The sequence below is a fragment of the Rutidosis leptorrhynchoides genome, chromosome 2 (assembly GCF_046630445.1).
Source record: "Rutidosis leptorrhynchoides isolate AG116_Rl617_1_P2 chromosome 2, CSIRO_AGI_Rlap_v1, whole genome shotgun sequence".
Classification (NCBI taxonomy): Eukaryota; Viridiplantae; Streptophyta; class Magnoliopsida; order Asterales; family Asteraceae; genus Rutidosis; species Rutidosis leptorrhynchoides.
Genome location: NC_092334.1, coordinates 372,098,522 through 372,170,610, shown reverse-complemented (window position 1 = coordinate 372,170,610; position 72,089 = coordinate 372,098,522). Strand labels below are relative to the sequence as shown.

Sequence of the window (72,089 nt, the reverse complement as noted above, 5' to 3'; positions counted from 1 at the left end):
GTAATGTGGCATTTGCAAAATTTCTTGCCCAAATTATTAAATTGAGAGCTCATTTTCCTGATTACACCATTAAAAGGGTGAGACTTGATAATGCTGGTGAATTTACATCTCAAGCATTTAATGACTATTGCATGTCTATAGGAATTGTTGTTGAACATTCTGTTGCTCATGTGCATACACAAAATGGTTTAGCCGAGTCATTGATTAAACGTTTACAGTTAATCGCTAGACCATTGATAATGAGAACAAAACTCCCTGTATCTATATGGGGTCATGCAATTTTACATGCTGCTGCATTGATTCGCATCAGACCAAGTGCAAGTCATAAATATTCCCCCCTACAACTTGCTTTTGGTCAAGAGCCAAATATTTCCCATCTTAGAACATTTGGTTGTGCAGTGTATGTTCCAATTGCGACACCACAACGTACAAAAATGGGTCCTCAAAGGAGGTTGGGAATATATGTTGGATATGAAACATCTTCAATATTAAGGTATATTGAACCTATGACAGGTGACGTTTTTACAGCACGTTTTGCTGATTGTCATTTTATTGAAACATTGTTCCCTAGATTAGGGGGAGAAATGAAAAATAAAGAAAATGATGTTTCATGGTGTGAACCTCAATTAAAGTATCTTGATCCTCGCACAAAAGAATGCGAGACAGAAGTTCAAAAGATAATGCATATACAAGAACTTGCAAATCAATTGCCTGATGCATTTACAGATACAAAAACGGTGACAAAATCATATATACCAGCAGTAAATACTCCAGCTCGAATTGAAATTCCAAAAGCTGGCAATAACGTCACTCATGAATCTTTGCCACGTCAGAAACGTGGAAGACCAATCGGTTCAAAGGATAAAAATCCTCGAAAAAGAAAATCAGCTGATAATGAAGTAAAAGAAAGTATTCAAGAAGAACCACAAATCAGTACTCCTACTGCAGAGGAGATTGATGATGTCAATACAGAAATTGCAATCAATTATGCATATTCAAAAATATTATGGAACCGAAATGAAATGAAAAATCTTGATGAGAAATTTTCATTTAATGTTGCATATGACATCATGAATAATGATGATGATCCAGAACCAACATCTATGATTGAATGTCAAAATAGACATGATTGGGCTCAATGGAAAGAAGCAATACGAGCTGAATTAGAATCACTCAATAAAAGAAAAGTTTTCGGATCCATCATTCTCACTCCTAAAGATGTGAAACCTGTAGGATACAGATGGATTTTTGTCCGAAAAAGAAATGAGAAAAATGAAGTTACAAGGTATAAAGCTAGACTTGTAGCTCAAGGTTTTTCTCAAAGACCGGGAATTGATTATGAAGAAACTTATTCTCCTGTTATGGATGCAATTACTTTTAGGTACTTAATCAGTCTGGCAGTTTCTAAAAATTTAGAAATGCATCTCATGGATGTTGTGACTGCTTATCTATATGGATCACTTGATAGTGATATATATATGAAGATACCTGAAGGATTTAAGGTACCAGAAGCATCAAATGCAAAACCCAAAGAAATGTATTCGATTAAATTACAAAGATCTTTATATGGGTTAAAACAATCGGGACGTATGTGGTATAACCGATTAAGTGATTACTTGATAAGCAAAGGGTATACAAATAATCTTACTTGCCCTTGTGTTTTCATTAAGAAAACAACATCCGGATATGTGATCATAGCTGTTTATGTTGATGATCTTAACATCATAGGTACAAATAAAGAGATCCATGAAGCCATTCAACTTCTAAAGAAAGAATTTGAAATGAAAGATCTCGGAAAAACCAAGTATTGCCTTGGTTTACAAATTGAGCATATGCCTAATGGTTTACTTGTACATCAAACAACATATACTGAAAAGATTTTGAAACGTTTCAATATGGACAAGGCAAAACCATTAAGTACTCCTATGGTTGTTAGATCACTCAATGTTGAAGCTGATCCATTTCGTCCATGTGAAGATCAAGAAGACATTCTTGGACCAGAAGTACCATATCTTAGTGCAATTGGAGCTCTTATGTATCTTACAAATTGTACAAGACCTGACATTTCTTTTGCAGTTAATTTGTTGGCAAGGTTCAGCTCTGCTCCTACCAAAAGACACTGGAATGGGATCAAACACATATTTCGATACCTTCGAGGAACTACTGATTTAGGATTATTTTATTCTAACGAATCAAAACAAGATTTGGTTGGTTATGCAGATGCAGGTTATTTATCTGATCCACATAAAGCTAAATCTCAAACTGGATATGTATTCCTAAATGGAGGTACTGCAATATCATGGCGTTCTCAAAAACAAACACTTGTTGCTACATCGTCAAATCATGCCGAAGTGATTGCATTACATGAAGCTACTCGAGAATGTTTTTGGTTGAGATCAATGACACAACTCATTACTGATTCTTGTGGACTAGAACGCGATAAAAGTCCAACAACTATCTATGAAGATAATGCAGCTTGCATAGCACAGATGAAAGAAGGGTATATCAAAAGTGACCGAACAAAACACATACCACCTAGATTCTTCTCATACACTCAAAATCTCATTAAGGACAACCAGATTGAAATGAGATATGTGCAATCTAGCAAAAACTCTGCTGATCTTTTCACGAAAGCACTTCCAACTGCTATTTTTAGAACACACATTCATAACATTGGCATGAGACATGTTCAAAAGATGTAACAGCTGAAGCGATGTCTACTTGAGGGGGAGTCAACTCCATGCTGCACTCTTTTTCCCTTAGCTAAAGTTTTTTCCCACTGGGTTTTCTTTAGCAAGGTTTTTAACGAGGCAGTAATTTATAGTTGATCTTCAACAAAATAAAATTGCTATCCAAGGGGGAGTGTTATAATAATAATAATAATATAGATATGGATAGTCAATTTTGGTGTATACATATAGTCAATTTTGGTACACAAAGTATGTATTTTTATATTGAGATTTTAGGCTATAAATACTCATGAATGCAAGCATTAAACTCGCACCATTTCTCACACTTACAAAGTGTTTCTTTCTTTCTCTCCATTATCATCTTTGTTCTTACACTTCATTATTAGTATTCTAAATCAAGAATCAAATCACTAAAGGTAGTTATAAGCCTACTGAATTATAACATCAAGAATCAAACCACTAAAGGTAGTTATAAGCCTACTGAATTATAACATCAAGAATCAAACCACTAAAGGTAGTTATAAGCCTACTGAATTATAACAAAAACTAATTTATGTAACACAACCAAAAATAAATCGACTCAGTTCATATATTAAGTTAAAAGATAGGACCCAACCCTAAATATATCTATGAATTACAGATTATATAATAAACAAGTTATGGGGTTTTATCATATATACCCTTCTTAAACCTTAATAATCACATATTTACTCATTTAAACATGATTATATTATATATGCTCATAATTAACCTTTATATATAACATATTATCAACTTAAAAATAATAATATCAAATATACACATATTAAACACTTATATCAATCATATATATCCATTCATTATAACATCAAACTAGCAATATGCTAATATACATTTTACAATGCAAATTGAAACAATAAACATTTGATAATTTGGTAAGATATACCCATTTATTTATTAATATCCATCATAACTAAACCTTCATAAATAGGTTCACTTCCAACATCACTTGAGGTTAAGCACTTAGACTCATCACTGGGTTATGCTATCACATTAGATAATTCTGACTTTACATCATTGATTGAGTTTAACGTTCAGAAATGAATCTACTTCATCAGAACCCTTTGTGGCCTTTTCTAATGGACCAAGACATTAATGATATCTTTATCAATTTCATCTTTACGTTCATGCTTTTCAGTGGGACGTACCTCTATTTTGTCATTAAGTTTATCTTGTGAAGAAGTGGAAAAAGTGGCGGAACTAGTATTTTTTTTTATTGTGGGCAATTTTTTTTTTAAACCATATTAATCTTTTTGGATAAAATATGGAGGTTTGAGGCAAAAAATTGAGATTTTTGGGCAAATTATGAAGGTTTTGAGCAGTTTTTTGACAAAATTTGAAAGTTTGGGGGCAAAAGTTGGAGAATTTTGGGCAAAATTCAAAGGTTTTAGGGCAAAATATGTAGGTTGTGGCAAAAAAAAAAAAAAAATTCACCGGGAGTAAAGTCGAAAAACCCAAAGTTTTTACACTGAAACGAAATTCACTTGGACGGGCCGCCCCCCGCCCCATGTATTTTCACCACTGAGTGGAAACATATTGAACGTAGCTGTTTCAAAAGTTAACAAATCATCACCATCATTTTTCATTGCGTTACAATCATCATTTTCAGCAAATTGAATCAACAAACATTCTTATATATGATGGATATAATAAATGGGTATATCTTACCAAATTATCAAAAGTTTATTTATTGAAACAGTTTGCATTGTTAAAATAATTTAGTAGATTACTAGTTTGATGTTACAATATAATATATGGATATATATGATATGATGGATATAAGTGTTTAAAATGGACATATATTTGATATTATTATTATTATTATTATTTTTGAGTGGGTAAATATGTTATATATGTAGTGACCCGAACTTTTCCATGTTTATATATATTAATTGAGATTGATGTTTACATGATTAAATGTTTCCAACATGTTAAGCAATCAAACTTGTTAAGACTTGATTAATTGAAATAGGTTTCATATAGACAATTGACCACCCAAGTTGACCGGTGATTCACGAACGTTAAAACTTGTAAAAAAACTATATGATGACATATATATGGTTATATATATAGTTAACATGATATTATGATAAGTAAACATATCATTAATTATATTAACAATGAACTACATATGTAAAAACAAGACTACTAACTTAATGATTTTGAAACGAGACATATATGTAACGTTTATCGTTGTAACGACATTTAATGTATATATATCATATTAAGAGATATTCGTACATCATAATATCATGATAATATAATAATTTAAAATCTCTTTTGTTATTATAAACATTGGGTTAACAACATTTAACAAGATCGTTAACCTAAAGGTTTCAAAACAACACTTACATGTAACGACTAACGATGACTTAACGACTCAGTTAAAATGTATATACATGTAGTGTTTTAATATGTATTTATACACTTTTGAAAGACTTCAATACACTTATCAAAATACTTCTACTTAACAAAAATGCTTACAATTACATTCTCGTTCAGTTTCATCAACAATTCTACTCGTATGCACCCGTATTCGTACTCGTACAATACACAGCTTTTAGATGTATGTACTATTGGTATATACACTCCAATGATCAGCTCTTAGCAGCCCATGTGAGTCACCTAACACATGTGGGAACCATCATTTGGCAACTAGCATGAAATATCTCATAAGATTACAAAAATATGAGTAATCATTCATGACTTATTTACATGAAAACAAAATTACATATCCTTTATATCTAATCCATACACCAACGACCAAAAACACCTACAAACACTTTCATTCTTCAATTTTCTTCATCTAATTGAACTCTCTCAAGTTCTATCTTCAAGTTCTAAGTGTTCTTCATAAATTCCAAAAGTTCTAGTTTCATAAAATCAAGAATACTTTCAAGTTTGCTAGCTCACTTCCAATCTTGTAAGGTGATCATCCAACCTCAAGAAATCTTTGTTTCTTACAGTAGGTTATCATTCTAATACAAGGTAATAATCATATTCAAACTTTGGTTCAATTTCTATAACTATAACAATCTTATTTCAAGTGATGATCTTACTTGAACTTGTTTTCGTGTCATGATTTTGCTTCAAGAACTTTGAGCCATCCAAGGATCCATTGAAGCTAGATCCATTTTTTTCTTTTCCAGTAGGTTCATCCAAGGAACTTAAGGTAGTAATGATGTTCATAACATCATTCTTCATACATATAAAGCTATCTTATTCGAAGGTTTAAACTTGTAATCACTAGAACATAGTTTAGTTAATTCTAAACTTGTTCGCAAACAAAAGTTAATCCTTCTAACTTGACTTTTAAAATCAACTAAACACATGTTCTATATCTATATGATATGCTAACTTAATGATTTAAAATCTGGAAACACGAAAAACACCGTAAAACCGGATTTACGCCGTCGTAGTAACACCGCGGGCTGTTTTGGGTTAGTTAATTAAAAACTATGATAAACTTTGATTTAAAAGTTGTTATTCTGAGAAAATGATTTTTATTATGAACATGAAACTATATCCAAAAATTATGGTTAAACTCAAAGTGGAAGTATGTTTTCTAAAATGGTCATCTAGACGTCGTTCTTTCGACTGAAATGACTACCTTTACAAAAACGACTTGTAACTTATTTTTCCGACTAGAAACCTATACTTTTTTTGTTTAGATTCATAAAATAGAGTTCAATATGAAACCATAGCAATTTGATTCACTCAAAACGGATTTAAAATGAAGAAGTTATGGGTAAAACAAGATTGGATAATTTTTCTCATTTTAGCTACGTGAAAATTGGTAACAAATCTATTCCAACCATAACTTAATCAACTTGTATTATATATTATGTAATCTTGAGATACCATAGACACGTATACAATGTTTCGACCTATCATGTCGACACATCTATATATATTTCGGAACAACCATAGACACTCTATATGTGAATGTTGGAGTTAGCTATACAGGGTTGAGGTTGATTCCAAAATATATATAGTTTGAGTTGTGATCAATACTGAGATACGTATACACTGGGTCGTGGATTGATTCAAGATAATATTTATCGATTTATTTCTGTACATCTAACTGTGGACAACTAGTTGTAGGTTACTAACGAGGACAGCTGACTTAATAAACTTAAAACATCAAAATATATTAAAAGTGTTGTAAATATATTTTGAACATACTTTGATATATATGTATATATTGTTATAGGTTCGTGAATCAACCAGTGGCCAAGTCTTACTTCCCGACGAAGTAAAAATCTGTGAAAGTGAGTTATAGTCCCACTTTTAAAATCTAATATTTTTGGGATGAGAATACATGCAGGTTTTATAAATGATTTACAAAATAGACATAAGTACGTGAAACTACATTCTATGGTTGAATTATCGAAATCGAATATGCCCCTTTTTATTAAGTCTGGTAATCTAAGAATTAGGGAACAGACACCCTAATTGACGCGAATCCTAAAGATAGATCTATTGGGCCTAACAAACCCCATCCAAAGTACCGGATGCTTTAGTACTTCGAAATTTATATCATATCCGAAGGGTGTCCCGGAATGATGGGGATATTCTTATATATGCATCTTGTTATTGTCGGTTACCAGGTGTTCACCATATGAATGATTTTTATCTCTATGTATGGGATGTGTATTGAAATATGAAATCTTGTGGTCTATTGTTACGATTTGATATATATAGGTTAAACCTATAACTCACCAACATTTTTGTTGACGTTTTAAGCATGTTTATTCTCAGGTGATTATTAAGAGCTTCCGCTGTCGCATACTTAAATAAGGACAAGATTTGGAGTCCATGCTTGTATGATATTGTGTAAAAACTGCATTCAAGAAACTTATTTTGTTGTAACATATTTGTATTGTAAACCATTATGTAATGGTCGTGTGTAAACAGGATATATTAGATTATCATTATTTGATAATCTACGTAAAGCTTTTTAAACCTTTATTGATGAAATAAAGGTTATGGTTTGTTTAAAAATGAATGCAGTCTTTGAAAAACGTCTCATATAGAGGTCAAAACCTCGCAACGAAATCAATTAATATGGAACGTTTTTAATCAATAAGAACGGGACATTTCAGTTGGTATCCGAGCGTTGGTCTTAGAGAACCAGAAAATTTGCATTAGTGTGTCTTATCGAGTTTGTTAGGATGCATTAGTGAGTCTGGACTTCGACCGTGTTTTCTTTAAAAATGATTGCTTAACATTTTTGTTGGAAACTATATATTTTTAACATATGAATATTATGTGATATATTAATCTCTTAACGTGTTTGATATTATGTGATAGATGTCTACCTCTAGAACAAGTCCCATTGACTCACCTAATAATAATGAAGAGTCAAATGTAAATTGGAATGATTTGTGGACTGATTCACAAGTTCCCGAAGAGGAACCGGAAGAAGAGTCGGAACCGGAAGAAGAATCGGAACCGGAAGAAGAATCGGAACCGGATGAAGAAATAGAACCGGTGGGGGAAATAATAAAACGGTTAAGTAAAAGAAAATCCTCAACCAACCGACCAAAGTTAATTATGGTCAATGGTGTTTCCGCCAAGGAAGCAAAATATTGGGAGGATTACCAATTCTCCGATGAATCGGATTCCGACGAGAATTCCGATGATGTTATAGAAATTACCCCAACTGAATTTAAAAAGGCAAAAGAAAATAATAAGGGAAAGGGCATAAAAATAGAGAAATCTAATTCCAACCCCGATGAACTTTATATGTATCGTCAACCCCCGAAGTCCTTAAGTTGTAACAATGACCCGGGAACCTCTAAACCACCAGGTTTTTCTAAACCAATGTGGACAACGACGGTTCGTATTAGGGGAACATCATATATCCCTAGAAACTTGGCAAAACGAACCAAAACCGAAGAAGAAGAAACGAGCGAGTCGGAATAAGATAGTTGTATTCGTGTGGTGTAATATATGGAATATAGTGTTCTTATGCTTTATGATATATGTAAAAATTGCTTGTATTAATAAGTATTTTTTTTTATGAATCTAACTCTTGTCTATTTTACAGTTTAAAAATACAAAATGGATAGACAACCCAATATTTTAAGAGACCTACCCGGAGACATGATTGATGAAATCTTGTCTAGAGTCGGCCAGAATTCTTCGGCACAACTATTTAAGGCGAGATCAGTTTGTAAGACATTCGAAGAACGTTCCAAGAATGTCTTGGTTTATAAGAGACTTTCGTTTGAAAGATGGGGGATATCACATTGGGAAACCCATAAGTTACGATGTGTTTACTTTGACGCATATATTGCGGGGAACCCAAATGCTATTTTACGCAACGGGTTAAGAAATTATTTTGACTCAATATATCCGAATATTGGACTTCGTGATTTAGAAAAAGCGGCTAACATGCAACATAAAGAAGCATGTTATGCTTACGGATTAGTAATGTTCGCTTCTCACCAAAGTGAGAACAAGAACATCGGGCTACAACTATTAAACAAAACGTTTCCACAAGTGACGGAGTCGGTAATTGGGGTAAGAAATGAGGTTTTTAGATTATTACGGGACTGTTGGACATTACGTAACCCTCGTCCCTTTGATGACGTTACAACACGCTGTCTTATCAACGGCCATAACGGTTATGTTGCACAAGACCAAGGATGGGAAGTAGTCCTAGTAAAACCAGAATGCATGACTTGTTTCTGGACGTATGAATTACGTGTATTTATTGCCTTTGCTGAACGACTTGTGTACTAGCTAGAATTGTCTTCACAACTATCTTGTATCAAAGCTATTGTGTGCTATATTTCATGCTTTATGTAAAATAAGCGGTATTGTAAGTTTGTAAAATATTGTATAAAAGTTTGAACGCGAAATATTATTATAATCAGTTTTTCATATAGAATTGTAGTAGTTGAATTGTATATTAGCTACTAAGTATGAACTTAACGGGTAGGTACTACCCGAATTTAAACTTATAAAACGCTAATATGAAGAAAAAGCTTTTATAAATGAGTTCATATTATGCTACGAAATACTATTAACTACTCTTAATATTCTGTATGATTAACTTGTTCCATTTAACTATTTTGAAGGAAATGGCACCGACTACTCGACACACCGTGAATATGAATGAAGAGGAATTCCGTACTTTTCTAGCTTCAAACATAGCCGCAGTACAGGCTGCGCTACATACCAACAATAACCTTGGATCTAGCAGTACAGGAAATCGTGTAGGATGCACCTACAAAGAATTCACTGCCTGCAAACCTTTGGAATTTGATGGAACCGAAGGACCGATCGGATTGAAACGGTGGACCGAGAAGGTTGAATCGGTGTTTGCCATAAGTAAGTGTACTGAAGAGGACAAAGTGAAGTACGCTACGCATACCTTCACAGGTTCTGCGTTAACATGGTGGAATACCTATCTAGAGCAAGTGGGACAAGATGATGCGTACGCACTACCGTGGTCAGCATTCAAGCACTTGATGAACGAGAAGTACCGTCCCAGAACTGAGGTCAATAAGCTCAAGACAGAACTTAGAGGGTTACGAACCCAAGGATTTGATATTACCACGTACGAAAGACGATTCACAGAATTGTGCCTATTGTGTCCGGGAGCATTCGAAGATGAGGAAGAGAAGATCGACGCGTTTGTGAAAGGATTACCGGAAAGAATCCAAGAAGATATAAGTTCACACGAGCCCGCCTCCATACAACAGGCATGTAGAATGGCTCACAAACTAGTGAACCAGATTGAAGAAAGAATTAAAGAACAGACTGCTGAAGAGGCCAATGTGAAGCAAGTCAAAAGAAAGTGGGAGGAAAACGGTGATAAGAATCACCAATACAACAACAACAGCAATTACAACAATAATCGCAACAATTATCCCAACAATCGCAACATCAATCGCAACTACAACAAACGGCCCAACAACAACAACAACAACAACAACAGCAACTACAACAATCATCCCAACAACAATAATAACCGCAACAACAACAACAATCAGAAGCAACTATGCCAAAGGTGTGAAAAGAATCACTCGGGGTTCTGCACCAAATTTTGCAACAAGTGTAAAAGAAATGGTCATAGCGCGGCGAAGTGTGAGGTCTACGGACCAGGGGTTAATAGAACGAAAGGAACAAATGGTGTCGGAACGAGTAATGGCGGAGCAAGTAGTGTCGGAGCAAGTTATGCCAATGTAGTTTGTTATAAATGTGGAAAACCAGGCCACATTATTAGAAATTGCCCGAACCAGGAGAACACGAATGGACAAGGCCGTGGAAGAGTTTTCAATATTAATGCGGTAGAGGCACAGGAAGACCCGGAGCTTGTTACGGGTACGTTTCTTATTGACAATAAATCTGCTTACGTTTTATTTGATTCGGGTGCGGATAGAAGCTATATGAGTAGAGATTTTTGTGCTAAATTAAGTTGTCCATTGACGCCTTTGGATAGTAAATTTTTACTCGAATTAGCAAATGGTAAATTAATTTCAGCAGATAATATATGTCGGAATCGAGAAATTAAACTGGTTAGCGAAACATTTAAGATTGATTTGATACCAGTAGAGTTAGGGAGTTTTGATGTGATAATCGGTATGGACTGGTTGAAAGAAGTGAAAGCGGAGATCGTTTGTTACAAAAATGCAATTCGCATCATACGAGAAAAAGGAAAACCCTTAATGGTGTACGGAGAAAAGGGCAACACGAAGCTACATCTTATTAGTAATTTGAAGGCACAAAAACTAATAAGAAAAGGTTGCTATGCTGTTCTAGCACACGTCGAGAAAGTACAAACTGAAGAAAAGAGCATCAATGATGTTCCCATTGCAAAAGAATTTCCCGATGTATTTCCGAAAGAATTACCGGGATTACCCCCACATCGATCCGTTGAATTTCAAATAGATCTTGTACCAGGAGCTGCACCAATAGCTCGTGCTCCTTACAGACTCGCACCCAGCGAGATGAAAGAACTGCAAAGCCAATTACAAGAACTTTCAGAGCGTGGTTTCATTCGACCAAGCACATCACCGTGGGGAGCTCCTGTTTTGTTTGTCAAGAAGAAAGATGGTACATTCAGGTTGTGTATCGACTACCGAGAGTTGAACAAACTTACCATCAAGAACCGCTACCCACTACCGAGAATCGACGACTTATTTGATCAACTACAAGGCTCGTCTGTTTATTCAAAGATTGACTTACGTTCCGGGTATCATCAAATGCGGGTGAAAGAAAATGATATTCCAAAGACTGCTTTCAGAACACGTTACGGTCATTACGAGTTTATGGTCATGCCGTTTGGTTTAACTAATGCACCAGCTGTGTTCATGGACCTTATGAACCGAGTGTGTGGACCATACCTTGACAAGTTTGTCATTGTTTTCATTGATGACATACTTATTTACTCAAAGAATGACCAAGAACACGGTGAACATTTGAGAAAAGTGTTAGAAGTATTGAGGAAGGAAGAATTGTACGCTAAGTTTTCAAAGTGTGCATTTTGGTTGGAAGAAGTTCAATTCCTCGGTCACATAGTGAACAAAGAAGGTATTAAGGTGGATCCGGCAAAGATAGAAACTGTTGAAAAGTGGGAAACCCCGAAAACTCCGAAACACATACGCCAGTTTTTAGGACTAGCTGGTTACTACAGAAGGTTCATCCAAGACTTTTCCAGAATAGCAAAACCCTTGACTGCATTAACGCATAAAGGGAAGAAATTTAAATGGAATGATGAACAAGAGAAAGCGTTTCAGTTATTGAAGAAAAAGCTAACTACGGCACCTATATTGTCATTGCCTGAAGGGAATGATGATTTTGTGATTTATTGTGACGCATCAAAGCAAGGTCTCGGTTGTGTATTAATGCAACGAACGAAGGTGATTGCTTATGCGTCTAGACAATTGAAGATTCACGAACAAAATTATACGACGCATGATTTGGAATTAGGCGCGGTTGTTTTTGCATTAAAGACTTGGAGGCACTACTTATATGGGGTCAAAAGTATTATATATACCGACCACAAAAGTCTTCAACACATATTTAATCAGAAACAACTGAATATGAGGCAGCGTAGGTGGATTGAATTATTGAATGATTACGATTTTGAGATTCGTTACCACCCGGGGAAGGCAAATGTGGTAGCCGATGCCTTGAGCAGGAAGGATAGAGAACCCATTCGAGTAAAATCTATGAATATAATGATTCATAATAACATTACTACTCAAATAAAGGAGGCGCAACAAGGAGTTTTAAAAGAGGGAAATTTAAAGGATGAAATACCCAAAGGATCGGAGAAGCATCTTAATATTCGAGAAGACGGAACCCGGTATAGGGCTGAAAGGATTTGGGTACCAAAATTTGGAGATATGAGAGAAATGGTACTTAGAGAAGCTCATAAAACCAGATACTCAATACATCCTGGAACGGGGAAGATGTACAAGGATCTCAAGAAACATTTTTGGTGGCCGGGTATGAAAGCCGATGTTGCTAAATACGTAGGAGAATGTTTGACGTGTTCTAAGGTCAAAGCTGAGCATCAGAAACCATCAGGTCTACTTCAACAACCCGAAATCCCGGAATGGAAATGGGAAAACATTACCATGGATTTCATCACTAAATTGCCAAGGACTGCAAGTGGTTTTGATACTATTTGGGTAATAGTTGATCGTCTCACCAAATCAGCACACTTCCTACCAATAAGAGAAGATGACAAGATGGAGAAGTTAGCACGACTGTATTTGAAGGAAGTCGTCTCCAGACATGGAATACCAATCTCTATTATCTCTGATAGGGATGGCAGATTTATTTCAAGATTCTGGCAGACATTACAGCAAGCATTAGGAACTCGTCTAGACATGAGTACTGCCTATCATCCACAAACTGATGGGCAGAGCGAAAGGACGATACAAACGCTTGAAGACATGCTACGAGCATGTGTTATTGATTTCGGAAACAGTTGGGATCGACATCTACCGTTAGCAGAATTTTCCTACAACAACAGCTACCATTCAAGCATTGAGATGGCGCCGTTTGAAGCACTTTATGGTAGAAAGTGCAGGTCTCCGATTTGTTGGAGTGAGGTGGGGGATAGACAGATTACGGGTCCGGAGATTATACAAGAAACTACCGAGAAGATCATCCAAATTCAACAACGGTTGAAAACCGCCCAAAGTCGACAAAAGAGCTACGCTGACATTAAAAGAAAAGATATAGAATTTGAAATTGGAGAGATGGTCATGCTTAAAATTTCACCTTGGAAAGGCGTTGTTCGATTTGGTAAACGAGGGAAATTAAATCCAAGGTATATTGGACCATTCAAGATTATTGATCGTGTCGGACCAGTAGCTTACCGACTTGAGTTACCTCAACAACTCGCGGCTGTACATAACACTTTCCACGTCTCGAATTTGAAGAAATGTTTTGCTAAAGAAGATCTCACTATTCCGTTAGATGAAATCCAAATCAACGAAAAACTCCAATTCATCGAAGAACCCGTCGAAATAATGGATCGTGAGGTTAAAAGACTTAAGCAAAACAAGATACCAATTGTTAAGGTTCGATGGAATGCTCGTAGAGGACCCGAGTTCACCTGGGAGCGTGAAGATCAGATGAAGAAGAAATACCCGCATCTATTTCCAGAAGATTCGTCAACACCTTCAACAGCTTAAAATTTCGGGACGAAATTTATTTAACGGGTAGGTACTGTAGTGACCCGAACTTTTCCATGTTTATATATATTAATTGAGATTGATGTTTACATGATTAAATGTTTCCAACATGTTAAGCAATCAAACTTGTTAAGACTTGATTAATTGAAATAGGTTTCATATAGACAATTGACCACCCAAGTTGACCGGTGATTCACGAACGTTAAAACTTGTAAAAAAACTATATGATGACATATATATGGTTATATATATAGTTAACATGATATTATGATAAGTAAACATATCATTAATTATATTAACAATGAACTACATATGTAAAAACAAGACTACTAACTTAATGATTTTGAAACGAGACATATATGTAACGTTTATCGTTGTAACGACATTTAATGTATATATATCATATTAAGAGATATTCGTACATCATAATATCATGATAATATAATAATTTAAAATCTCTTTTGTTATTATAAACATTGGGTTAACAACATTTAACAAGATCGTTAACCTAAAGGTTTCAAAACAACACTTACATGTAACGACTAACGATGACTTAACGACTCAGTTAAAATGTATATACATGTAGTGTTTTAATATGTATTTATACACTTTTGAAAGACTTCAATACACTTATCAAAATACTTCTACTTAACAAAAATGCTTACAATTACATTCTCGTTCAGTTTCATCAACAATTCTACTCGTATGCACCCGTATTCGTACTCGTACAATACACAGCTTTTAGATGTATGTACTATTGGTATATACACTCCAATGATCAGCTCTTAGCAGCCCATGTGAGTCACCTAACACATGTGGGAACCATCATTTGGCAACTAGCATGAAATATCTCATAAGATTACAAAAATATGAGTAATCATTCATGACTTATTTACATGAAAACAAAATTACATATCCTTTATATCTAATCCATACACCAACGACCAAAAACACCTACAAACACTTTCATTCTTCAATTTTCTTCATCTAATTGAACTCTCTCAAGTTCTATCTTCAAGTTCTAAGTGTTCTTCATAAATTCCAAAAGTTCTAGTTTCATAAAATCAAGAATACTTTCAAGTTTGCTAGCTCACTTCCAATCTTGTAAGGTGATCATCCAACCTCAAGAAATCTTTGTTTCTTACAGTAGGTTATCATTCTAATACAAGGTAATAATCATATTCAAACTTTGGTTCAATTTCTATAACTATAACAATCTTATTTCAAGTGATGATCTTACTTGAACTTGTTTTCGTGTCATGATTTTGCTTCAAGAACTTTGAGCCATCCAAGGATCCATTGAAGCTAGATCCATTTTTTTCTTTTCCAGTAGGTTCATCCAAGGAACTTAAGGTAGTAATGATGTTCATAACATCATTCTTCATACATATAAAGCTATCTTATTCGAAGGTTTAAACTTGTAATCACTAGAACATAGTTTAGTTAATTCTAAACTTGTTCGCAAACAAAAGTTAATCCTTCTAACTTGACTTTTAAAATCAACTAAACACATGTTCTATATCTATATGATATGCTAACTTAATGATTTAAAACCTGGAAACACGAAAAACACCGTAAAACCGGATTTACGCCGTCGTAGTAACACCGCGGGCTGTTTTGGGTTAGTTAATTAAAAACTATGATAAACTTTGATTTAAAAGTTGTTATTCTGAGAAAATGATTTTTATTATGAACATGAAACTATATCCAAAAATTATGGTTAAACTCAAAGTGGAAGTATGTTTTCTAAAATGGTCATCTAGACGTCGTTCTTTCGACTGAAATGACTACCTTTACAAAAACGACTTGTAACTTATTTTTCCGACTAGAAACCTATACTTTTTTTGTTTAGATTCATAAAATAGAGTTCAATATGAAACCATAGCAATTTGATTCACTCAAAACGGATTTAAAATGAAGAAGTTATGGGTAAAACAAGATTGGATAATTTTTCTCATTTTAGCTACGTGAAAATTGGTAACAAATCTATTCCAACCATAACTTAATCAACTTGTATTATATATTATGTAATCTTGAGATACCATAGACACGTATACAATGTTTCGACCTATCATGTCGACACATCTATATATATTTCGGAACAACCATAGACACTCTATATGTGAATGTTGGAGTTAGCTATACAGGGTTGAGGTTGATTCCAAAATATATATAGTTTGAGTTGTGATCAATACTGAGATACGTATACACTGGGTCGTGGATTGATTCAAGATAATATTTATCGATTTATTTCTGTACATCTAACTGTGGACAACTAGTTGTAGGTTACTAACGAGGACAGCTGACTTAATAAACTTAAAACATCAAAATATATTAAAAGTGTTGTAAATATATTTTGAACATACTTTGATATATATGTATATATTGTTATAGGTTCGTGAATCAACCAGTGGCCAAGTCTTACTTCCCGACGAAGTAAAAATCTGTGAAAGTGAGTTATAGTCCCACTTTTAAAATCTAATATTTTTGGGATGAGAATACATGCAGGTTTTATAAATGATTTACAAAATAGACACAAGTACGTGAAACTACATTCTATGGTTGAATTATCGAAATCGAATATGCCCCTTTTTATTAAGTCTGGTAATCTAAGAATTAGGGAACAGACACCCTAATTGACGCGAATCCTAAAGATAGATCTATTGGGCCTAACAAACCCCATCCAAAGTACCGGATGCTTTAGTACTTCGAAATTTATATCATATCCGAAGGGTGTCCCGGAATGATGGGGATATTCTTATATATGCATCTTGTTATTGTCGGTTACCAGGTGTTCACCATATGAATGATTTTTATCTCTATGTATGGGATGTGTATTGAAATATGAAATCTTGTGGTCTATTGTTACGATTTGATATATATAGGTTAAACCTATAACTCACCAACATTTTTGTTGACGTTTTAAGCATGTTTATTCTCAGGTGATTATTAAGAGCTTCCGCTGTCGCATACTTAAATAAGGACAAGATTTGGAGTCCATGCTTGTATGATATTGTGTAAAAACTGCATTCAAGAAACTTATTTTGTTGTAACATATTTGTATTGTAAACCATTATGTAATGGTCGTGTGTAAACAGGATATATTAGATTATCATTATTTGATAATCTACGTAAAGCTTTTTAAACCTTTATTGATGAAATAAAGGTTATGGTTTGTTTAAAAATGAATGCAGTCTTTGAAAAACGTCTCATATAGAGGTCAAAACCTCGCAACGAAATCAATTAATATGGAACATTTTTAATCAATAAGAACGGGACATTTCAATATATACTATAAAAGTTAAGTATGGGCATATATGATATAATCATGTTTAAGTGGGTAAATATGTGATTATTAAAATTAAGAAGGGTATATATGATAAAACCTCAAAGGTTATTTTATAATTATATAATTAAACAAATTAATAATCAAATTACATCTATAACATATATGACATAACTTTAGGGAAAATGGCACTGATATTGCTCAAAATAGATATATCATTAGTCGCAATATCAAGTCTTTTTCATTGTTTTTCCATTTGTATTTGTATAGTCTCCTTGTATAATTCATTGTATTGTAGTTAACTTTAGAATCATTGTGTAACTGAAGAAATATGGAAGATATTAAGAAATATGGAAGAAGTATGGAAGATATTTGCAAGAGAAATCGAAACAGTAACTTCCAGCACAATGGGACGCCGTTCAGGGCTTCGGGACGCCGTCCAGCCCTTTTAACCGGGACGCCGTCTAGTGTTTTGGGACGTCGTCCTGAACTTTAAACTGGGACGCCGTCTGGGAAAATGGGACGCCGTCTTGCTCCATGAAACGGGACGCCGTCCATCCTTTTAGGACGCCGTCCCGTAGTAGGTTTCAGCCGACTTTTGTGCTTTTTACCTACTTTCTCCACTTTAAAACCTCATTATTGAAGATCAGTTAGAAAGGGACGAACCAGGGAGTACAGAAACAGAATTTTCAGAGGCTTAGGTGACGATTCAAGGTGATCCTTGGAGTAATCCAGGATCACCTAATCCATCATTCCAATCCAAATTCAAGAATCATCAGGATCATCATCCAAGATTGCTTCAAGAGGTCGATTCTTTCAGTTCAATGAATTCTATCTTTATTTCCAGTTTGTTATTGTCTTTAAATATGATTGTTAGCTAGCTCTTTTATGCTTGTCTAGATTAATAACCAAGGTGTTGAATGTAATCTTATTGATTGAATGTATTATGCGTGATAGATTAAAGCTTGAATTAAGAACCATGCTTATTGCTGTTAAAAATCATTTGTATCTAGTTAATTGATATGTTGTTGATAAAGAGAACTCTTGTTGATGTATCATATTGATTTACAATCAACTTGTCTTAGATTGATTGTTTGCTAAACCGGACCAAGGGGGTAAACTAGATTAAAAAGGTTAAACAAAATAGGAATGAATTGTGTAGAGCGAACGCAAAGACAATTGTTATTCAAGTCTTTAATCTAGCTAATCAACTAGTCACAAACGAAAAGGTTTAAGTAATAGGGAACCCTCACTTAGTAATTCTAGTTTGAGTACTCGCTAAAGAGAACTCTTGGCGGGTCAATTTAGGCGATTAGCATGCTTATAATAGTTGTTTGATTACAAATACAAGAACCATAGTGAAAAGGGAACCCTTGATCTTGTTATTGTGTTTGCGTGTTTATCCGAGAGAACTCTTAGTAAACCTATTAGATAACTTACACACATAATTATTCAATCAGGCCTTAATATCAAAACTTACATTCAATATCGAGGGTAAAAAGTCTAGATGAGCATATTCCTTTTATTTGTTATAAAAACTATCTTTCATCTTCATAAACCTAAAATACCAAAAATTATTGTCTTTAAACTTATTCCTTTATTGATTTGCCCATCGTTAAAGGGCAACCCAATATCTTGTACTTGTGTGATTCCTTTTATTTTAGCTTAATCACAATTTAGTTCATACAATCTTAATTTGCACATATAACTGTCCTTGGAACGATACACGGATTTTACCATTATCTATACTACTACACGATCGGGTACACTGCCCGTTAGTGTGTGTAATCTTTAAAACCGGTACTTTCCATACGATAAATTCATATACCACTTTCCGCACATCAGGCACCAAAATGCATTGAACTTTCATCAAAATCCTATTGTATGCATTCAACTTCCAAAAGTCCTATTGTATGCATTCAACTTTGTATTTTCTCCTATTGTATGCATTCAACCTGTTATAACAGGTTACCTTCTAAGTCACCTTCTAGATATTTACATATTTAGTCCCTCATATTTGTAAACTCTAATTTCATTAATCCTTCTGTTAGATAAAACATTTATATTTATATTTATATTTATATTTATATCTTCATACATAAAACATACCCACATTTAACAACCTTTGTAATTTGGGATAATTTGGTCAAACATACCACAAAAGGGTTCAACATTAAAATTTAATGCATAAATTTTGCACAAAAATGTGAAAACTAAACATAAGCATTTAGAGTTTGTTACAGTATGGTTCTTCAACTAGTGAAATGACCCGTGGAACTACGGGTTTGTTTAAACGAAATAGTTTAATGACATATTTTAATTATTAAGTGAATGTAAATGCTAAAGTCATTTAGTTTAAGACTCGTGAAACTACGAATTCCGACTAAGAAATTTGTCTTTGTTTTTACAAACATGTTAAGACATGTATTTTCGCATACATATTAACGTAATTAATCCCGTAAAGAAAATTCATATTTGAATATTACTAATTTAATAATAAAAAATAATAATTATAATTATAATAATTAAAATAAATAATAATAAAAAATTGAGTATTTATATTTTTAATAATAATTAATAATCATTAGTAATAACAAATGGCTTTTGAAATTTTTTTAAAGATTAAAATACAAGTATTATATAAAGGTTGTATAATATGTTTCAAAATTTGTACATGTGTTCATTGTGTGTTTTGTAAAGATTGTACATGTTTTAAAATTTGTACATATGGTCATGAGGTGTTATAAGATTGTACATAATGCTTTAAATATTGTACATATGTTAATGGGGGTATTTTATCATAATGTTGTACATAATGCTTCATATATTATATAATTAACATGTTAATATTTTTATTAAAAAAATTAATTATATTAATGACATCATCATGAGGGACTTACAATTTTTCTTTTTATTTTTGAATTTTCTTTAAGCTTAGATAATCCTTATTTATGACATCATTATTTTAGAGATTTAATAGATACTATAGATTCATTTGAGAACGTGCGTTATCATCATCAAAACGTGGGTTTAGATATCTTTTCTTGTTATTATATTTAATAATTTGACCCTATTAATTTTATAAAGTTAACCGTAACACAAAGGTGATTATAACAGATAATGTAATGTAGTGTGTTTCCAAAAAAGCTTTTGAAAGCTCGAGTATTAAGCGTCTTCAAGAGCTTCTGTTAGAAGAATTTGCAGTTGATGAAACCGAAGTAGTTTTTAAATTAATTCACATCTTTTAAATATAAATGTTTTGTCTAACAGAAGGACTAATGAAATTAGAGTTTACAAATATGAGGGATTAAAGATGTAAATATCTAGAAGGTGACCTAGAAGGTAACTTGCTATAACAGGTTGAATGCATACAATAGGAGAAAATACAAAGTTGAATGCATATAATAGGACTTTTGAAAGTTGAATGCATACAATAGGATTTTGATGAAAGTTCAATGCATTTTGATACAATTTTCCACATAACTTTATAAGTGGAATACATAATGAATTAGTTCATTATGTTTTATATGATTAAAATGATGTGGATGCGGTTAAATTGGGACGGGTATCACTTATATTCATAACTGATTTAAAAATTTTCGTTAATCCAAACACGTGATTCAAAATCACGGTTATGGGTTTAATTCAGTTTTGTCGGTTAATATACTTATGATTCGGTTAATTCGTCTTTTTTCACCCCTATGTTTGTAGATATAAAAAAGTACGGAATAATTTCAACCGATAACCATTTTGATTCCATATTACAATTTTCACATATTGTTGTAAGATACACTCTACTTTTGAAATTGGTGATACACTCTACTTTTGAAATTGGTTTACTCTGGACAGAGAAATGACTTTTTTTATTCTTAAAAAAGAATCGAATGATTGTCCAAATCTCATCTTCCATACATCACTCATATTATATTGAGTTTTGTTGCACACTCCCAATGTAAAATACCATAGTGATAGCTAATTATCTAAACCAGAGTTCAGTGTGATACCATCTGAAAATTAAATCGATCCATATTCAGAAGGAAAAAGATTGGGCTATGGCGGCTGTGGCTGCTCTAACATCTGCTGCTCACCATATCCTTCATTCCAAATCCCCTTCCTCTATCTTTCTTCTTAACAACTCAATTACCCCCAAATCCAAATACGCTTTCAACACTTTTATCTCAATTTCTTCTCCTTCAACTTTTCTTCGCAGACACAAATCAACACAAACAACAGCTGCTGTAGCTTCTTCTTCTTCAGTCCTTGAAATTGGTGGTGTTAAAATTACCAAACAAGGTACAATTTTTCATTTTCCAATTCATCTTTATTTATTTCTGATTGGTTGATTGTTATTTAAAAATGACATCTTTTTGGGATTATAGTAAGTATGGTGTGTATGTACTATTGGGGTTTATGTGATTTATGTTTTTAGCTCATTTTTCTTAGAACAAATTGGGTATTATGTAATTATTGATAATTTATTTTTTCAATTTCAGATTCTACATTCATTATAACATTCACTAGTAAGACGCCCATTTTTGTTATGTACACAACCAATCATGCTTTTATTGAGAATAAGTCTGGATATGACCAAGTATTGTGGGTCACGTTTAAATATTCCTAGTTATTAGTTAAGTTGAAATTGTATTCCTTATTTTTAGTCCAATAACGTTCGTGTAGGCTAGTTGCATTTTTATCGTTTTTCAGTTATTTCTGTAAGGCTATATATAGCCATCTCTGGTTGAATAAAAGGTCAAGCATTTTTGCTATATCAATTCTCTAGTTATCGCATACTATTACAATTGGTATCAAGAGCAAAATACTTTACAAAATCAATACGTTGCAATCGTTCAAAGATCAGATGGCAGAAGAGAAGTCACTCATTCAAATCCCACGTTTCGATGGTCACTATGACCACTGGAGCGAGCTTATGGAGAATCTGATACGTTCAAAAGGATTGTGGTACATCATCGAGAAGGGTGTAGAAGAACCAAAAGAGGGTGTCACAATGAGTGACGCAGCACAGAAGGCATACGATAGCAATCGTATGAAGGATCACCAAGTCAAGCACATCTTGTTCCAAGCGTTAGATCGAGAGGTATTCGAGCAAATCTTGGACCGGAGAAATTCCAAGGTTGTGTGGGAATCCATGAAAGCAAAGTTTGGAGGAAATTCAAAGGTGAAAAAGTCTCTGTTGAATTCGTTGAGGAGAGAATTCGAAGTTTTGGCTATGAAAGGAGATGAAAGCATTGCGGAGTACTTTGCTAGAGTTATGGCGGTTTCAAATAAAATGAGGAGCAATGGAGAAGACATGCCTGATAAGAAAATTGTGGAGAAGATCATGAGAACTCTGACCGAAAAGTTTACATACGTAGTGGTGGCCATAGAAGAGGCACAGGACACGGACACCATGTCCATTGATGAGCTACAAAGCTCGTTGGTTGTACACGAGCAAAAGTTTAAACGCAGCAGCAGCGAAGGTGTCGATCATGCACTGAAAATTGAAGATTTTTCAGGAGGAAGAGGTAGAGGCAGAGGTCGAAATTCGTATCGAGGAAGGGGTCGTGGAAGAGGTCGATCTGGTAGCTTCGACAAATCAACCATTGAATGTTACAAATGCCATGGTTTAGGACATTTTCAATATGAATGTCCCCAATGGAGTAAGGAAGCGAACTATGCTGAATATGATGACCAAGATCAGATGTTACTGATGGCCCTTGAAGAACTCGAAAGCAAACCTGTCAAAAATATTTGGTTTCTTGACTCGGGGTGTTCGAATCACATGTGTGGTGATCGAGGTATATTCTTTAATCTAGATACTTCGTTCTCCCATACGGTTAAACTCGGAAACAACTCCAGAATGAAAGTGGCAGGAAAAGGTTCAGTGAGACTCATGGTAGATAAGACTAATTTTGTAGTCAATGATGTGTATTTCATTCCTGAATTGCACAACAATCTGTTGAGCATCGGTCAGTTGCAGGAAAGAGGTTTGGAGATTCTGTTTAAAAATGGAAAATGTAATATCTACCACCCACAAAAGGGTAGAATTGCAAGCTTGGGAGTGTCACCAAATAGAATGTACACTTTAATCACTGGTGAAGGAAAAATGAAAGATGAAAGATGTTTAAAAACAAGTACGTGTGACCAATCAAGACTGTGGCATCATCGATATGGTCACTTGAGTTATACAGGGTTGAAGACCTTGTATCAAAAGAACATGGTGACTGGGTTACCGAGTGTTGCCGCTGATGAGATTATTTGTGACTCGTGTATGAAGGGAAAACAACACAGATTGGCGATACCAAAGGCGACTAAATGGAGAGCTAGTGAGAAGTTACAACAACTTCATGTTGATCTATGTGGTCCTATAACGCCTGCATCGAATAGTGATAAACGGTACATATTTTGTATTATAGATGATTTCTCAAGAAAGACGTGGGTGTATTTTTTGAAGGAGAAATCAGAAGCTCTTCATCACTTTAAGGTGTTTAAAGCTAGCGTGGAGAAAGAAGCAGATACGTTCATCAAATGCTTGAGGACGGATCGAGGAGGGGAATTTAATTCCACTGAATTCAATGAGTTTTGTAAGCTGAATGGAATTAAAAGACAGCTTACCACAGCTTATACGCCCCAACAGAATGGCGTCGCCGAGCGCAAAAATCGAACGATTATGAATCTTGTTAGATCAATTATGATAGAGAGGGATGTTCCAAAGACGTTTTGGCCCGAGGCTGTAAAGTGGGTAAACCATGTACTCAATCGATCTCCAACTTTAGCAGTTAAAGATGTTACTCCCGAAGAGGCATGGGGTGGAATCAAACCAAGTGTAGACTACTTCAGAGTTTTTGGTTGCATAGGGCATGTACATGTGCCTGATGCAAAGAGAAACAAGCTCGAAAACAAGAGTGTATGCTGCGTATTACTTGGTTTCAGTGATGAATCCAAGGGTTACCTTATGTATGATCCGGTTGCGAAGAAAATTATCACAAGTCGAGATGTTATATTTGATGAAAATCAAAGTTGGAAGTGGGACGAAAGTTATGCTGCTGTTCAACAGATACAGTTAAGTTGGGAAGATGAAATGGATGAATTAGAAGAAAGCAATGAAGATGGGCAAGAACAACAAAATAATGCAAGTACTAGTGAAGCAAATGAAACTGAAACGAACGCTAGTGCATCAAATGAAACTGAAACGAATGTCATAGCAAGAGAGGGCAGAATTTTAAGAGACAGACATCCTCCCATATGGTCACAAGATTATGTTTCGGGTGAAGGGTTATCCGACGAAGAAGAAGAAACAGACATGATGATGATGATTTCTTCAGATCCTACCAATTTTGAAGAAGCTGCAAGAGATCATAGGTGGAAGCTAGCTATGGATGAAGAAATCAAAGCTATTGAAAGAAACAAGACTTGGAGTCTGGTCACATTACCTGCGGGAGCCAAGTGCTTAGGCGTGAAATGGATATATAAAACTAAACTCAATGAAGCTGGTGATATCGACAAGTATAAAGCTCGGTTAGTGGTGAAAGGATACTCTCAAGAACATGGGGTAGATTATGATGAAGTTTACGCACCCGTTGCTCGATTGGACACGGTGAGAATGATCGTTGCTCTTGCTGCATCTTATGGATGGAAACTTCATCAGCTTGATGTCAAATCAGCCTTTCTTCATGGTGAATTGAATGAAGACGTGTTTGTACAGCAGCCTATGGGATACGAGAAAATGGGAAGTGAAGATAAGGTATATAAACTGCACAAAGCATTGTACGGCTTAAAACAGGCGCCAAGGGCCTGGTTTAGCCGGATCGAGTCCTATTTTGCTCAAGAAGGTTTTAAAGCGAGTTCTAGTGAGCAGACATTGTTTGTTAAACAAGATGGAGGTAATATTCTAATTGTTAGTATTTATGTTGACGATCTCTTATTTACTAGCAATGATAAAGTGATGGTGGATAACTTCAAAATCTCGATGAAAAGAGAGTTTGAAATGACTGATTTGGGCGAAATGAAATTCTTCCTTGGAATTGAGGTTATTCAACGAAGTGATGGGGTATTTATATGCCAAAGAAAATATGCAAATGAAATATTGGAGCGGTTTGGACTGTTGGAAAGCAATGCAGTTTGTAATCCAATGTCTACAGGTTTTAAACTTGATAAAGATCAGAATGGAGTCAAGGTAGATGCTACGCAGTACAAGCAAATGATTGGAAGCCTAGTGTACTTGTCAGCTACCCGTCCGGACATTACGTTTGCGGTTAGTATGGTGAGTCGCTTTATGTCAAGTCCCACACAGGTTCACTATTCTGTGGTTAAGAAAATATTGAGGTATGTAAAAGGAACCCATGATTATGGTATATTCTATAAAAGGGGAGGAAGTCTTGATTTGTTGGGGTTCACCGATAGTGACTATGCGGGCGATATCGAGGATAGCAGAAGCACTTCCGGTTACGTGTTCATGTTAAGTGGAGGAGCTGTAGCATGGTCATCAAAGAAGCAACCAATAGTCACGTTGTCAACAACCGAGGCCGAGTATGTTGTTGCGGTATCATGTGCTTGCCAAGGTATTTGGATGAAAAGAATTCTAGGGGAGATTGGTCAAGTGGAGGATAAAAGCTTAGTCATAAAGTGTGATAATACGTCGACCATAAAATTGTCCAAAAATTCTGTGTTCCATGGTAGAACTAAACACATACGTGTGAGGTATCATTGGCTTCGAGATCTTACTAGGGATGGTGAAGTACAGTTGGAGTTTTGTGGCACACGAGAACAGCTAGCGGACATAATGACAAAGGCTCTCAAGATGGATTGCTTTCAAAGGATACGCATGAAGATGGGCATACAAGCTGCAACTGATCTGAACTAAATTGGTAATGAAGTTTAGTTCAAGAGAGGGATTATTGAGAATAAGTCTGGATATGACCAAGTATTGTGGGTCACGTTTAAATATTCCTAGTTATTAGTTAAGTTGAAATTGTATTCCTTATTTTTAGTCCAATAACGTTCGTGTAGGCTAGTTGCATTTTTATCGTTTTTCAGTTATTTCTGTAAGGCTATATATAGCCATCTCTGGTTGAATAAAAGGTCAAGCATTTTTGCTATATCAATTCTCTAGTTATCGCATACTATTACAGCTTTACAGGGCTCTACTGTAAACACCGTAAAGCATAGTATGATTGGTTGGGCACATAACAAAAATGGTTGTGTACATAGCACCCCTTTCTTAATATATTGACATAGAGGATTTCATTTTATGGATACCATAATCGAAAGCTGGAGCACTCGAATTTGGAAAGCGATTTAGAGGTTGTTAGGGCTGAAATGATTTTTGATCATCAAATCTAAAACGTTGCGCTTTTTGTTAGAGTGCAGTTTGACCATATTAAAATGAAAAATGATTGGTGGACCTACTTAGTCTGTTAGTTATACTACTACTATTACTAATATTACAAAGTGTTGCACTTTTTCTGTCATCTTAGTTGGATATTTCTAATAATTGGTTTAGATTAGTAAAATACACTTTGTTCTGTGAACAATAGTAAAGCAATTTTGGTAAAATCTGAAGGCGCATAAGTAACAGTAATTGCTGGATTATGTGAATATGATATTTTTAATTATATAATAACTTTTTTTTCATATGTCATGGTGATTAGTTTGTTTCACGCTTGCAAATATTTTTAATGTGTGCTTTTGGACATTTACATGTCAGAAAAGAGGTGCCAAATGCCTAGCTTTCCGGTTTCAAATTTCACTTAGATCATTCTTATTGTGTTTCAATGAAAATGTAATCTCTGTTAAACTTTGTATTAATGTACCACTAACAAAAACTTTTATAGATTTTATATATCATTTGTCATATCAATATTGAAGATGAAATATTGTACTCTATCCTTATCATTGTACACATCACATTCTCCTGTTAGATGTTAAATCTTTTCTTAGACCATTTTTAACCAGGCCTTAAAAGCGAAATCTGACGCCCCTAAATCTGAGTTGGCAAGTGAGGTGGCAAAAAGTTCAACGCCCTGACGCATCTGACGCCTGGGCATCAGCTGACGGATATAAAGGTGAGCGTCAGAGTTTTTCAGCCAATCAGAAGGCACCTAATATTTTTCTATATTATTAATTAATTTATTTTATACCCAACTTCTCGACTCGCGGTTAGAGAAACGACTTCTCTTTTATTATTCTAGGGTAGAGGAAGGATTGTCTACATCTCACCTCCCCCATACCTCGCATATGTGGGATTTTGTTGTTGTTGTTGTTGTTGTTGTTGTTGTTGTTGTTGTTGTATTTTATACCCAACTTCCTACATATTTTACCACATTACCCAAAATCTTTTCACTCACTCACTACTATTTAACTTCATTGCCACGTCAAAGTCAAAAACCTACTTTTTCACCCAACTGACTACACGTCACCATTAGGGTAAAAAATGGTCTTATATGGCTTAGTGTGAATCATTGGTGTAATCGGCTGCCGTCTCTGGTGACTAGCCTGTCCCGTTTCGCACAAAAATGTCTACTTAGTCGGTCAACACTGGTCAAAGTTAGTCAAAGTCGGACTGAGTTTGTCTGGGCGGGTTTGAGTTGGTTAAAGTTAGTTAAAAATTATAATATTTTATACTCAGATTTTGTGCTCTATACATATATGTTGAAATATTTACGTTTGAAATTTCAGATTGAGAAATGTACTGATGGCTAGTATTTTTTATTTTGTGTCTGATGATCTGCTAGATGTGGTGAAGGATGAGCCTACGAATAATGTTCCGGATCTGATATTCACTAAACTTGGACTGCAACTTCATAGGAGAGATGATCATCCTCTTGGTATTCTCAAGAATGCAATATACGACTACTTTGATACCAGCTATAACAATCAGTTCCATAAGTTTGATGATCTTTGCCCTATTGTTACTACTAAAGAGGTATACCCTTTAAGTTTCCTTTATACTTTTACATCTACTTGTTATATACTTCACCAAATCTGGTTGTTTTGATTATAAATAGTCTTAAAATAAAATTCATAATAAATTATTGGCAGACCCTTACTTCACTTGTAATAATCAGTTAAACATATCCCAACACGCTTTTCATTACCTTTTGTTTGATTATGTAAGACAATAACCTTAGATGATTTGTAATGGGTTATCTATAGTAAATATTTGCGATGCCCATCATTATATTCTTGAAGATGATCCCTACGTTATGCTCAAAGTTTCATATTATGTTTAACTAATTGATAAGAAAAAGAAAAGTTAAAATATGTCAAATATATCTATAGGGATTATCAGAGACTGTGGCTGTTTACTTTTTTCTCATTAAGATCTATATAGATATAAATTGCAGTATGGGTATGGAATGATGATATGCACTAATCAATGAATAAATAATGAATAATGTTTTTAGTTTATTTATTTATTCATATATTTTTTGCTGAATGGATGCCTAAATAAAATGACTATTTTACTTGAATGAATGCTTGAATGAATATTCTTTGCTTTCTTACAAGCATATATATATATATATATATATATATATATATATATATATATATATATATATATATATATATATATATATATATATATATATATATATATAGGGAAAAACTATTTTTATAATTCATAAATCAAGTAAACAACAACATTTAGCTAGCTTCTTTTATAACCTTTTCTCTTTTTCTGCAAATATCCACCGCAAGTTGAACACAAGCTAGAAAAAGCTACGACAAAACAAACAAACAAACACACTCAAACAATCCTATACACGACTACGTTATGCCATAAACACTACAACTATGTAAGTTGCAACGCCAAAAATCCTAAACCACACAAAACCTAACCAAAACAAAGGAATTGATGTAACAAAGACTCGTACATATCCAAATTCCAAATACAACATGAAACTACTCAATAAATTAATAGTTATCACCATTGTAAATTGCAATGAATGAATTTATATAAACCAAACATGTGTACAACACCACTGAAAGTTGTTCATTATCTTATATGTAAAAAGAGAAGGCTACATTTAAAAAAAAATATATACGAGATTCTTACGTTTAGTTGTTATCCTTGATGGAAAGTTTATTCGTGCAGAATTTCGATGAAGTCTTGGTTCCTGCTGATCATGTAAGTAGGAGTTACAATGATACGTACTACGTTGATGCAGAAACCGTGTTAAGGTGCCACACGAGTGCGCATCAGGCTGGTTTATTAAGAAAGGGTTATTCCAATTTTCTTGTTACTGGTGATGTTTATCGTAGAGACTCCATTGATTCAACTCATTATCCTGTATTCCATCAGGTATCTTTTTTGTTTCTGAACCAAACTATAATTGTATAACTAACTGAGTTTTATGGTGTGGGATTGTAGGCAAAAGTCAAATTTGAATAGGTTGATCAGCCAACATTTTTTTGCTTTCTGTGTCTTGAAATTAAGTATTGTGTTCTTTATGATAACAAAAAAGATATCAACTTTTTTTTTTGAACGGCGGTAATAAGGTCACTAGGTCACTGACCCAATCATATCCAGGAAGTCACAGGTCATGGTCACTTCCTACACTCGTTAGGAGGAAACGTTAGGATATTGCACCCAAGGAAAAACCCCCCTTGCTAGATATGGGCAGAACCCACCATTTGCAAGAACCCCTGAGGACTTCATAACCAATTGCAAAAGCAAATTGCATTATGAAAATCCCCATTTGAGGCTCGAACTCGAGATGTCTCGGACACCCAGAAAAGGGCGGTAACCACTTATATATGGATATGGTTAAAAAAAATGATATTATCTAAAGACTGTTTGTTTTAAACATTAACAATGATTTAAGTCATTATAACAATTTGAGTTCACATTAGAATGTTTTGCAACCTCCGGCCTGTTTATATTTACTTAATGATAGTGTTGCATAGCTCGGAATTACTCGGCGATTTGCAACCCTCGGTCAAATTTGGCCAAACTCGGTCAACATGGTTCAAAATTCGGCCAAAACTCGGGATTACTCGGAAAACCAGTCAAAATTCGGCCAAAGCTCGGGATTACTCGGAAGATCGGTCAATACTTGGTCAAAATTAGTCAACTCTCGTAGCCAGAAATCAATCAATCTACCAATTTGACCCATTTGTAATTAATGTTTTGGATCAATTCCGAGCTCTAGTTTCAGGTGTTTAAATTAAGCCATAGTTATTGCAATCTTCCTGTTTAGGGCCAAAACTGCCCACAGAGAAAAATGTAAACTTACCTATACCTAGCTTAATTCAACTGATTATCGAATTATTATATTCCAATTGTTTAAATTGCATTACTGAGTTTCAAATATTCTAACAGACCCCAAGTTATGCATTTCATGTATGCTTCGTGAATATGTATATGTGAATGTGTAGATGGAAGGAGTTAGAGTCTTCAATCCAAGTGATTGGAACGGTTCTGGCATCGATGGCACTTTATATGCTGCACAGGATCTAAAAGCATGCCTCGAGGGTTTGGCACGTCACTTATTTGGTAAGAGATTGATGTTATCGTTTAAAAGCGATATTTCATAATCAATCATCGTGTAATGATTCAGAATTTGTATATTAATACTATTTGTTAAGTTGAGCTAGAAGTAATACAATGTATTTGTATATAATATATTACTTCTGAGCAATGAATTAAATAGAATTTAGTGCTTAATATCCATTGGAAATATTCAGGTGCGGTTGAAATGCGTTGGGTTGACTCTTATTTTCCATTTACAAATCCATCTTTTGAACTCGAAATATTTTTCCAGGTAAGGTTATTTCTTGATTTATTATCTCTGTTGTAAGGTTATTTCAATTTTTGAGTAATTATAATTGATAATTATAATTAGACTATCAATTACAACTGCATAATTATGTTGTGTGAAGAATAATAACTCTAGTTTTGAGGAATTTAGGAGTTTTTAGGCTTTCGAAATATACTTCAGGTGAATAACGGCATGTTCAACATATTTGAACCAAATTACTACCTTTTATTCCCTTAGATATTTTTACGTAACCCATATCGATCGAATTGTTCAGGAGAAGTGGTTGGAGGTACTTGGTTGCGGAGTGATGGAACAAGAAATATTAAAACGAAGTGGGAAGACCGATAATGTGGCTTGGGCGTTTGGACTTGGGTTGGAACGTTTAGCAATGGTCCTATTTGACATCCCAGATATCAGACTTTTTTGGTCTACTGATAAGCGCTTCACTTCTCAAGTAATTTATTACTTTTGGATGAAATGAATAGTGAAACTATTTTCATTTTTTAAATATAAAGAGATGGACGATTTTTTTTTCTAGTTCTTGAAGCTAATATAATTTTGATGATCTTCTCTCACTAATGCAGTTTACCAAAGGTCAACTTGGTATAAAATTCAAGCCATTTTCGAAGGTAAAATCAGCATACTGTTGTCTTGATCAAATAATAGTTGGTATGTTTTAATAATATGTATATTATGTATATTATTTGCAGTATCCACCTTGTTACAAAGACATGAGTTTCTGGATCAACGATTCGTTCACTGAAAACAATCTTTGTGAAATTGTTAGAGGTGTTGCTGGTGATCTTGCCGAGGAGGTACAAAACTATAAATCATTTGGTCGTTTTTAAATTATCTTCAAATCATTTACAACTCTTTCTGATTATCTTTACATTATTATTTTTCTTTATTTTATATAATATAATATAATATAATAAATCTTTTAGGTAGTATTGATTGACAACTTCACCAACAAGAAAGGAATGACCAGTCATTGCTATAGGATCACATATCGTTCCATGGAGCGCTCTCTTACTGATGAAGAAATAAACGAGCTACAGGCATATTATATTCTTCACAAGAAATAAAGTAAATCCTTATAATCCTTGGTAAAATATTACTTTCGCGTTGCAATCCACAACTCATATTAGCTATATGAACCTTACAATGTGTTGTATATTGATGCAGTGGAACGTCAGAGACCAAGTGCAAAGCCAGATGAACGTTGAACTAAGATGATTTTTGATGCGCTTGATAAAATTGTGTTAATACCTTTTATCATTTACAATAGCATACTGTTAGTTTTGGTTTTATAAATGGAAGTCACTCATTAGTTGTAATTTATTTCCAGTTGTAACCCTAGTCCTCTCTTTTGATGCTTAATAATTTCGACATAATGTCACATCACAATTCACAAAGAGTTGTGTTTGTGAAATGGGGCTTTGTTGTATTATGAAAATTTTGACATTTTTCTTTCGGGATCCTTGATGGGTTTTTGTTTTGAGCATCGGGTTCTTTCTTGTTACAAAAGTTTGAACCTTTTTGTTGCAGATTTAGTTTACAGAAATACACACACACAATAACTTTCTAATGCTATTTTCTTAATTTTTGAAAAGTTTGACAATTTTATACTTGAATTCTTCATGGGTTTTGTTTGTTATAAAAGGGGGTTATCTAAATTTCAAGGAATTGGTTCTTGCTGGTATTTTTGGGTTTGTATTCAACAATTTCCTGTAAAGATGACCTTTTTCACAGAAATGGGTTCTTGCATGCTGGGCTAAGTTTCGCTTGTAACATAATTTTAATCCATGAAAATAATATCTGTACCATTATATATTTATAATATCATATAACTAATCAGAACATCAAATGATGATAAATATCGGAAACAAAAATCCTTGACAGAAAAGGTGGTTTTTATATAACGCTAGTAGATAATAAATTCATGGATATGTGCCCCTCTAGTAGGAATACAATACAATACATACAATAAAATTTATATTTATAATAAAATTATCAAGTGCAGAAAAAATAATATATAATTATAATTTATAATTAAGTAAATCAAAACATTGTTATCTAAATCATCCTTCATGATGTTGAATTATCGAACGATAAATCGATCAGTTCTTCTTCTTCTTTCCCTGTATAGTACAATTTTTTAAAACTTTTTTGAACTGTAGATGGTACATGAGTTGTCCTGATGCTTTCTAACTCGGATGCAACTTCTTTCATTGTAGGTCTATTCTTACCGTTCAAATTTAAGCATCGCATCGCTAGGTTCGCAACAGCCATAATCTCACCCCGATAACCTTCGTTTACAATTCTCGTATCGATAATCGACATCACTTGACCTTCTTCCATAGCCACCATGAAATGTGTAGCCAAACTTCTATGTTCATCTAATCTTGTGAATGATATCGGTTTCTCTCCCGTTAAAAGTTCAACCAAAACAACCCCAAAACTATAAACGTCGCTCTTTTCAGTAAACTGGCTTGATTGAAAATACTCCGGATCTAAGTAACCAAACGTCCCTTTAACCAAAGTAGTCAAATGCGTTTGATCAATCGAAACAAATCTTGAAGTTCCAAAATCCGACACTTTGGCTAAGTATTTGTCATCCAATAGTATATTACTAGATTTAATGTCTCTATGGTATATAGGAATCGAAGTCGCCGAATGTAAATAAGCTATGGCTCCAGCTATCTCCGTAGCAATTCGTAACCGTGTGTTTAATGTTAGCGGGAACTCATCACTATCATCATGAATATGCGCATACAACGTTCCGTTTGAGATGAATTCGGAAACTAAAAGAGGAACCTCGGTTTCTAAACAACATCCCAAAAGTTTGACCACGTTTCGATGGTTGACTTGTGAGAGAATGACAACCTCGTTTATGAATGGTTCTAGTTGACTTTCGTCAACTAACTTTGATTTTTTAACTGCTACGATTCTTCCGTCAGTTAACATGCCTTTGTAAACTGTTCCTTGACCACCTCTGCCGAGTATTCTGTCCTTGTTGAAATAGTCGGTTGCTTTTTCCAACTCTTTAGCAGTAAAAAGTGTCGTTTTATCTACTAAACCTTCGTCTGCTGATTCTTGCTGCTTTAAGAGTAGACCACCGTTACGTTTGAAAAATCTTTTCTTTCGTATATTGTCTTTTGTTTTTTGGACTAATTTGTAAGTTGCAAATGTTGCTGCTGTAAGCATTAGTACCCCCACACTTATGCTAACACCTGCAAATTTCCATCAAATCAGAATAACATAATTCGATTTTAAAGATAGGAGCTGGAGAAATGGAAAGGCTTTGTTAACAGGTATGGGTCAAGTTCAACTGAACCACATCCTTATTTTTAGCTTATTTTGTAAATAAAGGCAAAATGTGTAGATTGGCAGGAACACCTAAATCCAGTGTTTCATTTGGAAACCCACCAATGACCAAACCCTCTGTAATAGTCGGATGGCTGTAAAGCCCATGTGGCAGAGTATCATCTCACTTTGTCGAGCGTTTTAAACCTTTGCCAAGAGTGATACTCGAACCTGCACCCATTTTGGCATAGGCTTGCGCATGGTAGACCCCAGCTTCTAAGTCAACGGGAACCACTGAGCTATTAGCTCGTTGGTTAACTTTAGGGGAGGCCCAGAGGGGGAGCAACCCGATCAACCGCTCGGGGCACTAGGTTTCAAGGGCCCAATTTTATTAATATATAAACATACACGATTAGAAATTTGAGAAACATGGGAACTAGGAAAACACAAATAAAGTAGCGAAAGCAAAGCACAATAGGCCCAAAAATAAACAATCATAAGCCCCATAAAAAAAAGAAATCAAAGTCCTCTGGCATTCTACCAATGCTCAAATAGTATTTTTTTTAAATAGCTTATATTTTTCGTTAGGGCCTAAGGGTCTCTTCTTTCACATCGTTCGTACTTAAATTCTCGGGACTGGCCCTGGTTAATTTGTAAATAATGTGCGGTATCTGATTAAAAAAAATATTAACAAAAAGAAGTCGATCGATTTATATAGAAATCATTAGAATGTTTTCGTGAGCTAGAATATACTTGGGATGATTCTTCAACCCTTTTGACCCATTAGACCAATTTGTCCCATTCCCCGTTTCGTGAATTCTAATGCTTAACAGATTTGACTCATTAAAAGTACAAACTATACCAAATTGACTCGGTTATAAGTAGAGGGGTCTGCTACCTCTCTGTTAAACATTCAACGATATAACCTTAAAACATATCTCAAAATCACAAATATAAACTACATATACATGTAATATCGACTCAATTATAACTAAAAGGTTTATAACATTACCAAGAATAATCCCCATAGTTGATGATTTGCTTCCTACGTGTAAATAAGGATTACAGGTAACATTACCCCCAACCAACTGACATTCACCCATACAACTGGCGCATGCTTCAACAACTGAATAGCAAAAACACACAACCAAAGACAACCTTATATCAAAACATCACAAAAACACAAATATTAAAAAAAAAAAAAAAAAAAAAAAAAAAAAAAAAAAAAAAGTCAAGCGAGTACCCAAATATAACATACCTTGACATCCATTTCTTAAATACGGGCTCCCTTCTTCAACAGGAGAACAACTACATCGGAATGAATCAACGCTTGTACCATTACCCAAATAAAGTTTGTCTCCTATAGACGAACAATTATTCCCACTTATTATATCCCGTTCTGTCAACCTCCATCTAAGTGAAATCGGAATAGACGAATTTTGCACCACAACAGATTGACCCGCAAACCTCACAGCAGAATACAATCTTTCGTCCACCAAAAATGCTGACCCGCAACTTCTCCCACTCAGCCCGCTCAATCCCGAAACATTCACACTATAGGTTTCAAGATAATACGGAAGTGTAGTTTGACAACAATTTATACCATAACAACTGTTTCCCTCATTACTAACACTTTCATTCCGACATATCGTCGAACACCCTGTTAGCAAATTCCCCTGTTCCAAAATAACCGCATTTCCACACCCTTCAACTGTAAATCTGTTATGTTCTTGCGAAAACAAAAACGGACTACCGGTTAAGTCAACGCTCAATATTTGACTACTGTTTCTAACTGTGTTTTGACAATCAGAAGTCATTGAAATGTTAACAGTTACTGTTTGGTTGTCTAGGTTTAAAGACATTATTTGTAGGCTGTTAACAGCTGATAGATACGGTGTTGATGAGTTACAAGTAACGGCGTACCATTCGTTGTGATAACAATCTGACCCGATTCCAAACGGGTATGGAATGGTTGTGGTTCCACATGTATCGTTGCATCCGGGCCTTGCGTAAAGTGCAGTTAATGTAGTTATTGATGATGTTAACGAAGTTAATATAAGGATGTTGAGTTGGAGTATGAACTTCATTGTTGTTGGAAAAAATGTAATTTTTTTGTATGGAAATTAAATGGTTGTATATTTGTATATATATAGTATATGATAATACGATATATTTGGCTACCATGAAGAGGTGAGTTGCGTTTCAAATATGAAGATATTTTATTGAATAATGGAAACTGGAAGGAAACTCGGCCTCAGGTCATGTGTGACGTGTTCGACTGATTTTTGGTTTATGTTGTATTTTATAGTTAAATTGCAGTTTTGACTGGTTAAGGTTATTGTTGCAAGAAGATTTCAAAGGGGTTTAGTAAAAGCATGGCTCATTTGACTGTGTTTGAGACAGATGCATTTAAGGAACAGTTTAATACTCCTTTTATGAAATTGTAAGAGTCGAATGTAATTGTAAATTTTATTTTAGGCATAGACTTTTTATGTAAAAGATAAATTGTCCACTCTTTTTACTTGAACATAGACTTGTATATTTATACTTAGTTACATGACCCGTGAAATCTCGGGGTTATTAAATAGTTTAAGTTTGAACATACGATTATTGGAAATACTTACAAAATCATTGGGAAAATAACCTAATCACTGAAGTTTATAAAATGCATATAGCAAAAGAACTATTATGAAGTTAAACTTCAATCTAACTTTAACAGGTCTAAATACATACCTTTGGATCATAAAATATATGTGTTTCAATTTTTAAAAAGTGAGTTTTCCATATTGAATTCAGCTCCTAGCATTGTACTACAAGGAAATTGAGTATCTCACTTTGGAAGATCTAGCTGGACTTCAATCCCACTCCAATAGCCGACTTGTGCACTAAATCTCTGGCTAATACTTTCGTCAAGTGATCCGCCAAATTTTGTTGTGACCTAACAAAGCTTACAGAAATCAGTCCATTTGTAATCAGCTCGTTAACCATACTGTGTCTAACACTTAAGTGTCTAGACTTTCAATTATACATTTGGCTATAGGCCTTAGCCAAAGTAGCATCATTGTCACAACAGCAGATGGGGATATGAGATATTGACTTTGGAAACAAAGGAATTTCATATATGATGTGCGCAGAGGTATATATGAAATAGTTATATTTTTTTACTACAAAATAAGACGAAATACAATACAATTTTACACAAGTTATTTATTTATTTATAGAGTGGATATACCTAAACCTTGCTACAACACTATAGGCAGTGTACCTAATCGTAGAGTAGTGTAGTTTTTAGTAAGTCCGGTTCATTCCACAGGGAGCTAGCTGAGTTTAACGCTATATTTTTTTAAAAAACTATATTTGTATATAAATATATAAATATATATATATATATATATATATATATATATATATATATATATATATATATATATATATATATATATATATATATATATATATATATATATATATATAAGTAGTATTATTATTATTATTATTATAAAAAGGGGGGTTTTACCGTTTAATGACCGGTTTGTCGATTTTAAAATAAAGCGTAAAGATAAATGACGATAATATAAATGACATAATTTAGATTGCGATAAAGTAAATTGCAGTAATTAAAATGACAGTAAATAAAGATACGATGAAATATGAAATAAAAGTATTATGCTTATTTAAACTTCCATAATCATGATGTTTGACGTTTTGATTTTAATTAATTGTTACCCGGGTTAATTGTCCTTTGTCCTGGTTTATTTGATACCTATCTGGTTTTTGTCCATAATAGTCCATCGGTCATAATTATAAAATGCTCGTCAAATTAACCTTATTCCCGAAGTCAAATATTCCAACTAATTAGGGATTCGAACTGTAACAAGGTTTTAATACTTTGTTTAATGATTACACAAGGTTATCGACTGCGTGTAATTCAAGGTTTTAATACTTTGTTAACAATTACACCAATTATCCTTGTATGTAATCCACCCATGTTTTAATGAGATATGAATATTAATTTATCCACTTGATCAGAATGAATAATCAATTACCCAACCCGAATAATTAATTAAATGATCGTAAAAGATGTCGTATAAACGTCACTAAATAGGACATACATAATCATTTTAATAATTATTAGATTAACTAATTTGAAGATAGGTTCGACAGATTCTAATGAGTTGTCATTCGATTAGACAATACCTCCTATCTATTAATAGTCAATAGTCCAATGTCCACAAGTGTCGGTCTTTTGTCCAAACCTTAATTATGGTACAAAATCTAATAACCCCGTCTTAATATTTAGCCTAACATCATGATTACTTCGGCTCAAATAAGCATAATAATAATTTAGTTACGAGACATTAATTTAAAAAGGAAGAACATAGCTTACAGTGATTATTTATCGCGTAGCGTTACACGGACAGAATTTTGACTTACAAACTTACAACATTCGCTAACATAACCTTATTATTATTATTAAACTTTAATATTAAAATTATAATATAAATATAAATATATATTTTGAGAGTAAGAGATAGAAAAAGATGTGATAAATTCGTCCGAAAAATGCTGAATTTATAGAATGTGGCCTGCTACAGTAACTCATACGGTCGCATGAGATTTGTGCCTTCTGGCCATGCGATCGCATGGCCGTCATTTCCTGGTCACATACTTTTTGGCTCCTAGGTTGTCGACATATTTATTTAATATATATAATACATATATAATTTTATATAATTATATATATATTATATTATATTCATGTGCATATTTGATTTGTAATTTTAGCTCCGTTGCATCGCGCGTTGATAGTTGGCTCAGGTCCCGGTTCTGGATTTTCGATAGTCCTTGCGTACAATTTAATATCTTGTATTTTGCGTTTTGCGGCTCGTAGTCTTGCAACTTTTAGACGTTTCCTATCATTAAATTGAACCACTTGAATTATATCTTGTACATTTGAGCTTTTTGGTCATTTGCGTCTTCAAATCGTCGTTTTCTTCTTTTGTCTTCGCACTTATTTATTTAAACGAATATTATATAAAAATAGAACAATTGCAACTAAAAGCTTTACATATTGGAAGGATATTGTGCCTAAATACATGTTCATTTGGAGCACTATCAAATATCCCCACACTTGAGCGTTGCTTGTCCTCAAGCAATACAGAACTTAAAATAAAATCACACTTCACTCGAATCACTTTTTTTTATTCTCACACTTTATACATCAGTGATTTTGATACGGTGGTATAAACAATGATAGTAAAGATGTGGTTTACAGTCCCACATGACTATTAAAAATTTAGATCCTTTAAGAAAATTGGATCTTTATGAAAATATTTGATCTTTTGAAAATTTATTCTAGCTTTTACCCTAGATAAGTTTTCCGGAATAACCCTTCACCGGTGTTTGCAAATTGTTTTTGTGGGTTTGGTGGGTTTCAGATTTGAAAATTTTAGCTCAAAACTTATGGTTTTGTGTCACCCACTTGCTAACCTTGTATTGGGAAAGCAACACGTCCAGTATACTTGCTCCGTATATTACCTTTCGGTAAACTACCGTCCAGTTGTAAAGGAAAGCGTTGAACAAGCAACTGTTAAGGCAATGTTCCGTGACATGCTTTTGAGTATGGTATATATCGTGTCGGATGCAATTACTATCCTTTGTAGGAGCAATAGTAAAGATCACCCTATAGTTTTTCGGTCTGGCACAAGGTCCTGTCTTCGACCATGCTATGCAACCACCGTTCTTACGGTTGACACCCGATTTGGTTCAGGTGACCTAATGAATTCCGGGTGAATTCCTAGGATTTTACATTCAATGGTAATGAACGCATTAAAAATAGGGTTTTCAGAAAACAAATCGGTTTGTAATTTGATCAAAATATTTTCTCGTTCAAGCTCGAGTTTAGATATCATCGAATTCCATGAGTTTGTAATTCTCAATCTTTAAAGTCAATCTCAAGGATTGAGTAACATCAGGCTTAAAAGCTGATTTTTAATCTTTAAGGAGATTATCCTTTCTGGGGGTCTGATTCATTAGTCTTATCAAGCTAATTTGCACGGCGCCCTCCCCATTTTACGAGACAGATCCTCTCATGGTTAGGATAAGTCTGACCACTTGGCGACCATGTTTGATGTTGAGGTCCGTGGATTTCCTGCTGATTTTAGAGATGACTTTTCTAGATTTTTCGTCAACCTACAGCTGGTCTGGACGACAACTTCCTGACCTAAATCAAAAAGCGCGTGTCTTTTTTGGAAGACTTTACTTTCTTTTAATGATGGAATTGATTCATCGTGTAGATCCATCTTTCTTTCAAATATATTACAGTAAATCGAGTAAAACTGATTAAAATCGTTTAAAACAAAAGTACCTGTAATAATCTTGTACAAACATATGTGATATGTGTTTTAAATAACTTGGTAAATTCTTCCCACACTTAGCTTTTATTTATTTTTTTCTTTGGCTTTTTATTCTCCTCTATTCCATTTTAAATGAATTCTAACGTTTTGGGTTGTTTCTCCATTTATGTTCTCTCCGAGGTAACAATAATTTTGATATTAACACCTAGTTTTATCGTTCATAAATATGTATAAACATGATTTTGAATTCATTTAGTTGAAATTTTTTCAAATTTTCACAAAATTTGGCAATTAAACTAAGTGTAAACCTGAGAGAATTTATAACCTTTCCCCACACTTGAGATCTTGCAATGCCCTCATTTGCATGAAATCAGACTATAATTATAAATTCATGCGGGTGATTAGTGTAGAAAAGTGATTAAAAATACCCAGTTTGAAATTTCTATGCTCGTCGAATGATAGATGGCGCGCCTCATCGTTCATTTCTTTTGTTGTAATTTCACATATGTTTTGCGTCTTATCGTCAAAATTAGTAGCTTTTGCTGAACTTAATCTTTAAAAGTGCGCTGTTTTACCTTCTTTTGTACATAAGATAAACTACAAACATACATAATATTTTTATTATATATATATTTTTTATAAAATCTTCATTTATTAAAACAATTTAAATGAATAATTTTTTAAAATTTTATTTCCTTTTACTTTAGGTAGTTTCGGTATGTTTACCTAGTCCGTCCCTCGACAAAATTTAAAATTTTGTCGTTAAAGCGATTGTTTTAAAAGCAAAGATTTTTGAGTTTTTTTAATTTTTTTGGTATACTTTAGATCAATAATATTAAAAATAATGATAACAAAATTTTTCGCCGCGCCCTCGGGTAAAGCAATTTCGGTTCCATGACCTAGTCTTCAACTTACGATGAATTTTAGAAATCATTTTTTAAACTTAATGAAATAAAGTAAATTTTTTTTTTAAATCACACAAAAATTAAATTTAAAAATGCAAATTAATTTCATACAAAACCTACAAAACAAAAATTCAGAATGGAGGGAGAAAACTAGTTCTTTAGTGTCTGCTAGTGGAAAAGACCAATCGGATTCCATTCTCGGAACTACACGAGAACAGAACAACTAACTCTAGACAGCATTTTCTTTTTAGAACATTTGAATCTCCCCACACTTAGGTAGCTATGGTGTCAAAATTGTGATTAACTTCATCGTCAATTTCTTTTGGACCATAATCAACTTGCATATCTGTGACTTTTGCTTTAAGCCATTGGTCGGATTCCTGTGTAATATCCACAAATTCAACTAGTTTTGCCTTTTCTTTAGGCGATAGATTGGACACTAACCGGTTACATAACTTAAAGTTCCCCTTGGTTCTAGCATCGCGAATCCGTTTAATAAGTTTCTTCATTGAACTGTTAATAACGGGGTCATTTAATTTCGTATCAACAACGTGGTTCTTTGTTATCAGGTCATCATTAGGTGTTACTTCATTTTCCCCACACTTAGGCGTTTTATTATTGTTAAGCACTACTGTTGGAGTTGGTAAAACAATGTGGTTCTTACCAATCGTTTTTGTTGGTTCAACGGTTTTGGTTGGTGGAGATTTAGTTTTTCGAATCACAAAGGTGACCGATTTTTCACCATCACTAAGTGTCATTCTACCTTTTCGTACATCAAATAACGCCCCGGTGGACGCTAAGAATGGTCGACCTAAAATTAGAGGAATGTTTGGGTCCTCTTCTATGTCAATGACAATAAATTCGATTAGAAAGGTTAAATTACCCACTTGAACGGGTAGGTTGTCAGCAATTCCAACTGGATGCCTAATAGTTTGATCAAAGAGTCGGACACTCATCTCTGTTGGACTTAACTCACCTACTCCTAATCTCTTATATAATGAAAGAGGCATAACACTCACACTTGCACCTAAATCTGCTAGTGCATCATACATGACACAATCACTAAGTAGACAAGGAACAATAAATTCACCCGGATCACCCACCCTGGGTGGAGGTTTTGGTGGAACTGTCTTCACCGGGTTTATCTTTACGGTTTTGTTTCTTGTACTTTCTTATTCTTCTTCTTCTTCTTTTCAGAGGTATCACAAACTTTATTACCTATCACTTGCTCATACTCAACTCCTTTTCTTGGAAACGGGATGAGTGGTCTGTATGGTGCCACCACTGGCTTTACATACTTGGTTGGTGGTGGTGGTGTTGTAAATTCTTCATTGTTACTCACATCAAAAACCTTCCCATCTTCGGATGCTGGTTTTTCAGAATTCGTTGATACCATATTAACATTCTCATTCCGAGGATTTACTTCAGTATTACTCGGTAGCTTTCTTTGTTCCCTCTCACTCATTATGCTAGCAAGAGTACCTACATGTTTTTCTAGATTCAAAATGGAAGCTTGTTGAGTTCTTAATGACTGATCAAACCTCTCATTTGTTTGGATTTGAGATGTAATAAATTGTGTTTGAGATTCCATTAGCTTTGCCATCATTTCTTCTAGATTTGACTTTTTATCTTCGGTTTGTTGTGGTGGTTTATACAAGCTAGGTCTTTGTTGATTGAAAGTGTTGTTTTGAGTTGGTTGGTTATTCGGACCTTGTTGGTTGTACGAGTTATTGTTGGGTCAATTTGGATTGTAAAGAATGTTTTGATTTCGATTGAAGTTTGGCCTTGGCAGTTGATAATTATTTTGATAATTATTTCCCGGCCTTTGGTTCATGTAGGAAACATTCTCTCGTTTTTCCATCGTTTGCTCAAAGTGACAATATTTCATCAAGTGTGGTCCACCGCATTGCTCACAACTGATTCGTATTGCGTGAATATCTTTATTCATCTTTTCCATTCGTCTCTCGAAAGCATCTATTTTTGCGGAAACGGAATCAAAGTCATGGCTAGAATCGGCTCTAGCCGCTTTAGATGATCGAAAAATATCTTTTTCTTGATGCCACTCATGTGAGTGGGAGGCTGTGTTATCAATAATTTTGTGATCTTCGGTTGCGGTTTTCTTCATAATGGAACCACCAGCTGTTATGTCGATGTCTTTTCGTGTAGCAATGTCGCATCCTTGGTAGAATATTTGTACTATTTGATAAGTATCTAAACCATGTTGCGGACATCCTCTTAACAACTTTCCAAATCTTGTCCATGCCTCATATAAAGTTTCGTTTGGCTTTTGCGTGAACGTAACAATTTCTCCTTGAAGTCTCACGACTTTAGATGCCGGAAAGAATTGTTTAAGAAATTTTTCAACTAAAACATCCCATGTATCAATCGCCCCTTCAGGTAACGATTCTAACCAGTCTTTGGCTTCTCCCTTTAAAGTCCAGGGAAATAACATGAGATAGATCAGTTCATCCTCAACTTCTCTGATTTTAAATAGAGTACAGATCCTATTAAAGGTTCGAAGATGTTCGTTTGGATCTTCCTTCGGCGTACCACTATATTGGCATTGATTAGTTACCATGTGTAGGATTTGTCCTTTGATTTCATAATCTGGCACATTAATGTCTGGCTTAATAATGGCGTGACCTTGGCCCGTACGTGTGGCTCTCATTCGATCTTCCATACTTAGAGGTTCCTGAAACAACCCAACCCGTATTCTATACGACAAATTTTTTTTATATAATACACATTTACGCGCCAATTAAATAAGTAAACCATTCCACAAGTTTCATTTAAACGTACATCAATTTAAATGTTTACAAAAGGCACGAAAGCCATTAATTAAGTTTAATACAAGTTTGACCCACTACAATGATAGTTTATAATCCAAACGACACTCGAGCATGGTTTGGGGCTAAACTACCCAAAACGTTAGGCCAACTTTAAAAGCTAACACCAAGAGCACCCCCCGACAACGTAAGCGGGAGACCACTAGTCCAAACGTATGCCCTTACCCTTGTCCAAGCCGGAACCTATAAAATGGTAAACAACGATAGGGTAAGCAAGGCTTAGTGAGTGCAACAATTATACATACATATATATAACCTACTTACTTGCAAACACTTACCAAATCTGCATACATACTAGTTACATAATTAGCATACCTTTCACATGTATAACACTAAGAACCACGATAACAAGGCTAGTATAACAATAACATATAACACAACAATACATTATGCTAAAATACAAGTATAACGATGATGTTCACAACATCCATAGTACTCAAGATCACAAGGCTAGCCCAACGAATGGTATCGTCAACATCGAACTTAAATCCCATTCGCCTACATTAATGTGGTATCGTCAACACCGAACTTTAAACCCACATATGAGGTATCGTCAACAACGAACTTTAAACCCTCATCAACGTCACTACAATAATCGTATGGTATCGTCAACATCGAACTTTAATTCCATACGTGAGGTATCGTCAACAACGAACTTTAAACCCTCATCAACAACACAATATACTCTAGGGTATGGTATCGTCAACAACGAACTTCAACCCATACCTCACAAGTAAATAAATTATATACATGCATATATAATTATTTCACTCACCTTGTCACAAGGATGATGATTTAGCACTTCCGAGCTTCAACGCAATGTACCTAAATCATTAAGTGCACATTCAATTTCACAACTAGTAGGATTAACCACAATACTCCCACTTGAGCATTTAATGACCCAATTTGCATTAAATGACTCAGCTACTCACAACCACCCATAAATGGCCAACACTCGACTTTAATCACTAAGACTAGTGAATTAAAGTCTATTAACTTCAATTAACACAAAACTTAGGGTAATCCATACCCATTTCATATAATTAGGTCAACTAGTACATTTTGACCCATTTTATATCACTTAAACTCACAATCAAGTCAAACTTATCCATTAACACTTCTTTCATAAATCTTAAAGTGTATTAGTGACTAACAACACCAATTGACACTTACAACATCAAATCATAAGGCCAAAACCCTAGATTGTGGCTATTAGGGTTTCATTACAACAACATAACTCAAACTCACCCATTTTACCACCAATTGGGTCTTACAAATCTCTAGTAACCAAAACCCTAGCCATTAACCAATTAAAACTCAAAATTTAGAGTTAGAACTTACCGAGACTATCAACGCGTAGCTAGAGACACAAGGAACAACTTTAATTCTTGCTCCTAGGTTTGATTCACAAATCTTCACCTTCAAATCTCAAGATTAAACTAAGTGGGTTTTGTGTTTTGGGAGAGAAAATGGGAAGAAAAGAGAAAAGGAAAATGAATTAAATGGATATGTGGTGGAGAGTTAATGCCCCCATCAGATCCATATGTCAATTTACCATTTTGCCCCTTAAAATCCCTTAAAATGAGCTAAGTCCGACACCAGTTCAGCAGAACTGTCGCGGCGCGGCCTTAATCGTCGCGGCGCGACACATAAAGGGAAAATAGGCCCTTCTTAACCCAATCTCTGATCCAGGTTTTCTTTGTTTGTCGCGGCGCGGTCCCGCCCATCGCGGCGCGGCTTTTGCCTGAGCCTGGTCACTTCGACCATTTAACACAAAACGATGGTTCAAACAACTAGCACACCTCATACACTCTTCCTATGCACGCCTAAGCTTCAACCTTAAGTCCCATACGACTCAACTCCAACACGACACGTACATATACACGTTCACACATGTATTCTCAAATATATATATATACATATATATATATATATATACATATATATATATATATATATATATATATATATATATATATATATATATATATATATATATATATATATATATATATATATATATACACTCATATACATGCACCAACTCATAAACTAACACTTTGGCTCATTTAATCACATAAACGAACAAGATATAATCGTGCTAATAATTAAGTTTGTACCTTTAAATATGTACGAAAAAAACGGGATGTTACAACTCTCCCCCAATTGAATCGGAGCGCGTCCTCGCGATCTAAGCCGCATGACAAGAAGGAAGATAAACCAACACAAACTCTTCGGGCTCCCAAGTGAACTTAGAACCCTTACTACGACACCATTGAACTTTAAATGTCCTTAACTCTTTATGTCTCAACCTTTTGACCTTCTCATCAAGTATGGCAATCGGTTCCTCAATATACTCTAACTTATTATTTAGCTCAATCTCGTCTAATGGCACCCAAGATGAATCATCCGCAAGACACTTACGGAGATGGGAAACATGAAATGTATTATGGATCCCCGCAAGCTCTCCGAGTAATTCCAAACGATGCGCGACTTCACCAACATGAGCTAAAACCTTAAATGGTCCAATAAACCGAGGAGCTAACTTTCCTTGTTTCCGGAATCGAATAATACCTTTCCATGGTAAAACCTTAAGCATCACCATGTCACCTTCTTGAAATTCGATCGTTCGTCTACGTTTGTCGGCATACGACTTTTGCCTATCTTGAGCCTTTTTCAAATGTTCTCGAATCATATCAATTTTGCTATTCGTCTCTAAGACCAAATCGGTACTCCCGATTTCCTTTTGTCCTACTTCACCACAACAAATCGGGGTTCGACACCTACGCCCATAAAGCATCTCATAAGGTGGCATCCCAATACTAGTATGATAACTATTATTGTACGAGAATTCTACCAAAGGTAAGTGCTCGTCCCAACTACCACCAAAATCGATAATGCAAGCACGTAACATATCTTCCAACGTTTGATTCGTACGTTCGGTTTGATCGTCCGTTTGAGGATGATACGCCGTGCTCAATTTCAATTGTGTACCCATATCCTCATGAAACTTTTCCCAAAATCGAGATGTAAAACAAGTATCTCGATCCGAAACAATCGATATAGGAACGCCGTGTCGAGAGATGACTTCCTTGATAAACAACGTAGCCAAGGTCTTCGACGATATCGCTTCCTTAATGGGAAGAAACAAAGCACTCTTCGTCAGTCGATCAACTATAACCCAAATCGAATCAAACTGGGTTCTCGTCGTTTTAGGTAACTTTGTGATGAAATCCATGGTAATGTGCTCCAATTTCCATTTCGGGATTTCTAACGGTTGCAACTTACCATACGGCTTTTGGTGCTCGGCTTTAACTTGCAAACACGTGACGCATTGCTCAACATACTTCACAACAACACGTTTCATGCCCGGCCACCAATAATCTTTCCTTAAATCAAGATACATTTTCGTTGCGCCCGGATGAATGGAATACTTTGACTTATGTGCTTCATCAAGTAGCACTTGTCGATAATCTCCCATCTTAGGAACCCACACTCTTCCTTGAAAAGACAACAAACCCCGCGAGCCCATAGTAATGAACTCTGATTGTCCCACAATTCGCTCCGCATGCTTGTTGTGAACGTAAGCCTCTATTTGAATCACGCCGAGTTTTTCAAGAAATCGTTAGTAATAATCATACGTAACAATCCCAATCGTAACGCCAGGCGATGACTCTTTCGACTTAACGCCTCCGCGACCACATTCGCCTTGCTCGGATGATAAAGTATCTCACAATCATAGTCTTTTACCACATCCATCCACCTACGTTGACGATAATTCAAATCTCGTTGATTAAAGAGATGTTTCAAACTCTTATGATCCGAATAAATCGTACACTTGACACCATACAAGTAATGGCGCCAAATTTTCAACGCATGCACAACCGCCGCCAACTCTAGATCATGAGTCGGATATCTCATCTCGTGTTCCATTAATTGTCGAGAGGCATAAGCGATGACTTTACCTCTCTGCATTAGAACACACCCGAGTCCATTTAACGAAGCATCACAATAAACCGTAATGTCTTCCACTCCTTCCGGCAACACTAACACCGGAGCTTGACACAACTTCTCTTTTAGCAATTGAAAAGCAATTTCTTGCTTGTCCTCCCAATTAAATCTCGCGTTCTTCCTTGTCAACTTCGTCAATGAAGAAGCGATTTTAGAAAAGTCTTGGATAAATCGACGATAATAACCGGCCAATCCGAGAAAACTCCGGATTTACGTAGGCGTAGTCGGTTGTCTCCAACTCTTCACCGTCTCTATCTTCCCCGGATCTACTTGAATGCCGTCTTTGTTCACAATGTGACCAAGGAATTGAACCTCTCTTAGCCAGAATTCACATTTGGAGAACTTAGCATACAACTTCTCCTTTCGTAACGTCTTCAATACTTCACGCAAATGACGTTCATGTTCATTCATACTCTTCGAGTAGACTAGTATGTCGTCAATGAACACAATCACCAACTTGTCCAACATGGGTTGGCACACCCGGTTCATAAGATCCATGAATGTTGCCGGTGCATTCGTAAGACCAAAAGGCATAACTACAAACTCAAAATGCCCATAACACGTTCGAAAAGCCGTTTTCTCGATATCTTTCTCACGGACCCGCATTTGGTGATAGCCGGACCGTAGGTCGATCTTAGAGAAATACGTCACACCTTGAAGTTGGTAAAACAAATCGTCAATCCGAGGCAATGGATAACAGTTCTTGATCGTCACTTTATTCAATTCCCGGTAATCGATGCACATCCGCATACTACCATCCTTCTTTTTCACGAATAAAACCGGAGCGCCCCATGGCGAAGCACTCGGACGAATAAAACCCTTTTCAAGCAACTCTTGGGTTTGGTTTAACAACTCTTGCATTTCTGTTGGTGCTAAACGATAAGGAGTTTTAGCAATGGGAGTAGCTCCCGGAACCAACTCAATACGAAATTCAACTTGTCTTTCCGCCGGAACACCCGGTAACTCGTCCAGAAAAACGTCTTCGAATTCACTAACCATCGGAATTTCACGAATGGGTGGTGACTCATCGCGAGCATCAACAACATGGGCAAGAAAAGCCATGCCACCACTAACAAGAAAACGGCGTGCCCGTGCAAAAGAACATATCGGCACAAGCCTCCTCCGTTTATCACCGTGAATAATTATTTCTCCCCCACTTGGGGTCTTCCCACGAATAGATTTCTCATGGCACGCGATATCGGCTCTATTACGATCGAGCCAATCCATACCAACAACGATATCAAAATCGCCCAAAGTCATAGGGATGAGATCAATTTTAAAGTTTTCGGCACCAAAAACAACGTCACAATTCTTACACACATCGACCACTAGCACCGTCTTGCCGTCCGCTATTTCGACTTCTACCAGACGACTTAACTTAGCTAACGGTCTATCAAGTTTAGGCACAAATTTTGGAGACACAAATGACAAATTTGAACCGCTATAAAAAAGAATCCTTGCCGGATTGGAATTAACCAAGAAGGTACCTGAGATAACTTCGTTGGATTGCTTGGCTTCGTCGTTAGTCATCAAATATTTTCGCCCTCGAGCCGTACCCACCGCCTTCTCTAGCCTTTTAACATTATCGTTGTTCAAATCGGGACAGTCTGACTTTCGGTGTCCTTCTTTGTTGCAATTAAAACAAGTGAGCTTGTTTGTTGAATTTGGTTTCGGACAATCCCGAGCCATATGTCCACGTACCCCACAATTGTAGCAAGTAGGGACAAAGTTCCCAAACCCACCGGTAGCTCCCTTCTTCACACTATTGACACTTTCGGAACCCCTTTTGTTCTTGTTCTTTTTGTTTGAAAAATTCGAATGACTCGAACCTTCAAACTTTCTTTTTGAAAAAGTGAAATCGCTTTTCCTTGGAACCTCCAGCTCGAGACCCCGAGCCAACTCGAATAGATCTTCAGAAGTCTTAGCCATTCCCCGACTAATCTTACCCTTGAGCTCGTCGTTCAAGGTACGGTAGAAATCTTTCATTAGCTTGTGATCGTCACCAACATATTCCGGGCAAAAGCGAGTCTTTGCCAAAAAGGTAGACTTGAGAGTAACCAAGTCCATCGAACCTTGTTGCAAATGATGCAACTCGTCTCGGATTCTATCAAGGTCGGAAGAAGTTCGGTATTCTTGGAAGAATTCCTTCTTAAACTCCTCCCATGTCAAGCTCATGCATTGCTCTTCACCATATAAATTGATTTTATCATCCCACCACAACTTGCCTTCTTCACGTAGCATGCTAGACCCATATCTCGTCTTCTTCTCGGGAGGACACTTCGCGGTATGGAACGCCCCCTCGATATCGGAAATCCAACAAGTGCTTTTCAATGGATCCCTCACCCCATTAAACATCAAAGGTTGAGTATCCTTGAAATTTTTGTAGTGGAAGTCCCATCTTCCTTCACCTCCTTCACCACGAGGATAAATGTTTCTAGCTTCAAGAGCCTCTTCGATAGCGGCCTTCATTCGTTCATTTATCAAATCGGCCACTTGTCCATCGCCCGAATCTTGGAAGACCTTTCAGACGTCCGTAAGAAAATCCGCTTTTAACTTTTTAAAGACGGCCTCAACCTTGGCCGAAAATTCGGGGTCCTCGCTTGTACCACCGATATCATTATCATGTCTGTTTCTCGTCTTCATTCTATAAAAAGGAAAGGGTTAAACCATGAACGAAAAGCATAACACATAAGTATATACATGCGTACCACACTACCCCATCTTGCTCAACAATCGTCGTACATTACTCGTTTGACACGATTTGCACCCGTAACAATGGTAGCTAATCGTTGTTACGCGAGCACGTCGCATTAAATCGCTAGTACAACGTCCGTCTTGCTTGATAATTGCTAAACACAATACAAAACAATTAGCACAAGGTTAGTTCACATAAACCAAAGCACTTACAATTCCCGATTAGACCCAAAGTCCTACAAGTCCCGCATAAAGCGCTCACACAATAAAGCCCAAGTCTAGGCACCTATCTCAAGTCGCCTAAATCCCTTAGACCATGCTCTGATACCACTTGAAAAACCCAACCCGTATTCCATACGATAATTTTTTTTTATATAATACACATTTACGCGCCAATTAAATAAGTAAACCATTTCACAAGTTCCATTTAAACGTACATCAATTTAAATGTTTACAAAAGGCACGAAAGGCATTAATTAAGTTTAATACAAGTTTGACCCACTACAATGATAGTTTATAATCCAAACGACACTCGAGCATGGTTTGGGGCTAAACTACCCAAAACGTTAGGCCAACTTCAAAAGCTAACACCAAGACCACCCCCCGACAACGTAAGCGGGAGACCACTAGTCCAAACGTATGCCCTTACCCTTGTTCAAGCCGGAACCTATAAAATGGTAAACAACGAGAGGGTAAGCAAGGCTTAGTGAGTGCAACAATTATACATACATATATATAACCTACTTACTTGCAAACACTTACCAAATCCGCATACATACTAGTTACATAATTAGCATACCTTTCACATGTATAACGCTAAGAACCACGTTAACAAGGCTTGTATAACAATAGCATATAACACAATAATACATTATGCTAAAATACAAGTATAACGATGATGTTCACAACATCCATAGTACTCAAGATCACAAGGCTAGCCCAACGAATGGTATCGTCAACATCGAACTTTTATCCCATTTGCCTACATTAATGTGGTATCGTCAACACCGAACTTTAAACCCACATATGAGGTATCGTCAACAACGAACTTTAAACCCTCATCAACGTCACTACAATAATCGTATGGCATCGTCAACATTGAACTTTAATTCCATACGTGAGGTATCGTCAACAATGAACTTTAAACCCTCATCAACAACACAATATACTCTAGGGTATGGTATCGTCAACAACGAACTTCAACCCATACCTCACAAGTAAATAAATTATATACATGCATATATAATTATTTCACTCACCTTGTCACAAGGATGATGATTTAGCACTTCCGAGCTTCAACGCAATGTACCTAAATCATTAAGTACACATTCAATTTCACAACTAGTGGGATTAACCACAATACTCTCACTTGAGCATTTAATGACCCAATTTGCATTAAATGACTCAACTACTCACAACCGCCCATAAATAGCCAAGACTCGACTTTAATCACTAAGACTAGTGAATTAAAGTCTATTAACTTCAATTAACACAAAACTTAGGGTAATCCATACCCATTTCATCTAATTAGGTCAACTAGTACATTTTGACCCATTTTATATCACTTAAACTCACAATCAAGTCAAACTTACCCATTAACACTTCTTTCATAAATCTTAAAGTGTATTAGTGACTAACAACACCAATTAACACTTACAACCTCAAATCACAAGGCCAAAACCCTAGATTGTGGCTATTAGGGTTTCATTACAACAACATAACTCAAACTCACCCATTTTACCACCAATTGGGTCTTACAAATCTCTAGTAACCAAAACCCTAGCCATTAACCAATTAAAACTCAAAACTTAGAGTTAGAACTTACTGAGACTATCAACGCGTAGCTAGAGACACAAGGAACAACTTTAATTCTTACTCCTAGGTTTGATTCACAAATCTTCACCTTCAAATCTCAAGATTAAACTAAGTGGGTTTTGTGTTTTGGGAGAGAAAATGGGAAGAAAAGAGAAAAGGAAAATGAATTAAATGGATATGTGGTGGAGAGTTAATGCCCCCATCAGATCCATATGTCAATTTACCATTTTGCCCCTTAAAATCCCTTAAAATGAGCTAAGTCCGACACCAGTTCAGCAGAACTATCGCGGCGCGGCCTTAATCGTCGCGGCGCGACACATAAAGGGAAAATAGGCCCTTCTTAACCCAATCTCTGATCCAGGTTTGCTTTGTTTGTCGCGGCGCGGTCCCGCTCGTCGCGGCACTGCGTTTGCCTGAGCCTGGTCACTTCGACCATTTAACACAAAACGATGGTTCAAACAACTAGCACACCTCATACACTCTTCCTATGCACGCCTAAGCTTCAACCTTAAGTCCCGCACGACTCAACTCCAACACGACACGTACATATACACGTTCACACATGTATTCTCAAATATATATATATATACATATATATATATACACTCATATACATGCACCAACTCATAAACTAACACTTTGGCTCATTTAATCACATAAACGAACAAGATATAATCGTGCTAATAATTAAGTTTATACCTTTAAATATATACGGAAAAAAACGGGATGTTACAGTTCCGTTACTTCCATAATTGAAATTGTTGAATACGAATCACTAGAGGATTCTGATTTAACGGTTTGTGGTTTAGGAGGAATGATTGGTCGTTCAGGATCTTGGAATTGTCCTTGAATATCCTCCGGGTTCTCGGTAGTGAAGTCGGGTTCAAAAAAATGGATTATTGGAAATTTGAATTGGAGTACTTGGTCGACTTGATGACGATTCTAATGAAAAATCAACGACAATATTGGCTAGATGTCTTGATCAAGTTACAAGTGGTGAATGTATGAAAGGTGGTGAACGTTTTGCTCGGTGCATTCACTGAATATCCTATTAGTTATAAAAGATAAAAATTATATAAGTTATCAAATTAATAGACTTTTCTGATTTTGCCCATGTTTCGAATAGCCAATAGATGCACCAGGTAACCAGGACCCTTTAAATCGGAAGCCCACAACTCGCCACTAACAAATCCAACTATTACTACGAACCAGAAAATTTTGGATGTCTATCAATTTAACCACTTAAAATAATTTTTCGTCGAAATTTAAAGAAATTTTAGAGAAGAAATAGAAAATTCTATGTCTTAAAAACTAGAGCGTCGAGAAATAAGAAAAAAAAAGAGTGCGTCGAAAAACGTCGAAAAATAAAAGGTCGAAAAAAATAATAATAAGAAAGTAATTATGAATAATAAATACACAATTACGAATAAACGATTAAAAAGATATAAAAATTGAAAGAAACTTAAATTTGTAAAAAAAATACAATTTTTATAAAAATACAATTTTTATATTATTTTTTTTATAAAAGTAATAAGTTTAAATATTTATAAAACTAATTAACACTTTAAATTACAAATTAATTAAAATCTAAAACTAACTAATATTAAATTAAACCCTAATCTTAATTAATTAATAATAATAATAATTAAATCTTAACCCTAATTCGTTCAGCTAAGGTACCAGGCCTGTCAAATCACACCATGCGATCGCATGGAGTGCTAGTTAAATATTCATGCGGTCGCATGAATTAGGAAACCATGCCAGAAGTTGTGGGCTACTACAGTATCGGGCCGTATAATTTTTATATTTATATTTATATTTTTAATTTTCTAATTTATATAATAAAAAAACTTATATTTAAAGTTCTAAAAATAAAAATATATATATATTTTTTTATTTGATATATCTTAAAAATATATATGTATTTAAACACTTATATATATGGATATATATATAGAAAAAAAATTTATATTATTATTCTATATGTTTTTATATAAATACAAAATTTTTATATTATTATTATATATAGAAAAAAAATATTGACTTTGGCCACAAAGGAATTTCATATATGATGTGCGCAGAGGTATATATGAAATAATTATATTTTTTTACTACAAAATACGACGAAATACAATACAATTTTACACAAGTTATTTATTTATATATAGTGGATATACCTAAACCTTGCTACAACACTCTAGGCAGTGTACCTAATCGTAGAGTAGTGTAGTTTTTAGTAAGTCCGGTTCGTTCCACAGGGAGCTAGCTGAGTTTAATGCTATATTTTTTTAAAAAACTATATTTGTATATAAATATATATATATATATATATATATATATATATATATATATATATATATATATATATATATATATATATATATATATATATATATATATAAGTAGTATTATTATTATTATAAAAAGGGGGGGGGGGTTTACCGTTTAATGACCGGTTTGTCGATTTTAAAATAAAGCGTAAAGATAAATGACGATAATATAAATGACAGAATTTAGATTGCGATAAAGTAAATTGCAGTAATTAAAATGACAGTAAATAAAGATACGATGAAATATGAAATAAAAGTATTATGCTTATTTAAACTTTCGTAATCATGATGTTTGACGTTTTGATTTTAATTAATTGTTACCCGGGTTAATTATCCTTTGTCCTGGTTTTTTGATACCTATCTGGTTTTTGTCCATAATAGTCCATCGGTCATAATTATAAAATGCTCGTCAAATTAACCTTATTTCCGAAGTCAAATATTCCAACTAAATAGGGATTCAAACTGTAACAAGGTTTTAATACTTTGTTTAATGATTACACCAGGTTATCGACTGCGTGTAATTAAAGGTTTTAATACTTTGTTAACAATTACACCAATTATCCTTGTATGTAATCCACCCATGTTTTAATGAGATATGAATATTAATTTATCCACTTGATCAGAATGAATAATCAATTACCCAACCCGAATAATTAATTAAATGATCGTAAAAGATGTCGTATAAACGTCACTAAATAGGACATACATAATCATTTTAATAATTATTAGATTAACTAATTTGAAGATAGGTTCAACAGATTCTAATGAGTTGTCATTCGATTAGACAATACCCCCTATCTATTAATAGTCAATAGTCCAATGTCCACAAGTGTCGGTCTTTTGTCCAAACCTTAATTATGGTACAAAATCTAATAACCCCGTCTTAATATTTAGCCTAACATCATGATTACTTCGGCTCAAATAAGCATAATAATAATTTAGTTACGAGACATTAATTTAAAAAGGAAGAACATAGCTTACAGTGATTATTTATCGCGTAGCGTTACACGGACAGAATTTCGACTTACAAACTTACAATATTTGCTAACATAACCTTAGTATTATTAAACTTTAATATTAAAATTATAATATAAATATAAATATATATTTTGAGAGTAAGAGATAGAAAAAGATGTGATAAATTCGTCCGAAAAATGCTGAATCTATAGAATGTGGCCTGCTACAGTAACGCATGCGGTTGCATGAGATTTGTGTCTTCTGGCCATGCGATCGCATGGCCGTCATTTCCTGGTCACATACTTTTTAGCTCCTAGCTTGTCGACATATTTATTTAATATATATAATATATATATATATAATTTTATATAATTATATATATATTATATTATATTCATGTGAATAATTGATTTGTAATTTTAGCTCCGTTGCGTCTCGCGTTGATAGTTGGCTCAGGTCCCGGTTCCGGATTTTCGATCGTCTTTGTGTTCAATTTAATATCTTGTATTTTGCGTTTTGCGGCTCGTACTCTTGTAACATTTAGACGTTTCTTATCATTAAATTGAACCACTTGAATTATATCTTGTACGTTTGAGCTTTTTGGTCATTTACGTCTTCAAATCGTCGTTTTCTTCTTTTGTCTTCGCACTTATTTATTTAAACGAATATTACATAAAAATAGAACAATTGCAACTAAAACTTCACATATTGGAAGGATATTGTGCCTAAATACATGTTCATTTGGAGCACTATCAATATATCAAATTTCTCAACCATTCAGCTTCTTTACCAGCTGCAGCCAAAGTTACAAATTCAGACTCCATTGTCAAATTTGTGAAGCGTGTTTGCTTGTTAGAAGCCTATGATATAACATATCATCCAAGTACAATATTCAACCAGTCGTAGATGAATGATCTTCGATGTAGCTAATCCGACTTGCATCAGAATATCCTTCTATGACAAAAAGAACCCATAATAGATGATACCATAATCCATGGTACTCTTCAAGTACTTAAATACTCTAACCACAGTTCGGCAATGAGTAGCATTTGAATTACAAGTAAACCTACTTAGTTTTATATAAGCAATATCAGGGTGCATACTAGTCATAGCATACATCAAATATCCAATCGCTTGGGAGTATTCAAGTTGTGATACAGCATTACCCGAATGGAGCATAAGCTTCACAATCTGGTCGACGAGAGTTTTCAAGGGAGAGCATTTATCACATTTTAACCTTTTCAAAATCTTCTCAATATATTGAGATTGAGTAATCGTGATACCTCTATCATCCCATTTAATCCTTATGCCTAGGATTACATCCGCCACTCCCATGTCCTTCATGGAAAACTTCGACGAAAAATAGACTTTCTTTCTATTAACTTGATCTTGGTCGGTGCCAAAAAGCAACATGTCATCCACGTATAAGTAAATGATCACACCTTTTCCAGGTTGATCAAACTTGCTATGTACACATTTGTCATATCGGTTTAGCTCAAAACCATTGGACAACACCACATCATCAAATTTCTGATGCCACTGCTTAGGAGCTTGTTTCAGCCCATATAATGATTTAACCAGCTTGCACACCTTTGCTCTTGACCAGGCATAACAAATCCTTCAGGTTGTTTCATATACACTTTTACTTCCAAATCACCATTTAAAAATGTTGTTTTGACATCCATTTGATGGATCACTAGATAATAAGTAGCAGCTACTGCTATCAACAATCTTATTGTACTGATATGAGCAACCGAAGTATATGTATCGAAATAATCAATACCCTCCTATTGTTTAAAGCCTTGGATAACCAATCTAGCTTTAAAATTATTAATGGTGCCATCGAATTTCATCTTCTTCTTGAAGATCCATTCTGGTGGTAAATCAGTTAAAACACAAGTATTATTTTCCAAAATATAGCTCATCTCGTCTTGAACTGGTTCTTTTCAGAAAGCAACATCACAATATTTCATAGCCTCCTGAAAGGTTCTAGGATCATCATCTATACTATAGAAATATGAAAATTAAGATTGAACACAATATCTCGATCCTTCAACTAAATATAGCTGAAAATCGGAACCATATGACTTGGGAGTCCTATTTCTCGAACCTCTACGAGGTTGGGGTGGATCATTTGGAAGTTCTTTCGGGTGAACTCCTTCTGTAGGTTTTGTTTGAATGAGAAACTACAACCTTTGGCCTAGGTATTGATGTAAATCGTAACTCATCAAAGATATCATCTCTTGAATCTATAACGGTACAAACCAAAATAGAATCATTAGGTTCTATCACATAAAACATATAAGCCTTTGAATGCTTAACATATCCAATGAATATACAATCAATACCTTCTTCACCCAAAATTTTCCTTTTGGGTTCGATAGTCTAACAATAGCCCGACATCCCCAAACTCTCAATTAATGTAAGTTTAGTCGTTTCTTGTACTAAAGCTCATAAGGAGTTAACTTCCCTCTTTTGTTAGGAACTCTATTCAAAATTAATGATACACATACCCGAACCTATCATGTAGCGCATCACACGTGCTACTCACGTGTCAAAATTGTTAATTAAAATGAACAAATTCGCCATGTTAGGTAGCACAGACACAAAAAGCTGAAGTATATGAGGGGCAGTCGAGGACCAAAATGTGCTAACACGGGCCTATCATTGAAGACGTCAACCTGCAAACTACAGATAAAGTGAAAATCAAAGCACGATTCCAACATTGTATGATCGTTCACTGGAGATATACTCCATAAAAGCGAGCAGAACAGACGTGTAGCAGACTCGACATGATACATGTACTTTTTGACAGCTTTTACAGACGGAATAGTACGATTACGGTCGAACACGATCTCATTGTCATATTACGTGGCACTTGTGGACAAATGTATTCCGGCTATAAATAAAGGATTAACCTCTCAATACGCTTCTCTCTCGGAAGAACTTAGCAATATCGAAAGTTATACTTGCGCTACCAAATACACAGTGTAGCGACCCAACTTTTTCGACTTATATTTATATTTATTACTTTCACGAAACTGAGTATTTGTGCGTACTGAGCTATATTATATTCTAGGATCATTATTCATGTTAATTACTTTCGCTAATACCTTACAATGTGTTATTAAGTCCTTAATCACTTAACTTGATTCCCGAAAGCTTTTACGACCGTTAGTGTCACTTGTCGTTTAAAATGAGCAACGTACTTTGTACACGCTAAACTTTTGTCATAATTGGAGTATTATGACTATTTAAAACTAATTGTTATTTTCTAATGACAATTACTTGGCTTATTGGTTGCTTAATTACGCTTAGTGTTTTACTAATGCACACTAGTTAGTCTTAATGGACTTTTTACCTTGATGGACTTAAGCCCACCCTACTCTAGTTAATGGACTATTATGTTAGCCCAACTTTAATGGACTTATGATCCACTAATATGTAGGACAAAACCCATGTAGGATAAGCTAACATACTAGCATATTTGTGTAACACTACTACACTTTGTTGCATGGGATCCCAACATACAAGCACCACCTTTGTACTACCACCATGCAAAAGCAAAATGGTCTCCCCCTTGTCCCCCCCAAACCGTCGGCCAAGCCACCACCACCACTATAAATTCAAGCTTGATTTCCCATTTCACACTTCATTTCATTTCTCATTTCACACACGCTTTCTCTCTAATTCTCTCTCTAGTCTTTCTCACACAAAAAGCTTAAGAAATTGTAAGTTCTTGAATTTCTTCTTCTTCTCTTTTTCTTCTTAATCATGACATCATCATCATCATCATCATCATCATCATGAGATCAAGCTTTTTAGCTTTTTGATCTTGTTATTTCTTGTATATTCAAACTTTAATTTGAATCCTTCAAGAACATGAAATATTCAACCTTTTTAGCTTTGAATCTTCATTACTTTGTTGAATCTAAGTTTTAAAGCTTAAGATCACTTTATTTTGTTAAAAGATCAAAACTTGTGTTTATGATCTTCATGTAATTTGTAGATCTAACTTTTTGCTTCAAAGATCTTCAAGAACATTAAAGATCCAAGCTTTCTAGCTTAGGGTTTCATTATTTTGTTTAGATCTAAGCTTTTTAGCTTATGATCTCATTACTTTTACTAGATCTTAGCTTTCTAGCTTATGGTCTCATTAATCTTGTAAAAATCCAAGCTTTCTAGCTAAGGATTTCTTAACACTTGAGATCTAAGTTATTATTATAGATCTCACTTACTTGGAACCTTTCTATGATTTTTATGGTGATAAAAATCAAGTCTTCATTGTAGTGACCCGAACTTTTCCATGTTTATATATATTAATTGAGATTGATATTTACATGATTAAATGTTTCCAACATGTTAAGCAATCAAACTTGTTAAGACTTGATTAATTGAAATATGTTTCATATAGACAATTGACCACCCAAGTTGACCGGTGATTCACGAACGTTAAAAATTGTAAAAACTATACGATGACATATATATGGTTATATATATAGTTAACATGTTTTTATTATAAGTATGTATCTCATTAGGTATTTTAACAATGAGTTATATACATAAAAATGAGACTATTAATTTAAGAAACTCGAAAACGATATATATAACGATTATCGTTATAACAACGTCTTACTAGGTACATATGAATCATATTAAGATATTGATACACTTGGTTAATTATGTTAAATGATAAGTAAATATATTATTAAGTGTATTAACAATGAAATACATATGTAAAAATAAGACTACTAACTTAATGATTTCGAAACGAGACATATATGTAACGATTATCGTTGTAACGACATTTAACTGTATATACATCATACTAAGATATATTATATATCATAATATCATGATAATATAATAATTTAACATCTCATTTGTTATAATAAACAATGGGTTAACAACATTCAACAAGATCGTTAACCTAAAGGTTTCAAAACAACATTTACATGTAACGACTAACGATGACTTAACGACTCAGTTAAAATGTATATACATGTAGTGTTTTAATATGTATTCATACACTTTGAAAGACTTCAAGACACTTATCAAAATACTTCTACTTAACAAAAATTCTTACAATTACATCCTCGTTCAGTTTCATCAACAATTCTACTCGTATGCACCCGTATTCGTACTCGTACAATACACCGCTTTTAGATGTATGCACTATTGGTATATACACTCCAATGATCAGCTCTTAGCAGCCCATGTGAGTCACCTAACACATGTGGGAACCATCATTTGGCAACTAGCATGAAATATCTCATAAAATTATAAAAATATGAGTAATCATTCATGACTTATTTACATGAAAACAAAATTACATATCCTTTATATCTAATCCATACACCAACGACCAAAAACACCTACAAACACTTTCATTCTTCAATTTTCTTCATCTAATTGATCTCTCTCAAGTTCTATCTTCAAGTTCTATCTTCAAGTTCTAAGTGTTCTTCATATATTTTACAAGTTCTAGTTACATAAAATCAAGAATACTTTCAAGTTTGCTAGCTCACTTCCAATCTTGTAAGGTGATCATCCAACATCAAGAAATCTTTGTTTCTTACAGTAGGTTATCATTCTAATACAAGGTAATAATCATATTCAAACTTTGGTTCAATTTCTATAACTATAACAATCTTATTTCAAGTGATGATCTTACTTGAACTTGTTTTCGTGTCATGATTCTGCTTCAAGAACTTCGAGCCATCCAAGGATCCGTTGAAGCTAGATCCATTTTTCTCTTTTCCAGTAGGTTTATCCAAGGAACTTAAGGTAGTAATGATTTTCATAACATCATTCGATTCATACATATAAAGCTATCTTATTCGAAGGTTTAAACTTGTAATCACTAGAACATAGTTTAGTTAATTCTAAACTTGTTCGCAAACAAAAGTTAATCCTTCTAACTTGACTTTTAAAATCAACTAAACACATGTTCTATATCTATATGATATGCTAACTTAATGATTTAAAACCTGGAAACACGAAAAACACCGTAAAACCGGATTTACGCCGTCGTAGTAACACCGCGGGCTGTTTTGGGTTAGTTAATTAAAAACTATGATAAACTTTGATTTAAAAGTTGTTATTTTGAGAAAATGATTTTTATTATGAACATGAAACTATATCCAAAAATTATGGTTAAACTCAAAGTGAAAGTATGTTTTCTAAAATGGTCATCTAGACATCGTTCTTTCGACTGAAATGACTACCTTTACAAAAATGACTTGTAACTTATTTTTTCGACTATAAACCTATAATTTTTCTGTTTAGATTCATAAAATAGAGTTCAATATGAAACCATAGCAATTTGATTCACTCAAAATGGATTTAAAATGAAGAAGTTATGGGTAAAACAAGATTGGATAATTTTTCTCATTTTAGCTACTTGAAAATTGGTAACAAATCTATTCCAACCATAACTTAATCAACTTGTATTGTATATTATGTAATCTTGAGATACCATAGACACGTATACAATGTTTCGACCTATCATGTCGACACATCTATATATATTTCGGAACAACCATAGACACTCTATATGTGAATGTTGGAGTTAGCTATACAGGGTTGAGGTTGATTCCAAAATATATATAGTTTGAGTTGTGATCAATACTGAGATACGTATACACTGGGTCGTGGATTGATTCAAGATAATATTTATCGATTTATTTCTGTACATCTAACTGTGGACAACTAGTTGTAGGTTACTAACGAGGACAGCTGACTTAATAAACTTAAAACATCAAAATATATTAAAAGTGTTGTAAATATATTTTGAACATACTTTGATATATATGTATATATTGTTATAGGTTCGTGAATCAACCAGTGGCCAAGTCTTACTTCCCGACGAAGTAAAAATCTGTGAAAGTGAGTTATAGTCGCACTTTTAAAATCTAATATTTTTGGGATGAGAATACATGCAGGTTTTATAAATGATTTACAAAATAGACACAAGTACGTGAAACTACATTCTATGGTTGAATTATTGAAATCGAATATGCCCCTTTTTATTAAGTCTGGTAATCTAAGAATTAGAGAACAGACACCCTAATTGACGCGAATCCTAAAGATAGATCTATTGGGCCTAACAAACCCCATCCAAAGTACCGGATGCTTTAGTACTTCGAAATTTATATCATATCCGAAGGGTGTCCCGGAATGATGGGGATATTCTTATATATGCATCTTGTTAATGTCGGTTACCAGGTGTTCACCATATGAATGATTTTTATCTCTATGTATGGGATGTGTATTGAAATATGAAATCTTGTGGTCTATTATTATGATTTGATATATATAGGTTAAACCTATAACTCACCAACATTTTTGTTGACGTTTTAAGCATGTTTATTCTCAGGTGATTATTAAGAGCTTCCGCTGTCGCATACTTAAATAAGGACGAGATTTGGAGTCCATGCTTGTATGATATTGTGTAAAAACTGCATTCAAGAAACTTATTTTGTTGTAACATATTTGTATTGTAAACCATTATGTAATGGTCGTGTGTAAACAGGATATTTTAGATTATCATTATTTGATAATCTACGTAAAGTTCTTTTAAAACCTTTATCTATGAAATAAAGGTTATGGTTTTGTTTTAAAAATGAATGCAGTCTTTGAAAAATGTCTCATATAGAGGTCAAAACCTCGCAACGAAATCAATTAATATGGAACGTTTTTAATCAATAAGAACGGGACATTTCAGTTGGTATCCGAGCGTTGGTCTTAGAGAACCAGAATTTTGCATTAGTGTGTCTTATCGAGTTTGTTAGGATGCATTAGTGAGTCTGGACTTCGACCGTGTTTACTTGAAAAATGATTGCTTAACAAATTTTGTTGAAAACTATATATTTTTAACATGTGAATATTATGTGATATATTAATCTCTTAACGCGTTTGATATTATGTGATAGATGTCTACCTCTAGAACAAGTTCCATTGACTCACCTAATAATAATGAAGAGTCAAATGTAAATTGGAATGATTCGTGGACTGATTCACAAGTTCCCGAAGAGGAACCGGAAGAAGAGTCGGAACCGGAAGAAGAATCGGAACCGGAAGAAGAATCGGAACCGGATGAAGAAATAGAACCGGTGGGGGAAATAATAAAACGGTTAAGTAAAAGAAAATCCTCAACCAACCGACCAAGGTTAATTATGGTCAATGGTGTTTCCGCCAAGGAAGCAAAATATTGGGAGGATTACCAATTCTCCGATGAATCGGATTCCGACGAAAATTCCGATGATGTTATAGAAATTACCCCAACTGAATTTAAAAAGGCAAAAGAAAATAATAAGGGAAAGGGCATAAAAATAGAGAAATCTAATTCCAACCCCGATGAACTTTATATGTATCGTCAACCCCCGAAGTCCTTAAGTTGTAACAATGACCCGGGAACCTCTAAACCACCAGGTTTTTCTAAACCAATGTGGAAAATTACGGCTCGTATTAGGGGAACATCATATATCCCTAGAAACTTGGCAAAACGAACCAAAACCGAAGAAGAAGAAACGAGCGAGTCGGAATAAGATAGTTGTATTCGTGTGGTGTAATATATGTAATATAGTGTGCTTATGCTTTATGATATATGTAAAAATTGCTTGTATTAATAAGTATTTTTTTTATGAATCTAACTCTTGTCTATTTTACAGTTTAAAAACACAAAATGGATAGACAACCCAATATTTTAAGAGACCTACCCGGAGACATGATTGATGAAATCTTGTCTAGAGTCGGTCAGAATTCTTCGGCACAACTATTTAAGGCGAGATCAGTTTGTAAGACATTCGAAGAACGTTCCAAGAATGCCTTGGTTTATAAAAGGCTTTCGTTCGAAAGATGGGGGATATCACATTGGGAAATCCATAAGTTACGATGTGTTTACTTTGACGCATATATTGCGGGGAACCCAAATGCTATTTTACGCAATGGGTTAAGAAATTATTTTGACTCAATATATCCGAATATTGGACTTCGTGATTTAGAAAAAGCGGCTAACATGTAACATAAAGAAGCATGTTATGCTTACGGATTAGTAATGTTCGCTTCTCACCAAAGTGAGAACAAGAACATCGGGCTACAACTATTAAACAAAACGTTCCCACAAGTGACGGAGTCGGTAATTGGGGTAAGAAATGAGATTTTTAGATTGTTACGGGACTGTTGGACATTACGTAACCCTCGTCCCTTTGACGACGTTACAACACGCTGTCTTATCAACGGCCATAACGGTTATGTTCCACAAGACCAAGGATGGGAAGTAATCCTAGTAAAACCAGAATGCATGACTTGTTTCTGGACGTATGAATTACGTGTCTTTATTGCCTTTGCTGAACGACTTGTGTACTAGCTAGAATTATCTTCACAACTATCTTGTATCAAAGTTATTGTGTGCTATATTTCATGCTTTATGTAAAATAAGCGGTATTGTAAGTTTGTAAAATATTGTATAAAAGTTTGAACGCAAAATATTATTATAATCAGTTTTTCATATAGAATTGTAGTAGTTGAATTGTATATTAGCTACTAATTATGAACTTAACGGGTAGGTACTACCCGAATTTAAACTTATAAAACGCTAATATGAAGAAAAAGCTTTTATAAATGAGTTCATATTATGCTACGAAATACTATTAACTACTCTTAATATTCTGTATGATTAACTTGTTCCATTTGACTATTTTGAAGGCAATGGCACCGACTACTCGACACACCGTGAATATGAATGAAGAGGAATTCCGTACTTTTCTAGCTTCAAACATAGCCGCAGTACAGGCTGCGCTACATACCAACAATAACCTTGGATCTAGCAGTACAGGAAATCGTGTAGGATGCACCTACAAAGAATTCACTGCCTGCAAACCTTTGGAATTTGATGGAACCGAAGGACCGATCGGATTGAAACGGTGGACCGAGAAGGTCGAATCGGTGTTTGGCATAAGTAAGTGTACTGAAGAGGACAAAGTGAAGTACGCTACGCATACCTTCACAGGTTCTGCGTTAACATGGTGGAATACCTATCTAGAGCAAGTGGGACAAGACGATGCGTATGCACTACCGTGGTCAGCATTCAAGCACTTGATGAACGAGAAGTACCGTCCCAGAACCGAGGTCAATAAGCTCAAGACAGAACTTAGAGGGTTACGAACCCAAGGATTTGATATTACCACGTACGAAAGACGATTCACAGAATTGTGCCTATTGTGTCCGGGAGCATTCCAAGATGAGGAAGAGAAGATCGACGCGTTTGTGAAAGGATTACCGGAAAGAATCCAAGAAGATATAAGTTCACACGAGCCCGCCTCCATACAACAGGCATGTAGAATGGCTCACAAACTAGTGAACCAGATTGAAGAAAGAATTAAAGAACAGACTGCTGAAGAGGCCAATGTGAAGCAAGTCAAAAGAAAGTGGGAGGAAAACGGTGATAAGAATCACCAATACAACAACAACAGCAATTACAACAATAATCGCAACAATTATCCCAACAATCGCAACATCAATCGCAACTACAACAAACGGCCCAACAACAACAACAACAACAACAACAACAGCAACTACAACAATCATCCCAACAACAATAATAACCACAACAACAACAATAATCAGAAGCAGCTATGCCAAAGGTGTGAAAAGTATCACTCGGGGTTCTGCACCAAATTTTGCAACAAGTGTAAAAGAAATGGTCATAGCGCGGCGAAGTGTGAGGTCTACGGACCAGGGGTTAATAGAACTAAAGGAACAAATGGTGTCGGAACGAGTAATGGCGGAGCAAGTAGTGTCGGAGCAAGTTATGCCAATGTAGTTTGTTATAAATGTGGAAAACCGGGCCACATTATTAGAAATTGCCCGAACCAGGAGAACACAAATGGACAAGGCCGCGGAAGAGTTTTCAATATTAATGCGGCAGAGGCACAAGAAGACCCGGAGCTTGTTACGGGTACGTTTCTTATTGACAATAAATCTGCTTACGTTTTATTTGATTCGGGTGCGGATAGAAGCTATATGAGTAGAGATTTTTGTGCTAAATTAAGTTGTCCATTGACGCCTTTGGATAGTAAATTTTTACTCGAATTAGCAAATGGTAAATTAATTTCAGCTGATAATATATGTCGGAATCGAGAAATTAAACTGGTTAGCGAAACATTTAAGATTGATTTGATACCAGTAGAGTTAGGGAGTTTTGATGTGATAATCGGTATGGACTGGTTGAAAGAAGTGAAAGCAGAGATCGTTTGTTACAAAAATGCAATTCGCATTATACGAGAAAAAGGAAAACCCTTAATGGTGTACGGAGAAAAGGGCAACACGAAGCTACATCTTATTAGTAATTTGAAGGCACAAAAACTAATAAGAAAAGGTTGCTATGCTGTTCTAGCACACGTCGAGAAAGTACAAACTGAAGAAAAGAGCATCAATGATGTTCCCGTCGCAAAAGAATTTCCCGATGTATTTCCGAAAGAATTACCGGGATTACCCCCACATCGATCCGTTGAATTTCAAATAGATCTTGTACCAGGAGCTGCACCAATAGCTCGTGCTCCTTACAGACTCACACCCAGCGAGATGAAAGAACTGCAAAGCCAATTACAAGAACTTTTAGAGCGTGGTTTCATTCGACCAAGCACATCACCGTGGGGAGCTCCTGTTTTGTTTGTCAAGAAGAAAGATGGTACATTCAGGTTGTGTATCGACTACCGAGAGTTGAACAAACTTACCATCAAGAACCGCTACCCACTACCGAGAATCGATGACTTATTTGATCAACTACAAGGCTCGTCTGTTTATTCAAAGATTGACTTACGTTCCGGGTATCATCAAATGCGGGTGAAAGAAGATGATATTCCAAAGACTGCTTTCAGAACACGTTACGGTCATTACGAGTTTATGGTCATGCCGTTTGGTTTAACTAATGCACCAGCTGTGTTCATGGACCTTATGAACCGAGTGTGTGGACCATACCTTGACAAGTTTGTCATTGTTTTCATTGATGACATACTTATTTACTCAAAGAATGACCAAGAACACGGTGAACATTTGAGAAAGGTGTTAGAAGTATTGAGGAAGGAAGAATTGTACGCTAAGTTTTCAAAGTGTGCATTTTGGTTGGAAGAAGTTCAATTCCTCGGTCACATAGTGAACAAAGAAGGTATTAAGGTGGATCCGGCAAAGATAGAAACTGTTGAAAAGTGGGAAACCCCGAAAACTCCGAAACACATACGCCAGTTTTTAGGACTAGCTGGTTACTACAGAAGGTTCATCCAAGACTTTTCCAGAATAGCAAAACCCTTGACTGCATTAACGCATAAAGGGAAGAAATTTGAATGGAATGATGAACAAGAGAAAGCGTTTCAGTTATTGAAGAAAAAGCTAACTACGGCACCTATATTGTCATTGCCTGAAGGGAATGATGATTTTGTGATTTATTGTGATGCATCAAAGCAAGATCTCGGTTGTGTATTAATGCAACGAACGAAGGTGATTGCTTATGCGTCTAGACAATTGAAGATTCACGAACAAAATTATACGACGCATGATTTGGAATTAGGCGCGGTTGTTTTTGCATTAAAGACTTGGAGGCACTACTTATATGGGGTCAAAAGTATTATATATACCGACCACAAAAGTCTTCAACACATATTTAATCAGAAACAACTGAATATGAGGCAGCGTAGGTGGATTGAATTATTGAATGATTACGACTTTGAGATTCGTTACCACCCGGGGAAGGCAAATGTGGTAGCCGATGCCTTGAGCAGGAAGGACAGAGAACCCATTCGAGTAAAATCTATGAATATAATGATTCATAATAACATGACTACTCAAATAAAGGTGGCGCAACAAGGAGTTTTAAAAGAGGGAAATTTAAAGGATGAAATACCCAAAGGATCGGAGAAGCATCTTAATATTCGGGAAGACGGAACCCGGTATAGGGCTGAAAGGATTTGGGTACCAAAATTTGGAGATATGAGAGAAATGGTACTTAGAGAAGCTCATAAAACCAGATACTCAATACATCCTGGGACGGGGAAGATGTACAAGGATCTCAAGAAACATTTTTGGTGGCCGGGTATAAAAGCTGATGTTGCTAAATACGTAGGAGAATGTTTGACGTGTTCTAAGGTCAAAGCTGAGCATCAGAAACCATCAGGTCTACTTCAACAACCCGAAATCCCGGAATGGAAATGGGAAAACATTACCATGGATTTCATCACTAAATTGCCAAGGACTGCAAGTGGTTTTGATACTATTTGGGTAATAGTTGATCGTCTCACCAAATCAGCACACTTCCTACCAATAAGAGAAAATGACAAGATGGAGAAGTTAGCACGACTGTATTTGAAGGAAGTCGTCTCCAGACATGGAATACCAATCTCTATTATCTCTGATAGGGATGGCAGATTTATTTCAAGATTCTGGCAGACATTACAGCAAGCATTAGGAACTCGTCTAGACATGAGTACTGCCTATCATCCACAAACTGATGGGCAGAGCGAAAGGACGATACAAACACTTGAAGACATGCTACGAGCATGTGTTATTGATTTCGGAAACACTTGGGATCGACATCTACCGTTAGCAGAATTTTCCTACAACAACAGCTACCATTCAAGCATTGAGATGGCGCCGTTTGAAGCACTTTATGGTAGAAAGTGCAGGTCTCCGGTTTGTTGGAGTGAAGTGAGGGATAGACAGATTACGGGTCCGGAGATTATACAAGAAACTACCGAGAAGATCATCCAAATTCAACAACGGTTGAAAACCGCCCAAAGTCGACAAAAGAGCTACGCTGACATTAAAAGAAAAGATATAGAATTTGAAATTGGAGAGATGGTCATGCTTAAAGTTGCACCTTGGAAAGGCGTTGTTCGATTTGGTAAACGAGGGAAATTAAATCCAAGGTATATTGGACCATTCAAGATTATTGATCGTGTCGGACCAGTAGCTTACCGACTAGAGTTACCTCAACAACTCGCGGCTGTACATAACACTTTCCACGTCTCGAATTTGAAGAAATGTTTTGCTAAAGAAGATCTCACTATTCCGTTAGATGAAATCCAAATCAACGAAAAACTTCAATTCATCGAAGAACCCGTCGAAATAATGGATCGTGAGGTTAAAAGACTTAAGCAAAACAATATACCAATTGTTAAGGTTCGATGGAATGCTCGTAGAGGACCCGAGTTCACCTGGGAGCGTGAAGATCAGATGAAGAAGAAATACCCGCATCTATTTCCAGAAGATTCGTCAACACCTTCAACAGCTTAAAATTTCGGGACGAAATTTATTTAACGGGTAGGTACTGTAGTGACCCGAACTTTTCCATGTTTATATATATTAATTGAGATTGATATTTACATGATTAAATGTTTCTAACATGTTAAGCAATCAAACTTGTTAAGACTTGATTAATTGAAATATGTTTCATATAGACAATTGACCACCCAAGTTGACCGGTGATTCACGAACGTTAAAACTTGTAAAAACTATACGATGACATATATATGGTTATATATATAGTTAACATGTTTTTATTATAAGTATGTATCTCATTAGGTATTTTAACAATGAGTTATATACATAAAAATGAGACTATTAATTTAAGAAACTCGAAAACGATATATATAACGATTATCGTTATAACAACGTCTTACTAGGTACATATGAATCATATTAAGATATTGATACATTTGGTTAATTATGTTAAATGATAAGTAAATATATTATTAAGTGTATTAACAATGAAATACATATGTAAAAATAAGACTACTAACTTAATGATTTCGAAACGAGACATATATGTAACGATTATCGTTGTAACGACATTTAACTGTATATACATCATACTAAGATATAATATATATCATAATATCATGATAATATAATAATTTAACATCTCATTTGTTATAATAAACAATGGGTTAACAACATTCAACAAGATCGTTAACCTAAAGGTTTCAAAACAACATTTACATGTAACGACTAACGATGACTTAACGACTCAGTTAAAATGTATATACATGTAGTGTTTTAATATGTATTCATACACTTTGAAAGACTTCAAGACACTTATCAAAATACTTCTACTTAACAAAAATGCTTACAATTACATCCTCGTTCAGTTTCATCAACAATTCTACTCGTATGCACCCGTATTCGTACTCGTACAATACACCGCTTTTAGATGTATGTACTATTGGTATATACACTCCAATGATCAGCTCTTAGCAGCCCATGTGAGTCACCTAACACATGTGGGAACCATCATTTGGCAACTAGCATGAAATATCTCATAAAATTACAAAAATATGAGTAATCATTCATGACTTATTTACATGAAAACAAAATTACATATCCTTTATATCTAATCCATAAACCAACGACCAAAAACACCTACAAACACTTTC

The 72,089-nt window shown here is 34.8% G+C and overlaps 2 protein-coding genes across 2 annotated transcripts; one reads left to right on the top strand and one right to left on the bottom strand.

Annotated features, from left to right (window-relative positions):
• Positions 1-21,652: 21,652 nt before the first annotated feature.
• Positions 21,653-32,915, top strand: LOC139892063 (phenylalanine--tRNA ligase, chloroplastic/mitochondrial-like). The gene is made up of 10 exons (XM_071875095.1): positions 21,653-21,974; positions 28,412-28,602; positions 29,776-29,982; positions 31,059-31,176; positions 31,368-31,444; positions 31,716-31,895; positions 32,026-32,070; positions 32,152-32,256; positions 32,386-32,499; positions 32,627-32,915. The coding sequence occupies exons 1-10, from the start codon at positions 21,734-21,736 to the stop codon at positions 32,675-32,677; spliced, it is 1,329 nt and encodes a 442-aa protein (XP_071731196.1). The 5' UTR covers positions 21,653-21,733; the 3' UTR covers positions 32,678-32,915.
• Positions 32,916-33,369: 454 nt separating this feature from the next.
• LOC139892062 (wall-associated receptor kinase-like 1) lies at positions 33,370-36,873 on the bottom strand. The gene is made up of 3 exons (XM_071875094.1): positions 36,006-36,873; positions 35,760-35,873; positions 33,370-34,674 (listed from the first exon to the last, which is right to left on the bottom strand). Exons 1-3 carry the CDS (start codon positions 36,832-36,834, stop codon positions 33,530-33,532), a joined length of 2,088 nt encoding a protein of 695 aa, XP_071731195.1. The 5' UTR covers positions 36,835-36,873; the 3' UTR covers positions 33,370-33,529.
• Positions 36,874-72,089: the final 35,216 nt, after the last annotated feature.

Coding starts and splice junctions, on each gene's coding strand:
- LOC139892062 (XM_071875094.1), bottom strand. CDS start 36,834: ATGAAGTTCATACTCCAACTCAACATCCTTATATTAACTTCGTTAACA. Junction 35,874..36,005: donor TTTAAGAAATGGATGTCAAG/GTATGTTATATT, acceptor TTTGCTATTCAG/TTGTTGAAGCATGCGCCAGT. Junction 34,675..35,759: donor AACTATGGGGATTATTCTTG/GTAATGTTATAA, acceptor GGAAATTTGCAG/GTGTTAGCATAAGTGTGGGG.
- LOC139892063 (XM_071875095.1), top strand. CDS start 21,734: ATGGCGGCTGTGGCTGCTCTAACATCTGCTGCTCACCATATCCTTCAT. Junction 21,975..28,411: donor TGTTAAAATTACCAAACAAG/GTACAATTTTTC, acceptor ATGATCTGCTAG/ATGTGGTGAAGGATGAGCCT. Junction 28,603..29,775: donor CTATTGTTACTACTAAAGAG/GTATACCCTTTA, acceptor TTATTCGTGCAG/AATTTCGATGAAGTCTTGGT.